Source organism: Lolium perenne, chromosome 2 (assembly GCF_019359855.2).
Source record: "Lolium perenne isolate Kyuss_39 chromosome 2, Kyuss_2.0, whole genome shotgun sequence".
NCBI classification, from domain to species: Eukaryota; Viridiplantae; Streptophyta; class Magnoliopsida; order Poales; family Poaceae; genus Lolium; species Lolium perenne.
This window is the reverse complement of record NC_067245.2, coordinates 269066957-269137315: the sequence shown is the minus strand read 5'-3', so window position 1 is coordinate 269137315 and position 70359 is coordinate 269066957. Positions and strand designations below refer to the sequence as shown.

The 70359-nt window shown below is 44.6% G+C and overlaps 5 protein-coding genes across 14 annotated transcripts; 3 read left to right on the top strand and 2 right to left on the bottom strand.

The window, feature by feature from the left end:
• Positions 1-23575: 23575 nt before the first annotated feature.
• Positions 23576-26180, top strand: LOC127335954 (calcium-dependent protein kinase 12). Its single transcript, XM_051362691.2, has 8 exons — positions 23576-24385; positions 24520-24663; positions 24739-24891; positions 24984-25093; positions 25180-25347; positions 25428-25555; positions 25799-25898; positions 25965-26180. The coding sequence occupies exons 1-8, from the start codon at positions 23644-23646 to the stop codon at positions 26022-26024; spliced, it is 1605 nt and encodes a 534-aa protein (XP_051218651.1). The 5' UTR covers positions 23576-23643; the 3' UTR covers positions 26025-26180.
• LOC127335955 (uncharacterized) lies at positions 24440-31219 on the bottom strand. Of its 8 annotated transcripts, none has more exons than XR_007873096.2 (16): positions 30957-31219; positions 30752-30812; positions 30538-30644; positions 29907-29975; positions 29764-29818; positions 29642-29689; positions 29355-29512; positions 27997-28235; positions 27715-27805; positions 27504-27632; positions 27263-27416; positions 26731-26825; positions 26421-26655; positions 26306-26335; positions 26225-26242; positions 24440-24813 (listed from the first exon to the last, which is right to left on the bottom strand). XR_007873096.2 is itself a non-coding variant. In XM_051362693.2 (14 exons), the coding sequence occupies exons 1-13, from the start codon at positions 31155-31157 to the stop codon at positions 26470-26472; spliced, it is 1593 nt and encodes a 530-aa protein (XP_051218653.1). In that variant the 5' UTR covers positions 31158-31219; the 3' UTR covers positions 24440-26187; positions 26421-26469. The 8 variants fall into 8 exon arrangements, 3 of the variants coding, with proteins under 3 accessions (XP_051218653.1, XP_051218652.1, XP_051218654.1); XR_007873094.2 differs by lacking the exon at positions 26225-26242 and adding an exon at positions 26021-26187; XR_007873093.2 differs by lacking the exon at positions 26225-26242 and having other exon boundaries at positions 24440-26187.
• Positions 31220-48081: 16862 nt separating this feature from the next.
• Positions 48082-51377, top strand: LOC127335957 (putative alpha-L-fucosidase 1). Its single transcript, XM_051362695.2, has 3 exons — positions 48082-48639; positions 49126-49359; positions 50435-51377. The coding sequence occupies exons 1-3, from the start codon at positions 48101-48103 to the stop codon at positions 51189-51191; spliced, it is 1530 nt and encodes a 509-aa protein (XP_051218655.2). The 5' UTR covers positions 48082-48100; the 3' UTR covers positions 51192-51377.
• A 275-nt stretch (positions 51378-51652) lies between these two features.
• On the top strand, positions 51653-55233 carry LOC139836160 (lysine-specific histone demethylase 1 homolog 3). Its single transcript, XM_071826667.1, has 2 exons — positions 51653-53366; positions 53594-55233. Exons 1-2 carry the CDS (start codon positions 51734-51736, stop codon positions 54397-54399), a joined length of 2439 nt encoding a protein of 812 aa, XP_071682768.1. The 5' UTR covers positions 51653-51733; the 3' UTR covers positions 54400-55233.
• A 444-nt stretch (positions 55234-55677) lies between these two features.
• Positions 55678-58329, bottom strand: LOC127335958 (thioredoxin-like 3-3). 3 transcript variants are annotated; one of them, XM_051362697.2, is made up of 5 exons: positions 58192-58311; positions 57479-57603; positions 56517-56718; positions 56398-56423; positions 55678-56070 (listed from the first exon to the last, which is right to left on the bottom strand). In XM_051362697.2, the coding sequence occupies exons 3-5, from the start codon at positions 56676-56678 to the stop codon at positions 55851-55853; spliced, it is 408 nt and encodes a 135-aa protein (XP_051218657.1). In that variant the 5' UTR covers positions 56679-56718; positions 57479-57603; positions 58192-58311; the 3' UTR covers positions 55678-55850. The 3 variants fall into 3 exon arrangements, with proteins under 3 accessions (XP_051218657.1, XP_051218658.1, XP_071682767.1); XM_051362698.2 differs by lacking the exon at positions 57479-57603 and having other exon boundaries at positions 58192-58329; XM_071826666.1 differs by lacking the exon at positions 58192-58311 and having other exon boundaries at positions 57469-57583.
• Positions 58330-70359: the final 12030 nt, after the last annotated feature.

Here is a 70359-nt window from a genome sequence, read left to right as displayed (position 1 = left end):
TCCATTATGCCTTACTAGTGTTTAACAAGAAACAAAAAGATGCAATTGCAGGATCTAAAGGAAATAGCTTCGAGCACTTACCCAGAAAATAGCTTAGTTGTCGGGATCCGGAGTGTGAGTGTCTTTTACCTTTCCTTCCCGGTAACGGCGCCAGAAAATATCTTGATGTCTACTCACGCTTCTTTTCCTGTAGACAGTGTTGGGCCTCCAAGAGCAGAGGTTTGTAGAACAGCAGCAAGTTTTCCCTTAAGTGGATCACCCAAGGTTTATCGAACTCGGGGAGGAAGAGGTCAAAGATATCCCTCTCAAGCAACCCTGCAATCACGATACAAGAAGTCTCTTGTGTCCCCAACACACCCAATACACTTGTCAGATGTATAGGTGCACTAGTTCGGCGAAGAGATAGTGAAATACAAGTGGTACGAATGTATATGAGTAGTAATTGCAATCTGAAATATAAATTGCAGCAAGCAAACATGTAGCAGAACTTGTTGGAAACGATGTTTCAGTGCTTAGAAACAAGGCTTAGGGATCATACTTTCACTAGTGGACACTCTCAACATTGCAATCATAAAGGAATATAAATAAGCACTTCACTATGCTATTCTGAATTACTCTCTGGCAAGATAACGAGCTCTAATTCATCATGTAGTCAAACCTTAAAGATGTATTCCCAAGTACTAATAAACACCCCACGCTGTCACTGTGAGCATTCATAGGAGGTACTAACACACCACAATTTCATAGAGACATCCAACAAAAAATCATAACTCAGTGAATAAGTATTCTGTGAAATATAGCCTAAGAGACCCACACGGTGCACACACTGTCACCTTTACACACGTGGGACAAGGAGTCTCCGGAGATCACATAAGTAAAATCCACTTGAATAGCATAACGACATCTAGATTACAAAGCATCATATGGATCTCAATCATGTAAGGCAGCTCATGAGATCATTGTATTGAAGTACATGGGAGAGAGATTAACCACATAGCTACCGGTACAGCCCTTAGCCCTGAGGGAGAACTACTCCCTCCTCATCATAGGAGACAGCAGCGGTGATGAAGATGGCGGTGGTGTCGATGGAGATGCCTTCCGGGGGCAATTCCCCGTCCCGGCGGCGTGCCAGAACAGAAACTTCTGTCCTCCGAATCTTGGCTTCGCGATGACGGCGGCTCTGGAAGGTTTCTCGTACCGTGGCTTATTCGTCTAGGGTTTTCGCGACGGAGACCTTAAGTAGGCGGAAGGGCAGCCTCGGAGGGGCCCTGGTGGGGCCACACCATAGGGGGGCGCGCCCCACCCCTTGGCCGCGCCGCCCTGGCGTGTGGCCCCCCTGGCTCCTCTCTGGCCCCTCTTCGGTGCTCTGGAAGCTTCCGGGGAAAATAAGATGTTGGACGTTGATTTCGTCCAATTCCGAGAATATTTCCTGTGTAAGATTTCTGAAACCAAAAACAGCAGAAAACAGGAACTGGCACTTCGGCATCTTGTTAATAGGTTAGTTCCAGAAAATGCATATAAATGATGTAAAGTGTGTATAAAACATGTGAGTATCATCATAAAAGTAGCATGGAACATAAGAAATTATAGATACGTTTGAGACGTATCAATCGACTAGATCTAGATCTTGGAGAAATTTGGTGTTCCCCCTTCTATTTGTTCTTCCTCTCTTATTTCCCCAATAGCTTTTATAGCTTTGTTGGAATTTGAGAGATAATGACTTGAGCATCTTTGTGGTGTTCTTGCCATTGCATTTGGTGCATCGGTTTGACTTCTCCGCGGTGATACGTGGAGGTGAAAGTTCGTGAGACATACACTTCGGGAGCTTGTTCCTCTTGGGTCTTTGGACCCTAGACAGCTTAGTGGTCTTTGTGGTGTTCTTGGGCCTCTAATTAAGTTGTGGAGATTACCTCAAACTTTGTGCTTTATGGATTAGTGGTGTTCTTGGGGCCTCCAATTAAGTTGTGGAGATTCCTCAAGGGAAAGGCCTTTGTGGCGATTTATTGGGAGACTCCAATAGAGTTGTGGAGATAGCCCCAAGCTTTGTGCGGGTTCGGTGAGCACCCTAAGGTTCCATAGTGGATCAAGGACATCCCTTTTGGTGGGAATCTCGAGGAGAATACGGTGGCCTTCGTGCATTTGGAGTGACTTGTCCTCCACACCGCTCCAACAGAGAGTAGCACTCGCAAAAGTGTGAACTTCGGGATACATCGTCGTCTCCGCGTCACTTCGGTTATTCCTATACCCGAGCTCTTTACTTATGCACTTTACATTGTGATAGCCTTCGTGCTTGAAGTTATATATCTTGCTATCACATAGTTACTTATATTGCTTAGCATAAGTTCTTGGTGCACATAGGTGAACCCTAGGTATATAGGTTTTGTGCTTGACAAATTAAACACTAGTTTTATTCCGCATTTGTTAAGCCATATTCGTAAAAGTTTTAAACCGCCTATTCACCCCCCTGTAGGCGGCATCTGTGTTCTTTCAATTGGTATCAGATACAGGTCTCTCACTATAGGCTTTACCGCCTTGAGAGTAAGGATGTCGGCTAGAGATTTAGTGCATGATCACACTTTTATATTCGATGGCACAAATTATAATGTTTGGAAAATTTGCATGCTTAGTCATTTTCGGGACATTGACCCTCATATGGAGAGAATTGTGGATATAGGTTTTTCTCCTCCTATGGATTCCCAAGATCTATCTTTAGAGGATGAGAAAAAATTATATCTCAATGCTCAAGCTTCTAACGTGCGTGTTCATGCTTTGAGAAATGTCGATATTCTTGCAATCTTCCCTTTTCGGAGCGCTCATGATTTATGGACAAAGCTTCAAGAAAAATATGATGTGTCCAATATTATTGAGGATGATTGTATTCCGTCCACTTCCGGCCGTGATGAACTTTCATCCACTTCACCAAAGTGTTGCAAGACAAAAGGAAAAGCCAAGGTGAGTGGTGATGAACATTGCAATGTTGATAGTGTAATTAGTCTTGATGATCCTTCATCTCTATCTTATTGCAATGGTTCATATTTGGACTTTAAGCCCTATAAATTATTTGCATGATTGTGTTGATAGTCCTTGCATATCATGTGTTAATTGATTATCTACATTCAGTGGTGATATGCTTACTATTTCTTGTTGCCGTGATATAAATACTTCTATTTCCTCTAGTTGTTGTGTGGCTAACAATGTAGAGGAAACCAAAGAATCCATTAACAATGACCAGATCTTGAATGGAGCTTCAAGTATCTCTTCTTCTCCATCATCTCAAGTTTCTCATATATGCCTTATGCTTAAGGCTTCTACGGTATCTCATACCTCGAAAGCTAATCTTTCTCATAATGATGAAGATGAAGTACATGAAGAAGAAGATGAATTGATTGCATCTTTACATGACAAGGGTGAGGTTGTTCATCGTCCTTTGCGCAAAAATGAAATTGCTTGCTCTAAATTTGTTGAAATCTTAGTTTGTGCTATTGAGAGCCGAAAACTTATTGAGATGCATGAGAACACCATATTAAAAATGGGTGCTCTTGAACGCGAGTATGCCGATGAAATATGTTATCTAAAGGATAAACTTGAACAAGAACAAACCACAAAAGAATCTCTTGAGGAGACCTTTTCTCTAGAATTGTCTAGAATAAAGGAAAACCATGATAGAGATCTTGAAGTGGCAAATGATCTAAAGCTAAAAAATTATAAGCTTGTGTTTGTTAACGCAAAACTCCTTGAGGATTTTGAGCAACTCAAAAACGGCTCTAGGGTCATTGAGAGTGCACTCACCAAACTCACCGAGTCACATGAGCAACTTAAAGCTTCATATCTAAAAGAGCATGCCAAGTTGGGTCTTCTCCTATTTCTAGTAATGATAATTCTTGTGCTACTAACTCTACATCTTGTGAAGCATCCATTTTGACGGAGAATGTTGAACTAAGGGCTCAACTTGAATTGCTAATTAGCAAGTACGGGATTTTGGAAGAAAGTCATGGAAAACTCTCTAGATCCCATGATGAACTTCTAGTCTCCCATGAGAAGCTAAAGTTAGATCATGAGGCTATCATGCCAAATGTAACATCTTGTGAGCCTCATGTGGACACTAGCACTATTTCTCAAAAATTTATAGTGCCATGTGCTAGTCCTATTAATTCATCCATTCATAGTAGTGTAAAATCTTGCGATGAATTATCTTCCTTGCCTTGTTGCTCTAACAATGAAGTCTCTACTTCCTCTAGTACTTGTGTTGTTACTAACCATGTAGAGGAAATCAAATAGCTCAAGGCTCAAGTCACTTCCTTGAAGAAAGACTTGAAAAAGGGTCATGAAGGGAATGCAAACTTGACAAGATGTTGAGTATGCAACAATCCCCCAATGACAAGAGCGGACTTGGATTTATCTCCAACAACAAGAAAAAGTCCAAAAGCTCCAAGAACAAGAAGGGACAAGTTCAAGTCAAAGATCCAGCTAATATTACTTGCTTCAAGTGCAAAATTAAAGGGCATCATGTTAGATCTTTTCCATTGAAGAAGAATCCTCTTAGTGAGAAGCAAGAAGGGAAGCGGCCTCAAGTTCAAGGCAATGCCCAACCGCGGGTTGAAGAAAAGCCACTTCCCAAGAAGAATCAAGCTAATGCTCCCATTGTGTAGAAATCTAGTTGGAAGAAGGAGAAGAAGAGAACTTTCTACATATGCCGTGAGAAGGGCCACATCTCCTCCTTTTGCACTATTTGTAACTCATCCAACCCTATCATAATTAATGATGTTTATTCTCTTCGCAAGGATGAGGTTGGCAATGTGTTTGCCAAATATGTTGGTGCTCAAAGTGGTGTCAAGAAAAGAACCATTTGGGTTGCTGATACGTCTCAAACGTATCTATAATTTCTTATGTTCCATGCTACTTTATTGATGATACTCACATGTTTTATACACACTTTATGTCATATTTATGCATTTTCCGGCACTAACCTATTGACAAGATGCCGAAGAGCCAATTGCTGTTTTCTACTGTTTTTTGTTTCAGAAATCCTACAAAGGAAATATTCTCGGAATTGGACGAAATCAACGTCCAGGGTCTTATTTTTCCACGAAGCTTCCAGAAGATCGAGGGGGATACGAAGTGGGGCGACGAGGCGCCGCCACACTAGGGCCGCGCGGCCTAGGGGGGGCCTGCGCCACCCTAGTGTGTGGCCCCCTCGTCAGCCCCCCGACTCTACCCTTCCGCCTATAAGAAGACCTCGTCGAGAAAACCCCAGTACCGAGAGCCAAGATACGGAAAACCTTCCAGAGACGCTGCCGCCGCCAATCCCATCTCGGGGGATTCAGGAGATCGCCTCCGGCACCGTGCCGGAGAGGGGAATCATCCCCCGGAGGACTCTTCATTGCCATGATCGCCTCCGGAGTGATGTGTGAGTAGTTCACCCCTGGACTATGGGTCCATAGCATTAGCTATATGGTTGTCTTCTCCTCATGTGCTATCATTGTTCGATCTTGTGAGCTGCCTAACATGATCAAGATCATCTATTTGTAATGCTACATGTTGCGCTTGTTGGGATCCGATGAATATGGAATACTATGTTATGTTGATTATCAATCTATCATCTATGTGTTGTTTATGATCTTGCATGCTCTCCGTTGCTAGTAGAGGCTCTGGCCAAGTTGATACTTGTAACTCCAAGAGGGAGTATTTATGCTCGATAGTGGGTTCATGCCTCCATTTAACTGCAGGACGATGTGAAAGTTCTAAGGTTGTGGATGTGCTGTTGCCACTAGGGATAAAACATCAATGCTTTGTCTAAGGATATTTGTGTTGATTACATTACTCACCATACTTAATGCAATTGTCTGTTGTTTGCAACTTAATACTGGAAGGGGTGCAGATGCTAACCCGAAGGTGGACTTTTTAGGCATAGATGCATGCTGGATAGCGGTCTATGTACTTTGTCGTAATGCCCAACTGAATTTCACACTACTCATCATGATATGTATGTGCATTGTTATGCCCTATTTATTTGTCAATCGCCCAACTGTAATTTGTTCACCCAACATGCTATTTCTTATTGGAGAGACACCACTAGTGAACTGTGGACCCCGGTCCATTCTTTTACATCGAATACAATCTACTGCAATACTTGTTCTTACTGTTCTTTGCAAACATCATCTTCCACACTATACATCTAATCCTTTGTTACAGCAAGCCGGTGAGATTGACAACCTCACTGTTATGTTGGGGCAAAGTACTTTGATTGTGTTGTGCAGGTTCCACGTTGGCCCCGGAATCCCTGGTGTTGCGCCGCACTACACTCCGCCACCATCAACCTTCACGTGCTTCTTGACTCCTACTGGTTCGATAACCTTGGTTTCTTACTGAGGGAAAACTTGCTGCTGTACGCATCACACCTTCCTCTTGGGGTTCCCAATGGACGCGTGCTGTATGCGTATCAGTTGCCAAACCTATTGTGACTAACCTCTTAGGATCCAACTTGGTTGAGGACCATCAAGCTAAAACTTGATCAATAGGTGTTGTTGGAGGGCATTGGAGACTTTGCTACAACATGAAGAATTAAGGGACCTTCATAATTTATATTCTCTCAAGCCAACTCATTTGGATTATCTCATTTCTATCATATATCCAATGTTCCTCCTTGCGGTAACATGTACTCAACTTATTTACATTGAGTGTTACTCGCCCCTTTCGCACGTGTTGGTTTTGTACCTTGCATATGCTTGTATATGTTGTGCTTCCTACTTGACTTATCTTGAGAAATCAAGTCCATGTATGTTAGGTTGTGCACCATGTATTTGTTTTTGTGTTGGGGCCTATTTGCATCTTGTTGTATCTTATATGGCTCTTGTGAGTGATTAATGGACTATCCCATTTTGGGGGAGTAATATGCCCTTGGGAATGTCACAACCCTAAAAATGTGTGTACATGATGAATACCACTTAGAATTGATATTGCAAGTTTATCTAGTCTCTATGTGGTATGTCATCCTCATGAGAAATTCAAATTCTATAATATCCATCAATTATCTCTTGTTTGTTCTTTGTTTCCTCTTGTGAAAATAAATGCTATATCACATTATGGGGGAGTATTATGTTTTGTGCATATTACAAGCCATGTATATTTGAGGTTGTGTCACATAGTATTGATATTGTAAATTATCTCGTTCCTATGTGGCATGTTTTCCTCAAACAAGTCCAAATTTGCTTAAATGTATTATTTGCTAATATAATTATGGATCTTGTTTGTGAGAGATTTTCTTGGCATGGTTTTCCACAATGTGTTTCTCAATATCCTTTTGGAAAATCATGTGCTTCAAGTAATGCCATTCATTTCTTTGATGGTGGTGTAATTAATTGAAGCTATTAAGAAACTCTCTTTGCATGATGTTTAAATCTTACCTTTCACGATATGCTCTCTTTGGGGTGAAGATGATCTTGGATACTTGGAAACTACCACCGGGAAATATTTCCCAAATACCTCTTGTCCTAGGACGTACAATTGGTAATCTATTATGAGGTAGATATTTACTGATCATCTTTACATTGGCTCTTGTGTTTAATTGCTTCATTTCTTGCCATGAAATGGTTTTTCATTTGACTCCCATGTGTTTTACTTGCATCTTATGGATATAATTTGTGTACTTAAACTTTCTTAGAGTTTTATTAAATAAGGGTAGAGTGATGATCCCACTTTTGTGAATTTTATATTTAAATACAAAATTCTAAATAATGCACTAATCTTGGTGGAGCTCTCCTATTTGTGTTAGAATGCTACTTTTATGATCCTATCTTTTCATTGATTGATCTTCATCAAGTATTTGATGTTGGAAGACAAACCTTTTCTTTTCGGTGTTTGTGCCATCATGAAAAGTGTGAGGGTTTGGTTTATTTGTTGGAACCTTGCTCTCTTGGGAGTTGGTCATCTCATTGCTTGTTTTGGGTTTATTAGCTTCTTGTAATGAGATGAGTCTTTGGAATCGATATTGTGTTGATTTGATTTTTTGATATAATTTGGACAACTATTGTTCTTGATTTAATTGGTGTCTCATCCAAATTGTATTTCTGTTTGGTTCTTGAGAGTCTCATGCATGCATATTTACTATATGCATATTCTACGGCATTCTTTGCTTTTTTGTTCCAATATATAGGGTAAACTCCAACAAATCCTAAATGGGCTAAGATGTGTATGAAATTCAATTTCATATCAATATGCACAAATTTATGTGGAGTTTGTCCTATATGTTGTAGTGTCTAACTACTTTGTACCCACTTAGTTTGGGGACCACTTTGTACTTAAATTTGTTTCAGGTACATGAAGATGCATTGGATGCTTGCCAAATTCATAAGGAAGAAGTGGTTACTAAATGATTATTTTAGGAAAGCTAGGATGATCAACGAACTCATATCTACTACATCCACACCAATGCTATCTTGGTAACAAGTATCTTCTCATGCATAGTTTTCTTGTATCCAACCTTGTGGTTGCATCTTAGCGTGAATCTCTCTATTTTCAAATGTCTTAATGAAACCTCCTTATTTCAAATTGAGTTCTTTCTTTTGGTATCTTTTAGTTGTCATACTTGTTGCTTTTCTCAAAGCATCCCAACTATCTTCTTTCCCTTGTTGATATTTGTGATGTGTTTGTGTTTGGAGTTTGTTAATGTACAACAAGATAAAATTGAGCCTTTGGGCATGCTATTAAGCAAAGATCTTATTTGTATATTGCAGGACTTTGTTTTGGATATCATGTTTCAATTATTTTGTATCTATTTTGTGTGTACATGTTTCTTTATGGATAAATATCTTTGTGATATTGTCTACTTAGAGAAACTTATACACATAAGAGATGATAATTCTCCACTTGATATCTTATTTAATTGTTATGTGTTGTTGGTCATGCTAAGAAAAATCACTCTTTGAAGACTATGATGATGCTATTTTCTCATCCTTGTACTAGTCTTATAATATGCTTGGTCATGCCTCTCACATATACTTTTGGTTGAGCACTTTATTATGGTGTCTCTAACTTGTTGCTCAACCATTAATTTGCTCCAAGTGTTAAGCTTAATTTCTTATGTATGGTCTGTTTTTGGTTTAAAAGGTAATTAGGGAGTGAGGATTCCATGTTGTGCATATTGTATTCAAATGCAACAATCTAATTTATGCATGTACCTTGGGGAGCTTCCTCATTTTATTTAAAGCACTATCTTGCGGCGATCATAAGACTTTATTTCACTTGGTATCTTTTTCTTTGAATGATATTATGGGAGTGATGATACCATGTTTGTGCACCTATATTCCAATACAAATTGTATATCTTTGTGCACAAACCTTGGGGAGCTTCCTTATGTTATTTAGAGCACTCTACTTGATCTTATCATAATATTTATCTTTTATTTGATTTCTTATTTTTGTTTCATTTGATTGGTTGCTTCATGTGTTGAAGCTTCTTGACTTTGTTATCTTTTTTGCAATCTTTGACCCTGGATATGGTTTGGATCCCTCCGATTATTCATCATTGGATACGTGTAGTTGATTCCACTCCCAATATGAGAAATGCACACCTTATGGACGAATTCTAACTATATTGACCTCTCTAGATTTTTCGCCCATTTCGGCAATGGATGCCCATGGGGGAGAAGTTTTGAGGTTTTAAGGGAATTGGGTTTTATGATTCTTTCTTTGTGCCAAAGTAATTGCCTTTCTTGGTTGAATATTTAGAGGAAACTGAAGGAGATATGCCCTAGAGGCATAATAAAGTGGTTATTATTTATATCTTTATGTTTATGATAAATGTTTATATATCATGCTAGAATTGTATTAACCGAAACATTAGTACATGTGTGATATGTAGACAAACAAGAAGTCCCTAGTATGCCTCTTAAACTAGCTTGTTGATTAATGGATGATTAGTTTCATAATCATGAACATTGGATGTTATTAATAACAAGGTTATGTCATTGTATGAATGATGTAATGGACACACCCAATTAAGCGTAGCATAAGATCTCGTCATTAAGTTATTTGCTATAAGCTTTCAATACATAGTTACCTAGTCCTTATGACCATGAGATCATGTAAATCACTTATACCGGAAAGGTACTTTGATTACACCAAACACCACTGCGTAAATGGGTGGCTATAAAGGTGGGATTAAGTATCCGGAAAGTATGAGTTGAGGCATATGGATCAACAGTGGGATTTGTCCATCCCGATGACGGATAGATATACTCTGGGCCCTCTCGGTGGAATGTCGTCTAATGTCTTGCAAGCATATGAATGAGTTCATAAGAGACCACATACCACGATACGAGTAAAGAGTACTTGTCAGGAGACGAGGTTGAACAAGGTATAGAGTGATACCGAAGATCAAATCTCGGACAAGTAAAATATCGCAAGACAAAGGGAATTAGTAATGTATGTGAATGGTTCATTCGATCACTAAAGTCATCGTTGAATATGTGGGAGCCATTATGGATCTCCAGATCCCGCTATTGGTTATTGGTCGGAGTGAGTACTCAACCATGTCCGCATAGTTCACGAACCGTAGGGTGACACACTTAAAGTTGGATGTTGAAATGGTAGTACTTGAATATGGAATGGAGTTCGAATATTTGTTTGGAGTTCCGGATGAGATCCCGGACATCACGAGGAGTTCCGGAATGGTCCGGAGAATAAGATTCATATATAGGATGTCATTTTATGTGAAATAAAATGTTGCGGAAGGTTCTATGGAAGGTTCTAGAAGGTTCTAGAAAAGTCCGGAAGAAACCACCAAGGAAGGTGGAGTCCACATGGGACTCCACCTCCATGGCCGGCCAACCCTAGGTGGGGAGGAGTCCCAAGTGGACTCCCCCTTAGGGGGCCGGCCACCCCCCACATGGGAGGTGGAAATCCCACCTTTTGGTGGGAGTCCTAGTTGGGCTAGGTTTCCCCTCTTATGGAAGGTTTTTGGTTCGGGTCTTATTCGAAGACTTGGACACCAACACTTGGGGATCCACCTATATAATGAGGGGCCAAGGGAGGGGGCCGGCCACCCCAAGACCACAAGCTGGCCGCCCCCTTTGAGTGGCCGGCCACCCCCTCCCAAACCCTAGCCGCCCCCCTCTCCTCCATAACTCCCGCGTAGCTTTAGCGAAGCTCCGCCGGACTTCTCCACCACCACCGACACCACGCCGTCGTGCTGTCGGATTCAAGAGGAGCTACTACTTCCGCTGCCCGCTGGAACGGGGAGGTGGACATCGTCTTCATCAACAACCGAACGTGTGACCGAGTACGGAGGTGCTGCCCGTTCGTGGCGCCGGAACCGATCGTGATCAAGATCTTCTACGCGCTTTTGCAAGCGGCAAGTGATCGTCTACCACAGCAACAAGAGCCTCATCTTGTAGGCTTTGGAATCTCTTCAAGGGTGAGACTCGATACCCCCTCGTTGCTACCGTCTTCTAGATTGCATCTTGGCTTGGATTGCGTGTTCGCGGTAGGAAAATTTTTGTTTTCTATGCAACGTTATCCTACAGTGGTATCAGAGCCGTGTCTATGCATAGATGGTTGCACGAGTAGAACACAATGGTTTGTGGGCGTTGATGCTCTTGTTATCTTTAGTTTGAGTACTTTGCATCTTTATGGCATAGTGGGATGAAGCGGCTCGGACTAACTTTACATGACCGCGTTCATGAGACTTGTTCCTCGTTCGACATGCAACTTGTATTGCATAAGAGGCTTTGCGGGTGTCTGTCTCTCCTACTATAGTAAAGATTCAATTTACTCTTCTATTAAAAACATTAGTATCAACGTTGTGGTTCATGTTCGTAGGTAGATTAGATCTCTCTCGAAAACCCTAAACCACGTAAAATATGCAAACAAATTAGAGACGTCTAACTTGTTTTTGCAGGGTTTGGTGATGTGATATGGCCATAATATGATGATGAATATGTATGAGATGATCATTATTGTATTGTGGCAACCGGCAGGAGCCTTATGGTTGTCTTTAAATTTCATGTTGAGTAGTATTTCAAAGTAGTTGTAATAGTTGCTACATGGAGAACAATCATGAAGACGGCGCCATTGACCTTGACGCTACGCCGACGATGATGGAGATCATGCCCGAAGATGATGGAGATCATATCCGTGCTTTGGAGATGAAGATCAAAGGCGCAAAGACAAAAGGGCCATATCATATCACACATATGAACTGCATGTGATGTTAATCCTTTTATGCATCTTATTTTGCTTAGATCGCGACGGTAGCATTATAAGATGATCCCTCACTAAAATCTCAAGATAATAAAGTGTTCATCCTTAGTAGCACCGTTACCAAGTCTTGTCGTTTCGAAGCACCTCGTGATGATCGGGTGTGATAGATTCAATAAGTACATACAACGGGTGCAAGACAGTTTTGCACATGCGGATACTAAGGTGGCCTTGACGAGCCTAGCATGTACAGACATGGTCTCGGAACACGTGATACCGAAAGGTAGAGCATGAATCATATGGTTGATATGATGAACACTTTGAGTGTTCGCCATTGAAATCACACCTTTTCTCGTGATGATCGGGTTTAGGTGCGGTGGATTTGGTTCGTGTGATCACTAAGACAATGCGAGGGATATTGTTTTGAGTGGGAGTTCACTTAGGTTTTTAATTAAGTTGAATTAAAATTTGAACTCAATTTGTCATAAACTTAGTCTAAACTATTGTAAATATATGTTGTAGAGATGGCGTCCCCAATCAATTTTAATCAGTTCCTAGAGAAAGAGAAACTTAAGAGCAACGGTAGCAACTTCACCGACTGGTTCCGTCATGTGAGGATCTTCCTCTCTGGCGGAAATCTGCAATTTGTGCTTGATGCACCGCTAGGTGACCCTCCTGCAGAAGATGAAACCGATGAAGTAAAAGCTGTTTACGCAACTCGGAAAACTCGGTACTCTCAAGTTCAGTGTGCCATCCTGTGCAGTCTGGAATCCGATCTTCAAAAACGTTTTGAGCACCACGATCCTCATGAGTTGATGAATGAGCTGAAAGCTATATTCGAGACTCATGCGGCCGTGGAATGCTATGAAGCATCGAAACATTTCTTCAGCTGTATGATGGAAGAAGGCAGCTCCGTTAGTGAGCACATGCTCGCCATGACCGGGCATGCGAAGAAACTCAGTGACTTGGGAATAGTGATTCCTAACAGACTGGGGATTAATCGTGTCCTTCAATCACTGCCACCAAGTTACAAGAACTTTGTGATGAACTACAATATGCAGAACATGAACAAGGAGTTACATGAACTCTTTGGCATGCTAAAAGCTGCTGAGATTGAGATCAAGAAAGAGCACCAAGTGTTGATGGTCAACAAGACCACCAGTTTCAAGAAACAGGGCAAGTCTAAGGGAAAATTCAAGAAGGGTGGCAAGAAAGCTGCCACGCCTCCTATGAAACCTAAGAACGGCCCTAAGCCTGATGCTGAGTGCTATTACTGCAAGGAGAAGGGACACTGGAAGCGTAATTGCTCCAAGTATCTGGCTGATCTGAAGAGCGGCCTTGTCAAGAAGAAGAAAGAAGGTATATCTGATATACATGTTATAGATGTTCATTTCACTGGTTCTCGTTCTAGTACCTGGGTATTTGATACTGGTTCGGTTGCTCATATTTGTAACTCGAAACAGGAACTAAAAAATAAACGACAACTGCTGAAAGATGAAGTGACGATGCGCGTTGGAAACGGATCCAAGGTCAATGTGATCGCAGTCGGCACACTTCCTCTACATCTACCTTCGGGATTAGTTTTAAGCCTAAATAATTGTTATTATGTACCTGCGTTGAGCATGAACATTATATCTGGATCTTGTTTAAATGCAAGACGGTTATTCATTCAAGTCTGAGAATAATGGTTGTTCTATTTTTATGAATAATATCTTTTATGGTCGAGCACCACAAAAGAATGGCTTATTTCTGTTAGATCTCGATAGTAGTGATACGCATATACATAACATTGATGCTAAGCGAATTAAATTGAATGATAATTCTACTTATATGTGGCACTGTCGTCTTGGTCATATTGGAGTGAAACGCATGAAGAAACTCCATACTGATGGATTACTTGAATCACTTGACTTTGAGTCACTTGATAGATGCGAAGCATGTCTAATGGGAAAAATGACAAAGACTCCATTTTCTGGTATGATGGAGCGAGCTACTGACTTATTGGAAATCATACATACCGATGTCTGCGGACCAATGAGTGTAGCATCGCGCGGTGGTTATCATTATGTTCTAACCTTCACAGATGATCTGAGTAGATATGGGTATATCTATTTCATGAAACATAAATCCGAAACTTTCGAGAAGTTTAAGGAATTTCAAAGTGAAGTAGAAAATCAACGTAACAAGAAGATTAAGTTTCTACGATCTGATCGTGGAGGTGAATATCTGAGTTATGAGTTTGGCATGCATTTAAAGAAATACGGAATACTTTCACAATTGACACCGCCGGGAACACCTCAACGTAACGGTGTGTCCGAACGTCGTAATCGAACTCTCTTAGATATGGTTCGTTCTATGATGTCTCTTACTGATTTGCCGTTATCATTTTGGAGTTATGCATTAGAGACAGCCGCATTCACTTTAAATAGAGCACCATCAAAATCCGTGGAAACGACACCGTATGAATTATGGTTTAATAAGAAACCTAAGCTGTCGTTCCTGAAAGTTTGGGGTTGCAAAGCCTATGTAAAGAAGTTACAACCGGACAAGCTAGAACCCAAAGCGGAGAAATGCGTCTTCATAGGATACCCTAAGGAAACTATAGGGTACACTTTCTATCACAGATCCGAAGGCAAAATCTTTGTTGCTAAGAACGGAACCTTTCTTGAGAAAGAATTTCTCACTAAAGAAGTGACTGGAAGAAAAGTAGAACTCGATGAGATTGATGAATCTATACTCGTTGATCAGAGTAGCGCGATCGAAGTTGTACCTGTACCGCCTACACCGGCAACAGAGGAAGCTAATGATAATGATCATGAAACTTGAACGAGGAAACTACTGAACCTCATGAGATCGACAAGGGAACGTGCCACTCCTGATTGGTATGATCCTTGTCTAAATGTCATGATTGTGGATAACAATGATGAGGACCCTGCGACGTATGAAGAAGCGATGATGAGCCCAGATTCCAACAAATGGCAAGAAGCCATGAAATCCGAAATGGGATCCATGTATGATAACAAAGTATGGACTTTGGTAGACTTACGATAGCCGAAAGGCTGTTGAGAATAAATGGATCTTCAAGAGAAAAAGCAGGATGCTTTGATGGTAATATTACTGTCTATAAAGCTCGACTTGTCGCAAAGGGTTTCCGACAAATTCAAGGAGTTGACTACGATGAGACTTTCTCACCTGTAGCGAAGCTAAAATCTGTGAGGATTTTGTTAGCAATAGCTGCATTTTTCGATTATGAGATTTGGCAGATGGATGTCAAAACGGCGTTCCTTAATGGAGACATTGAGGAAGAGTTGTATATGGTACAACCCAAAGGTTTTGTCGATCCTAAAAATGCTGACAAAGTATGCAAACTTCAGTGTTCAATCTATGGACTGAAGCAAGCATCAAGAAGTTGGAACCGATGTTTTGATAAGGTGATCAAAGACTTCGGGTTTATACAGTGTCATGGAGAGGCCTGTATTTACAAGAAAGTGAGTGGGAGCTCTGTAGCATTCCTGATATTATATGTAGATGACATATTATTGATCGGGAATGATATAGAACTATTACGCAGTGTTAAAGGTTATTTGAATAATAGTTTTTCAATGAAAGACCTTGGTGAAGCATCATATATATTAGGCATCAAGATCTATAGAGATAGATCAAGACGCCTAATAGGGCTATCACAGAGTACATATCTGGACCAGATTCTAAAGAAGTTTAGAATGGACGAAAGTAAGAAAGGGTTCTTACCTATGTTACCAGGCAAGGTATTGAGTAAGACTCAAGGACCGGCTACGGCAGAAGAAAGAGAAAGGATGAGTAACATCCCCTATGCCTCGGCAGTAGGATCTATCATGTATGCCATGCTATGTACTAGACCGGATATAGCACATGCTGTTAGTTTGACTAGCAGATATCAAAGTGATCCAGGAATGGAACACTGGACAACGGTCAAGAATATCCTGAAGTACTTGAAAAGAACTAAGGATATGTTTCTTTGTTATGGAGGTGACCAAGAGCTCGTTGTAAACGGTTACACCGATGCAAGTTGGAACAACGATCACGATGACTCTAAGTCACAATCTGGGTACGTGTTTATATTGAATGGTGCTGCAGTAAGCTGGGCAAGCTCGAAGCAGTGCACGGTGGCGAAGTCTTCAACAGAATCAGAGTACATAGCGGATTCAGAGGCTTCATCAGAAGCGGTATGGATGAAGAGGTTCATTGTAGAGCTCGGTGTGGTTCCTAGTGCATTGGACCCATTAATCATTTACTGTGATAACATGGGTGCCATCGCCAATGCACAAGAGCCAAGGTCACACAAGAGGCTGAAGCATATCAAGCTGCGTTACCACTCGATTCGCGAGTACATCGAAGATGGAGAAGTAAAGATTTGCAAAGTACACTGATCTGAATGTAGCAGATCCGTTGACTAAAGCTCTCCCTAGGGCAAAGCATGACCAACACCAGAATGCCATGGGTGTTAGGTATATTACAATGTAATCTAGATTATTGACTCTAGTGCAAGTGGGAGACTGAAGGAGATATGCCCTAGAGGCAATAATAAAGTGGTTATTATTTATATCTTTATGTTTATGATAAATGTTTATATATCATGCTAGAATTGTATTAACCGAAACATTAGTACATGTGTGATATGTAGACAAACAAGAAGTCCCTAGTATGCCTCTTAAACTAGCTTGTTGATTAATGGATGATTAGTTTCATAATCATGAACATTGGATGTTATTAATAACAAGGTTATGTCATTGTATGAATGATGTAATGGACACACCCAATTAAGCGTAGCATAAGATCTCGTCATTAAGTTATTTGCTATAAGCTTTCAATACATAGTTACCTAGTCCTTATGACCATGAGATCATGTAAATCACTTATACCGGAAAGGTACTTTGATTACACCAAACACCACTGCGTAAATGGGTGGCTATAAAGGTGGGATTAAGTATCTGGAAAGTATGAGTTGAGGCATATGGATCAACAGTGGGATTTGTCCATCCTGATGACGGATAGATATACTCTGGGCCCTCTCGGTGGAATGTCGTCTAATGTCTTGCAAGCATATGAATGAGTTCATAAGAGACCACATACCACGATACGAGTAAAGAGTACTTGTCAGGAGACGAGGTTGAACAAGGTATAGAGTGATACCGAAGATCAAATCTCGGACAAGTAAAATATCGCAAGACAAAGGGAATTAGTAATGTATGTGAATGGTTCATTCGATCACTAAAGTCATCGTTGAATATGTGGGAGCCATTATGGATCTCCAGATCCCGCTATTGGTTATTGGTCGGAGTGAGTACTCAACCATGTCCGCATAGTTCACGAACCGTAGGGTGACACACTTAAAGTTGGATGTTGAAATGGTAGTACTTGAATATGGAATGGAGTTCGAATATTTGTTTGGAGTTCCGGATGAGATCCCGGACATCACGAGGAGTTCCGGAATGGTCCGGAGAATAAGATTCATATATAGGATGTCATTTTATGTGAAATAAAATGTTGCGGAAGGTTCTATGGAAGGTTCTAGAAGGTTCTAGAAAAGTCCGGAAGAAACCACCAAGGAAGGTGGAGTCCACATGGGACTCCACCTCCATGGCCGGCCAACCCTAGGTGGGGAGGAGTCCCAAGTGGACTCCCCCTTAGGGGGCCGGCCACCCCCCACATGGGAGGTGGAAATCCCACCTTTTGGTGGGAGTCCTAGTTGGGCTAGGTTTCCCCTCTTATGGAAGGTTTTTGGTTCGGGTCTTATTCGAAGACTTGGACACCAACACTTGGGGATCCACCTATATAATGAGGGGCCAAGGGAGGGGGCCGGCCACCCCAAGACCACAAGCTGGCCGCCCCCCTTTGAGTGGCCGGCCACCCCCTCCCAAACCCTAGCCGCCCCCCTCTCCTCCATAACTCCCGCGTAGCTTTAGCGAAGCTCCGCCGGACTTCTCCACCACCACCGACACCACGCCGTCGTGCTGTCGGATTCAAGAGGAGCTACTACTTCCGCTGCCCGCTGGAACGGGGAGGTGGACGTCGTCTTCATCAACAACCGAACGTGTGACCGAGTACGGAGGTGCTGCCCGTTCGTGGCGCCGGAACCGATCGTGATCAAGATCTTCTACGCGCTTTTGCAAGCGGCAAGTGATCGTCTACCGCAGCAACAAGAGCCTCATCTTGTAGGCTTTGGAATCTCTTCAAGGGTGAGACTCGATACCCCCTCATTGCTACCGTCTTCTAGATTGCATCTTGGCTTGGATTGCGTGTTCGCGGTAGGAAATTTTTTGTTTTCTATGCAACGTTATCCTACAGAAACTCCACTAGGTTTTGATTGCCAATATATTGCTTTGAAATTCAAGTTCATTCGCACGTGCATATATTATGGGGGAGTTTGCTCTATATCTTCAACTTGTTTGTTACTCAAATTCATTATATAAACCCTCTCAAAGAGATTGTCATCAATTACCAAAATGGAGAGATTGAAAGTGCATAGATCCCCCATGTGTGGTTTTGGTAATTAATGACAATCCCTATGGACCAATGTTTGCATTGAGTCATATGTGTAGGAGTTGTCCATAGGCAATGCTTAAACCGTGAGTTGGCTTCAAGGTTGCAATACGAAGAAATGAGGTGCAAGTTCAAGATGAGTCAACTCGGAGAGCTCACATGCTTGAAGCTTTCCATTCATATTTGTTCATGGATATGTGAAATTGCACCGAATAAGAAGCTCATCCATAGTGGAGTTTGGGGGAGCAATCCGCAAGACCTCATCTTGATCAAGCAAGCACAATCAAGAATGACGTTTCATCTTGTTGCGGTAAAGATTGTCATACCATCGAGCTCAAGTGGAATGTGCATGGTTAATGTGTTTATCTTTATAGGGTTTCTTTCTAACCGGTCTCGTGATTTAGTCGGGAGACCGGGTTATAGGTTAGTTGCCGCACTATCAAGGGGCTCTCGAGTGAGTAACTTGATCGTATCGTTCGGAGAGAGTTCAAACCTTTGCATCCTTGCATCATCTTTCTTCATTGATATTTGTATCTTATCCATATGGTGTTTTAGAGCTTGTATTTATTCTCATGACAATCTCTAGTTCATCGAAAAACGGATTCCACATGAAATACTTGTTGTGTTTTCGATATTGGAGTTTTTCCTGGTTCTTCGTTTTGAGAGGTCTCACCTCTAAATGCATGGAAAAATCTACCCCACTTATTCTTTATATTTTCACTCTTTGTGGGGTAGCTCTTGTCATCCTATTTACAACTAAATTGGTTTTACCTAAATCCGAGTTTTCTAACTTAAGTTGTTGCAATTTCCTTATTTGAGGTGTAACCGGTTTAGCTCTTATAGATAGGGTAAAACATTCCCCTTTTGATCTTATACTCTGTGGTTGGACTATGATGTTTCCCTACATGATCTTGTATAGCTTTTCGTTGTGATTCCAACGAGCGCAAGATCATCAAATTCGGAGTTCCGATGTGAAAATGGCGATGTTTTTGGTGTGCGGTGCGCTGCCAGCCGAAGTGGTCTGGCTGGGTCGGACTAGTCCGGCCCCTGGTCCGGCGAAACGGTCCCAGCTCTCAGATTAGTCGCTGGATGGGGCTGGAGCCGGTCGGACAAGTTCGGCTGACCAGAATGGTTCGGCCAGTCCCGAAAGGTCCGACCGGGTGCGAAAATGGAGCCCTTTTCTCCAAACATCTAGTGCTCATCCTCCCATATAAAAAGGGGTCTTCTTCCCCATTGAGCGGTTGCTTCTCTTACTCTCTCTACTCCATTTTTGACCTTGAGAAGCTTCCTCTCCCTCTAATTCATCCATGATTCTTGCTCATATTTGTGGAAAAGATAGAGGAGATCTAGATCTACATCTTGACCAAACAAATTCCTCTGTTTGTGAGGGAAATCCACTAGATCTAGATCTTGGAGAAATTTGGTGTTCCTCCTCCTATTTGTTCTTCCTCTCTTATTTCCCCAATAGCTTTTGTAGGTTTGTTGGAATTTGAGAGAATAACTTGAGCATCTTTGTGGTGTTCTTGCCATTGCATTTGGTGCATCAGTTTGACTTCTCCGCGGTGATACGTGGAGGTGAAAGTTCGTGAGACATACACTTCGGGAGCTTGTTCCTCTTGGGTCTTTTGATTCTAGACGGCTTAGTGGTCTTTGTGGTGTTCTTGGGGCCTCCAATTAAGTTGTGGAGATTACCTCAAGCTTTGTGCTTTGTGGATTAGTGGTGTTCTTGGGGTCTCCAATTAAGTTTTGGAGATAGCCCCAAGCTTTGTGCGGGTTCGGTGACCACCCTAAGGTTCCATAGTGGATCGAGGACATACCTTTTGGTGGGAATTCTAGAGGAGAATATGCTGGCCTCCGTGCATTTAGAATGACTTATCCTCCACACCGCTCCAACGGAGAGTAGCACTCACAAAAGTGTGAACTTCGGGATACATCGTTGTCTCCGCATCACTTCGGTTATTTATATACCCAAACTCTTTACTTATGCACTTTACATTGTGATAGCCTTCGTGCTTGAAGTTATATATCTTCCTATCACATAGTTACTTATATTGCTTAGCATAAGTTCTTGGTGCACATAGGTGAACCCTAGGTATATAGGTTTTGTGCTTGACAAATTAAACACTAGTTTTATTCCGCATTTGTTAAGCCATATTCGTAAAAGTTTTAAACCGCCTATTCACCCCCCTCTAGGCGGCATCTGTGTCCTTTCACCGTCTTTAGCTGGAAAAGGAATCATCGGCCACATCAACATTTGTGGGCTGCTCAAATATTACTTCTAATCTTTTTAAAATAGAACTAAATAAGTTGTAAAACCCATTTAAAAGACATCCACTAGAAAATATATCTAAAAAGGATTGTTTGAACATCTCCTAGAAAGCTCCATATGTAAAAAAATGATAAAATTTGTTCCAAATTTGCAAAAAAAAAAATGTTGATGCATTTAAAGAAAATGTTCACCTAATCTATGAGTTGCTCATAGTTCTGAAGACAATCATACTAGATTTACTTCTTTGAATATTTTATATTTATGTAAAAACAATGAGAAATTTCTATTGGAATATATGGCTTAGTTATTGGTTGAAAACCATAATGTTTGCAAGTTTTAAGAACAGAAGCTCAAAGTTATATATTGGTGGAACACGTATTAAACTCAAGAAGAAAATACTAAAGAAATAAACATGCACTAAAAGAACATATGGCATGTCACGGTTGTTAGCATCACAAAGGTGCCTTAAAAAGTTTAAGCAAAACATGCACTACATATGTAAAAAAAAAGGATTATTCCAACATATCCTAGAAAGCTTCATATGTAAAAAAAAAAAGATGAAATTTGTTCCAAGATTCGCTAAGAATGTTGATGCATTTTAAGAAAACGTTCACCTAACTCGTGAGTTGCTCGTAATTATAAATACAAACATGATAGGTTTTTTAATATATTTTATTTGTCTCAAAACAACAACAAATCGCTATTGGAGCATAAGTCATATCTATTGGTGAATAAACATATTATTTGAAACTTTCTACAAAATATGCTAGAAAGTATCTATTGTTGGAACACATAAAAATATACAAAAAGAAATAATAAATAAACATGGCACGGAAAATAGAAAATTAAAAAGCCATGAAAAAATAGACGAATCTAGAAGTATGTGGAGGGGTACAAAGTGTACTTCTCTGCCCAAGCTTATGGTGCAACCGGTGCCCAAGATTGGATTCATACATCCAAAATGTATGCAAATCTTCGTGTTTTTACAACATTGAGACTACAGGTATATATCATGGAACTTTTTTAATCCAAATATATAATACAAATCCATAAGTTAAAATAAGAAAGTATGATGTGATATTGAAGCCTAGTTCTCCCAATTTGTATTGTCTTATAGTCGTAACATAATATGTTTTTTTTGTTCTCAAGTTGTGGGAGAAATTTGGATATACCTAATTGCATTTTATTTAGTGACATCTTCACAAACACATAATTGCATTTTATTCCAAAACGTCCTATCTCCTCCTCATATCTTTTACTCAAGATAGATATTAACATCCATCCTAACCTTTATCCAATCTTCCCTTGACATTTCTCACATTTGACGGGAGTGCATCGTTTGTGCTCTCTCGACCCTAGGCTTCTTCCCACCTTTTTTATTTGGTTAGGAGCACCTTCATACATGGTGGTCTTTTGATGGTTCCTTTTTCTAGCTTGAGTCTCGATGGTAACCTTCTTTCCTCTTGCTGCATCTCGAGCAACAACCCTTGCATTGTACGGGAACTAGATCCGAACTCTATCCTTGCCCTAAATTAAGAAAGGATGGAGATTATGGCGAGCTTGCAGGGTAGATGCCCAATACTCATTTTGTATACCTATTTTCTCGCGACTTTAACTAGTGTTTTCGACAACATCTGTACCAGATGCACACTAGATACATTCCCCAAGAGGGGTATGAGGAGGATCCTAATTTCATATCGGAAATCGGAAAACTACCATTGTATAAGCAAATGCATCTAATCTATTGGGTCTATGGGTTGGCCAGGCTTCGGTCTTAGATATCTCAAGCGGGGTACGCGGAGGTTCATCATTTCATATCGGAAATCAGAAAACTACCATTGTACAAGCAAATGCATCTAATCTATTTGGTCTATGAGCTGGCCAGGCTCCGGGCTTGGCTTTGCAAAGCATGACCTAAAAATGTCATTACTTCAGCGTTAGAAATTATTAATTCAATTCTTTTAGATAATAATTCGATTATTTCATTTGTTTCAAAATATAATACTCCCTCCATCCTATGAAACTTTTCTTAACTTTTGAGGGAGTACCATATTTAACATGTTGTGGGCTTTTCTTGGGCTAGGTTTCGGCTCAAGCCCACATGAACCGTTAGGCTATTGGGCCAGGGCCAGGCCCAGTATTAGTTGGGTGTGTATGTGGCATCTACTGGAATATTTTCAACATAGGCACGGTTTGCAACGAAGCATAAGAAGATGCCGAGTTCAGACTCACGTAACATTGAAGTTCTACTTTCATAGTAAAATCAAAAGTGAGAGTGACGGGAAATATAGCATGTCTGTGCGGCACTTTCAGAAAAGAAACTCGATGTGCGGCTGTGCTCCGTTGTTTCTGCATTACACCGACGCGGAATAAAATCAGGGCCCAAGATAGCGTGATCCCGAGGCCTGATTAGTTCCCCTTTGAATCTTTCTTTTCCCTCCCACGAGAACCAAACAGCGCATAAAGCTCAAACCCAGGACCAAAAGCAAACAGTGAACGCGCGAAGGGGACAGGCATAGCATATCAGCCTCATCCATCACGTCAAGCAGCTCCGGCCGTCGTCTTCCTTCCCCCTCGCCCAAAAACCCCGCGAGCTTCAGAACCTCCATCTTCGTTCCCCTCAAAGAAAGGCGAGGCGATCGAAGAAGGAAGTTAACAATGGGGAACTGCTTCACCAAGTCGTACGAGATACCCATCACGTCGGGGACGATCGAGCGGCCGCCGACTTTCACTCAACAGCCGACAACGGCAACCGCCAATCACGGTAAGCCGCCAAGGCCGCCGCCGTCGACATCGCGGCCGCCGACATTCCCGAAGCCGTCGTCCGGCCGTCCGCCGCTGCCGAGCCTCCTGCCGGGGTCCATGTCCCGGAGGCCGTCCCGCGCGGCGATCGGCCCCGTGCTGCAGCGGCCCATGGCGGACGTGCGGTCGCAGTACAACCTGGAGCGGAAGCTGGGCAGCGGGCAGTTCGGGACGACGTACCTGTGCACGGAGCGCGCCACGGGGCTCAAGTTCGCCTGCAAGTCGGTGTCCAAGCGCAAGCTGGTGCGGCGCGCCGACGTGGAGGACATGCGCCGGGAGGTCACCATCCTGCAGCACCTCAGCGGCCAGCCCAACATCGCCGAGTTCAGGGGCGCCTTCGAGGACACCGACAGCGTGCACCTCGTCATGGAGTTCTGCTCCGGCGGGGAGCTCTTCGACCGCATCACCGCCAAGGGGAACTACTCCGAGCGACAGGCGGCCGCCGTGTGCCGCGACGTGCTCACCGTCGTCCACGTCTGCCACTTCATGGGGGTCATGCACCGGGACCTCAAGCCGGAGAACTTCCTGCTCGCCAGCCCCGCCGACGACGCGCCGCTCAAGGCCATCGACTTCGGCCTCTCCGTCTTCATCGAAGAAGGTCAGCACCATGTATCACACTATTTACACCGGAGTCTCAATGAGTTGAGCATAATTCGAGGAAGAAGAATTCACATTAACAATTAAGCTCAGCATTCCATACTACATATGCCATCTTTTCCTCGATAAATGCAGGAAAGGTGTACAAGGACATTGTAGGAAGTGCATACTATGTGGCACCAGAAGTTTTACATAGAAATTATGGGAAAGAGATCGACGTCTGGAGCGCTGGAGTGATCTTGTATATTCTCTTATGTGGGTCGCCGCCTTTCTGGGGAGGTACATTTCCATACATCTTCAGCTTAACATACTGTACTGTATACATCCCGGACTAAATGTTGCAAATCTGAGCAGAAACGGAGAAGGGCATATTTGATGCTATACTGGTGGGCCAACTTGATTTCAGCAGCAGCCCGTGGCCGACGATATCTGAAAGCGCGAAAGATCTTATCAGGCAAATGCTAAACAGAGATCCCCAGAAGCGTATTACTGCAGTACAGGCCCTAGGTAGTACACAGCCTGGGGTTATGCATGTAGATCTCTTTCTGCATTTGTATAATTTATATGTCACCCCGATAAATCAACGTCTCCCTGTGCAGAACATCCATGGCTAAAGGGTGGTGCATCTGACAGACCTATCGATAGCGCAGTCCTATTAAGGATGAAGCAATTCAAGGCGATGAACAAGCTAAAACAACTAGCGCTCAAGGTGAATCCTCCTTGACAAAGATGACTGCTACTTTGTCTTCGTATAATTAAAAGCTGACAGCACTGCCCTTTTCATTGCATCTCAAGGTAATTGCAGAGAACCTATCACCAGAGGAAATCAAGGGACTAAAACAGATGTTCAATAACATGGATACAGACAAGAGTGGGACAATCACAGTTGAAGAACTGAAGATTGGTTTGACAAAGTTAGGATCAAAGATTAGTGAAGCAGAGGTTCAGAAGCTTATGGAAGCAGTAAGATAACTTCTAGTTTGTTTGACTCTTTCACCATACGTTAAGTGTATCAAGATTTCACTGACCATACTGTGATTCAGGTGGATGTAGACAAGAGTGGCAGCATAGATTACACGGAATTCCTCACTGCTATGATGAATAAACATAAGCTGGAAAAGGAGGAGGATTTGCTCCTTGCATTTCAACACTTTGACAAAGACAACAGCGGGTAATACTAATTCTGCTAACTACCAAATATATTTTATCTTACACGCATCACCATATATTAAGAGTTACAAAGTTAACCAATGCTAAACTTCTGGAGTCAATTTATGTACCAGCTCTTTTATTCAATGTTATAAAAAAAATGCGATAATGCATGCCGTTCTTGCATTATTTTCTGCTTGGACATAACAACTCAAGGGAGGGTGTGTGATGGTGGTTAACTCTGCGTGCATAATAATAACTGTAGGTACATATCAAGAGAAGAACTTGAACAAGCCATGACAGAGTATGGAATGGGTGATGAAGCAAATATTAAAGAAGTACTGGATGAAGTTGACAAAGATAAGGTGAGCTTTTTTTCCCAGCTTAGTGCCATCTAACATATTTGACCACTGTTGTTGTTAAATTCACAGGACGGGAATATCGACTATGAAGAGTTTGTGGAAATGATGAGGAAAGGAATATATACCTGAGGAAACTAGGGCCTCTTGATGAATGGAGTTGTATAGAGATATTTTAATGTATACCACAAAGAAGCAAACTGTAAATTACAACTCAGGAGCAAGTTGCTTTGCTAATGTGTATGTATAATTTTATATAGACAAGCAATGCTGCCATATTTCAGAACACTTTTTCCTGTCATAAGTTTTAGTATGCATTAGTAATACATTACCTTCCACAAAGACCTGCACTTCAACAAAGTCACAGAAATGAAAACAAATGGAAAAATAAAATAAAATTAGAACTGGCTAACCTTTTATATATAAGTTGCATGATAACGGCACTGGTCATAGTGTAAAAAAATACAATTATGTCATCGGGAAAAGATAAAAGAAAGAAAAGGGCAAAGGGAGTGAGAGTTGGTTCACCTTTTATGAATGAGTTGTATGATGATGGCCTAGGAAAATTGCAATCATTTCATGGGAGAAAAAACTCTGAGAAAGGAATCTGAGTCTTCAGCTCATTGGTTCTTCTGTTGAGATCACGCACTGTCTCTATATGAGGCTCATCTCCTTCAACTGCAATGATTTTAGCGAAGTCTCCATCGCCAAAATAGTCCACCGTCATATTAGCGGCTTCAAGTCCAGTCACATACGCTTTTTCCTACCACACAAAAATATATCCATAAATACAATTTCCAGTGACTATGAATCAATTTCTGACCTACAATCCCCTCACCTTTGAGAAGGACCCATGTCGGTTGACTATCCAATCACCGGCAATAAACAAATTTGGAACGGATGTTGTTCCCCGCACTGTGTGCTTGTAAGAACCTGCAGGCAATATTTTAGTCCAAAGACTCAAGTAGATATTTATCAGAGGTAATTTAACCTCGAAAGCACATACATATGCACTACAGGTGTCAACCAGCAGGATGTTTCTGGAACCCACATATAATATCACATGCACTAAACGGGATCGAGCATCGGATACTTGGTTATGTAACAGTTCAAAGCATCAGTGTACAGCAAACTGTCGATTTAATTGGTAATGGAATACTGCCAATCTACGCATCACGAATAATTGTCGTGGTTACTGATAACTTGGTTATCCCCAGCAAATGGGCTAAAAAGGCCAACACAACCCTATTTTGTCCAAATCTGGGGGGGGGGGGGGGGCAAATGTCCCTTTTATTACTACTTTGTTAAAAGCCCATGGGCTGGGGGCGCCCCCCAAACATATATTACAGTACGATAAAACTTAATTCTACCTGGAAGAAAATGCATTGCGGATCCAGGAGATCTTCTGACAAATTGCTGGATCACAGTGGCCCCCTCAAAATCGCCTATACATTTAATAAGTCGTGATGAAGCTTCAGAAACAATCTGTTTATCATTCAGTGGGAAAAGATGGCTACCATTATACTGCAAAAAAATGATATTTCCATGATTAAGATACATGCTTTCAGAAAATGCTCTTTGTAGAGTTGGTCAATAATGAGTTGAACATACAAATTCAGCCTCCACAACTGTTCCTGGTTTGTCACTGTAATCATCGTATACAGAGGTTAGGTCAAAGAATGTCCAGCCAGATAAATCATCATAGCTGGAACAAATGTTAGCGACCTTTGGAACTGTGACCTGTCATTCACATATCACAGAACTGTATCATGATCATATCATGAACAATATCCTTAGTCGATGAAGTATATTGTGTGCTTACCTTTTTATCAAACCATAATTTTACGGTGATCACGTCAACTGTTGACAGATGCAGAAGATCAGTGAATTCTTGTCTTGACTGTAGAAACGGACTACATAAAATGTGGTGGTCATAAACGCTCATAAATATTTTTTAAATATACATGTTGGAATTTGAGAAACCTATAGCTCAACAAATAATATATATTTCCAAAGCAATCTTATATCTCAAAGTAACTAAATATAGGCATCTAGGGCAATACTGGCCCAGTAGGCATGGAATGACCACCTCAGGATTTGTTACCTGTTCCGAATGATAGATTGTAGAGGTGAGAGTCCAGTGGCCAAAACAAATGCATCTGCGTCATATACCTCCTCACCACAGACAACTTCAGAGACACATTCGGTGTCCTCATTTATCGTCAAACTTGTAGGAACTCTATTTGCAATGAATTTTATGCCTTTTAGTTCTAGTGATTTTAGCCAAGGAGAGAAAATGGCATCTTCTACTTCCCCACGGCACAACACAAAATCAGAGTTTTCCTGGAAAAGAGGAAATTCATGAGAAATAACAAAGCGGAGACATACTCCCTAGTAGTTGTGAGACAACAGTTTAAGTTCTTATAACTCTTTAAAGGATCGCGGATCACTGAAAGGATAGTGACGTAGTCCAGTTAAAGTAGGGAGTGCTAGGTGCCTCCGCAGTGCATTGTACACAGTGATGGCAATGGCATGGATGATGAGCAGACAATGTTTACTAATTCAATTTGAGTAGAGATATATAATATGGCGAAGGTGATATCCTTCTCGAAGAATCCACCTAAAGTGTCATTCTAGCAATGTTAACAAAACGTTACGATATTTTATTAAGTCCCTCAAAATGGTCTTTTGGTGAGTTATTCAGATCGTAACTTGGATCTTTGATTAATACTGAGTTATTTAGTTTAGTAAAATATGTTTGTTGTTTGCTCTCCAGTATTATTTGGTAGGATTTCGTTCATTTTTATGTCTTGTGGCTTCAAAGTTCACTGGAAAATACTTGTTCTTATGTTTATGTAAAAAGTAAAATAAAGCAATTGAGCACTACATATCTTAAGAATTTTGGTAGTCAGTGCAATGCTTAAACGCTAGCATTCTTAATGTAAATTAAAAGAACAATTAGGTACAGATTAATACGACAGGAAGTTGCAAAATAATATGACCATATATTTATGACTCATCTGTGTTCAAAGGTGAAATTTTGTGAAATTGAAGCACTTTATTTTTTCCTTATCAGTATACAATTCCAGGTGTCCTAGTACATTTCCATTTACAGTATGGAAGTACACACCATCCCTAAGACCAAGTGGACATAGACATGACAGAACATTGGTGCCAAAAACAAGATTAAAAAGAAGATATCTGGGAATAGAAATCGACCAGTTTAATTAAAGTTATGTTGGCTCCATTTGAAAAGGGAATGGAACAGGCTTAAGAACTCATTTGCCTGAAATTAATCAAAGGCAGGAACAAAAGTGCCTCCAAAATTGAAACGAATTATATCTGAGACAGTTAAAAACTGCTAAAAGAATTTACATTATGACTTGAGGGATCATTAGGAAAAAATGGTTAAACATTTTATGAAAGCAGTCACAAGAAACAAGGGTAAGAAAAAGAGGGAACCTGGTGGGAGAGCATATAATAGTACAACATCCCCAATGTTGCAGCTGCACTACATTGCTCACCAGGAGCAAACAGGGCAGCCTGAATAGCTGGTTCAAAAATTTCCTTGTAGAGTCTTTGAGAGCACCCGAACATTTTGAAAAGCTCTCTTGCAGTTACTGCAGGGAAGATCACTCATATTTGAGAATGTCAAGACTTTCACAGGAACATGAGGCAGAAGTGATTTACTATGAACCAACTAGCAGCTTAGAAAAGTGAACATTGCTTAGGAAATCAAATTTCCTCACTTGTATCGTACTTCCTCCAGGCAGTGTCTGTATTGTCGAAGTCAATGACTAGATAAAAACAAGGGAAAAGTGGTCAGAAGTGAGCTTGTTAACAGTAGAGCTGGACATATGTACAACTATACCTGCAGATAGGACAGGAATTGATGTCAATCTATCAATCAGAGGAAGACTGGGGAACTGTAACAGAGGAAATTCATGATACTGTGAGGTATTTAGAACTGGAGAAATTGGTCAGCAGCACAGATATTTAATGCGGCAACCATACTTCAGGATACGCAAAGATTCCAAAGGGAGCTGGCAATCGAGGCTGGTCATGGAACACGGGGAATTCGGCCTACAGGTAGATCAGAACAACAGAAGATGTTTCAGGATTCAGGACAGATATCAGCACAAAAATCATTCAAATCAGTATTACAGTCAATGTAAATGACGTGATACATGCTATATTCTAGACATGATTTTCTGGAAAATTTTACACTAGCGTCCATTGTAAGAAATAAATCGGACAATAAAAGACTTCAATATTTTTTTTTGCGAAAAAAGGACTTGAATCTGAATTACCAAAACCACAAGGACTTGTCAGAATGATCAGGAGCTTTGTTAAAAATCACTACAATGTCCTTAAGTGTAGTTTGGGGCCTTCTGTTCATGTCAAACGTGGCTAACTCTAGAAGAAAATCTCATTTCTAGTTTACCATTTTTACAGCCTTACCAGCAAGCTACTAAAAATAGACAGTGAGCCATCTAAAGATAACAAATGCAGATAAACAAAAAGGTCCTTTTTTTCCAAAGAAGTAAAGGATGCCCTGGAAATTAGGAAAATCCATGTACATCACAATTTCAGTGTGTTCAAGTGCACAGAATTCACTGAACAAAACAAGAGATAGAGATATTACGGCAAGTCCTTGTGGAGAATAGTACGCCGCTTTAGTCCACCCCGTGAAAGGGGAGATCCCCAGCTCATCGACTAGTGAGAAAATGTTTCGGTATGGATACCAGAACCCTAGGTGCAAGCAACGTCACGGTGAAAGTATATTACTTGAACAATAATGGCAGACCAAGTAAACAGATACCGACGGTGTGCAAAATGGGAGCTGTCAGCTGAAGTACCTCTGAGACCGACCTCCTCCCTTGGGCCGCTGTCCGCCGCGAAAAGCGTAACATCGTATCCCTGGTGACGACGAACAGAAGCAGTAAGCAGCCGCTCGTTGTCGCACAAGCTGACGATGAGCACGAGAGCGTGCGCTGCGCTACGAATCGAAGGCGGGAAGGCGGCATGGCATGAACAATCGGGCACAGGCACGAGGAGTGAAACCTGTTTGACGAGGTGGTGCGCAGCGGCGAGGCCCGCCCACCCGGCGCCGGCGACGGCGACCTTCTTCCGCCGCGGCTCGCCCCCGGGAGGCGCGTCTGCCCGGATGGAGCTTTGTCGGCGGCGGTGGAGGCGGACGGAGGAGGGCGGAGGCCACCGGCCGCTGGTGATGGGCGCGGCGGCGAGAGCCGTGCACCAGCACATTCCTTCGGCGGGAAGCTTCGGGGATCGCAAGAGTGGGGGCAAGAACGAGTGGCCTGGTTACCGCGGCGAGGTGTTCGCTCGGGTGCGCCACGCACGGACAGGGCACGGCCAGTCACTTCGGTTTTTTTTTCTTCTTTTACAAATCTGATCTATAGGAAAAACTATTTTTTTATCAGACTGACTTGGTGAAACTATTTCGAAATCTGATCCCTGAATTCGGCACTATCGAAAATGAGCGGAAAATTGTCCAGACCGGCGCCAACGAAAAATGACGTTGAATCAGGTCGACGCCAAGCCAAATGGCGCCGAAGTGAGGTCGGCACCAAGGGCAATGGCGCCGAGGGTGATTCTGTGTTATTTTCTGTTGGCGCCGACCTACACTATTTTAAATTTATTCACTGTGACATTGAACCACATGTGTTAGATTCCCTAATACTCCTTCCATTCCTTGTTATAAGCCATGTGGGTTTTTTGCCACGGAAATTAAAGAATGTACAATTCGGAATAATTACACCAAATTTTAGCAGGATTACCACAGGATAATTGACGTGAGAAAATAGAGAACTTTGTGTAAGATAAGAAAATGTAAACTAATCCATAAAAAAGTTGTCCAGACAAGTGATGTAACACAATACATCCTATATTCTAGAATTTTTCGCAAAAAAAGCTATATGGCTTATACGTAAGAATAGAGAGAGTAGTTTCTTCAAGGTGATCAAAGAAGAAATCAGTTTTACGTAGGGGTTAGATTTTTCAAAAAATGCTTCACTTCAACCTCTCATATGCTTCGTATTTTTCAAGCATCTCATTGCACACTATAGAAGTAAAATGAATTTGAAAAAAAAAAGTACAGCGTAAAAGTAAAATGCTATAACACCTAGCAATCTTACTCTATAGTCTAAGGGTTCTATCACTCCTCCTACTGTGATAGACCCTAATCTTAATTTTCTCATTTAACCTATCAAAATCTCAATCTTATCACTGCTTACTTGTATCACCCCTCAGTTTATTTCAAAGGTGCAAAAAAATTAATATTTTAAATTGCTAACAACAAGTATTCATCACTTGTCCTGAGAACATATCCACAATATATTCATCAATTGTCCTAACAACTCTTATGCATGAATTGAGCCAGCCTGAAATTGAGAAGTGGCTCTCACAATGTCCGATAACTGGGCTTCAGTAGGGTGTGTTTGTTAGCCTGAGCCAACTCAGAAAATCTGTCCTCATCCCACTTTTCCCACCAGAGATAGTGTTCGTTAGGTCGGATGGACTCATAGGGCTAAGCTCACTTCATGCGGAAAAGGGCTCTGGGCCTGGCCAGGTTGAGAAGCAGAAAACAAGCTTCGCACGTGAGCCTGGCCGAGTTGACCCGAAAAATTGTGTCGCGCGCGTCCGCGAAAGACCTCCTGCTCGGCCCCGCGTTAGGGCAACTCCCACCCCTCGTTCTTTTCCTCCCCCTTTCCTCCCACATGCGCCTCCCGAGCCGCCAGTCCTCTGTTCCCCAATCCCGCAGCCGGCAAGCATGGGGGGCACGCGCGTGGTCGTGAGCAGCAACCGCCTCTCCGCTCCTTGTTCGACGCCACCGACGGGCAGCAGCCCCGCCGCCCCGCCGCTCCTCGTTGACGCCGCCGACGGCCAGCCGCCCCACTGGACCAGGACGACCACCGCCGGTCCCACCGACAGCAAGCCATCCTCTGCGTCGTTCGGCAGCGCCACCACGCCGGCAACTGGTAGGAGCGCCACCACGTTTCTTCTTCGTTAATTGTTATATGGTTGGAATTGGAAAAATGATACATGTAGTAATTGCTATAATGTCTTGGATAATGTGATACTTGGCAATTGTTGTGCTCATGTTTAAGCTCTTGCATCATATACTTTGCACCTATTAATGAAGAAATACATAGAGCATGCTAAAATTTGGTTTGCATATTTGGTCTCTCTAAGGTCTAGATAATTTCTAGTATTGAGTTTGAACAACAAGGAAGACGGTGTAGAGTCTTATAATGTTTACAATATGTCTTTTATGTGAGTTTTGCTGCACCGGTTCATCCTTGTGTTTGTTTCAAATAACCTTGCTAGCCTAGCCTTGTATCGAGAGGGAATACTTCTCATGCATCCAAAATCCTTGAGCCAACCACTATGCCATTTGTGTCCACCATACCTACCTACTACATGGTATTTCTCCGTCATTCCAAAGTAAATTGCTTGAGTGCTACCTTTAAATTTCTATCCTCTACCTTTGCAATATATAGCTCATGGGACAAATAGCCTAAAAACTATTGTGGTATTGAATATGTACTTATGCACTTTATCTCTTATTAAGTTGCTTGTTGTGCGATAACCATGTTCCTGGGGATGCCATCAACTACTCTTTGTTGAATATCATGTGAGTTGCTATGCATGTTCGTCTTGTCTGAAGTAAGGGAGACTTACCACCCAAATGGTTAGAGCATTGCATAATGTTAGAGAAGAACATTGGGCCGCTAACTAAAGCCATGATCCATGGTGGAAGTTTCAGTTTTGGACAAATATCCTCAATCTCATATGAGAAAATTAATAATTGTTGCTACATGCTTATGCATTAAAGAGGAGTCCATTATCTGTTGTCTATGTTGTCCCGGTATGGATGTCTAAGTTGAGAATAATCAATAGCGAGAAATCCGATGCGAGCTTTCTCCTTAGACATTTGTACAGGCGGCATAGAGGTACCCCTTTGTGACACTTGGTTAAAACATGTGCATTGCGATGATAATCTAGGTAATCCGAACTAATTAGGACAAGGTGCGGGCACTATTAGTATACTATGCATGAGGCTTGCAACTTGTAAGATATAATTTATATAACACATATGCTTTATTACTACCGTTGACAAAATTGTTTCTTGTTTTCAAAACCAGAGCTCTAGCACAAATATAGCAATCAATGCTTCCCTCTGCGAAGGGCCTTTCTTTTACTTTTATTGTTGAGTCAGTTCACCTATTTCTCTCCACCTCAAGAAGCAAACACTTGTGTGAACTGTGCATTGATTCCTACATACTTGCATATTGCGGTTGTTATATTACTTTACATTGACAATATCCATGAGATATACATGTTATAAGTTGAAAGCAACCGCTGAAACTTAATCTTCCTTTGTGTTGCTTCAATGCCTTTACTTTGAATTATTGCTTTATGAGTTAACTCTTATGCAAGACTTATTGATGCTTGTCTTGAAAGTACTATTCATGAAAAGTCTTTGCTATATGATTCATTTGTTTACTTATGTCATTTACCATTATTTTGATCGCTGCATTCATTACATGTGCTTACAATAGTATGATCAAGGTTATGATGGCATGTCACTCCAGAAATTATCTTTGTTATCGTTTACCGCTGGAATGACGAAAACTAAGCTTGGGGATGCTGATACGTCTCCGACGTATCGATAATTTCTTATGTTCCATGCCAAATTATTGATGATATCTACATGTTTTATGCATACTTTATGTCATATTTATGCGTTTTCCGGAACTAACCTATTGACGAGATGCCGAAGGGCCAGTTGCTGTTTTCTGCTGTTTTTTGTTTCAGAAATCCTAGTAAGGAAATATTCTCGGAATCGGACGAAATCAACGCCCAACATCTTAGAATCCCCGGAAGCATCCAGAACACCCGAGAGAGGCCAGAGGGGGCCACAGGTCCACCAGATGATAGGCCGGCGTGGCCCACCCCCTGGCCGCGCGGCCCTATTGTGTCACCGCCTCATTGACCTTCTGACGCCGCCTCTTCGCCTATAAGAAGCCCCTCGACCTAAAACTTCGGGACGGAAAAACCACGGTACGAGAAACCATCCAGAGCCGCCGCCATCGCGAAGCCAAGATCTGGGGGACAGGACTCTCTGTTCCAGCACGCCGCCGGGACGGGGAAGTGCCCCCGGAAGGCTTCTCCATCGACGCCACCGCCATCTTCATCACCGCTGCTGTCTCCCATGAGGAGGGAGTAGTTCTCCATCGAGGCTCGGGGCTGTACCGGTAGCTATGTGGTTAATCTTTCTCTATGTACTTCAATACAATAATCTCATGAGCTGCCTTACATGATTGAGATTCATATGATGATGCTTGTAATCTAGATGTCATTATGCTAGTCAAGTGGATTTTACTTATGTGATCTCCGGAGACTCCTTGTCCCACGTGTGTAAAGGTGACAGTGTGTGCACCGTGTGGGTCTCTTAGGCTATATTTCACAGAATACTTATTCACTGTTATGAATGGTATAGTGAAGTGCTTATTTATATCTCTTTATGATTGCAATGTGTTTTGTATCACAATTTATCTGGGTGCTACTCTAGTGATGTTATTAAAGTAGTTTATTCCTCCTGCACGGTGTAATGGTGACAGTGTGTGCATCGTGTTAGTACTTGGCGTAGATTATGATTGTGATCTCTTGTAGATTATGAAGTTAACTATTGCTATGATAGTATTGATGTCATCTATGCCTCCTTTCGTAGCGTGAATGTGACAGTGTGCATGCTATGTTAGTACTTGGTTTGGTTGCGTTGATCTGTCGTGCACTCTAAGGTTATTTAAATATGAACATCGAATATTGTGGAGCTTGTTAACTCCGGCATTGAGGGTTCGTGTAATCCTACACAGTTAGTGGTGTTCATCATCCAACAAGAGAGTGTAGAGTCTAGCATTTATCTATTTATTCTGTTATGTGATCAAAGTTGAGAGTGTCCACTAGTGAAAGTATAATCCCTAGGCCTTGTTCCTAAATACTGTTATCGCTGCTTGTTTACTGTTCTACTGCATCTGTATTGTCCGCAATATTACCACCATCAACCACACGCCAGTCCTGGACAGCAAAGCACTTTTCTGGTGCCGTTATTACCGCTCATATACATTCATACCATATGTATTTCACTATCTCTTCGCCGAACTAGTGCACCTATTAGGTGTGTTGGGGACACAAGAGACTTCTTGCTTTGTGGTTGCAGGGTTGCATGAGAGGGATATCTTTGACCTCTTCCTCCCTGAGTTCGATAAACCTTGGGTGATCCACTTAAGGGAAACTTGCTGCTGTTCTACAAACCTCTGCTCTTGGAGGCCCAACACTGTCTACAAGAATAGAAGCACCCGTAGACATCACACCGCCATGACCCGATCTGCACGGCCAGCACGCCGTTCTCTTCTACCGCCGGCACCACCCCGTCCCCTTCTCCAACCGAGGCATCTGAGGTAGTTCTCTCCCTCTATTTCTTTGCAAAAAACTGTGAGTTACATCTGACATCTTCAGATTTTAATGTTGTGGACAGTAGGGGTAAGGTTCTATGCAATTGTATGGATGATGAATACTTGGTATGTCCTGTTTGTTTCATTCTAGTATGTGAAAATGAGTTGTTTTTGTTTCTTTAGATGGATGATTTGGCCAGAAAACAACGTCAACTAATCATGCAAGCAGCCGGCCTTGCAGCTGCATTGGGAGATTACATTATTTTTATCTCAAGGAGAGCTAGAAACCAAACTCCAATGTTATTAGGTCGTAGGATTGATATGGATATAGCTAGGGAATCAAACTTGAGATATATCTATCATTCTACTGACATAAATTGCTCAAATCAGCTTAGAATGAAAAGAGCTCCCTTTTTTCGCTTGTGCAATTTGTTTAGAGACAGAGAATTATTGAAAGATAGTATTCATACTTCCATTGAGGAACAAGTAGCCATGTTTCTCCTGGTAGTTGGCCACAACACAAGGTTTCAAGCTCTTGAACCGATTTTTAGAAGATCTATTGAATTAATAAGTGCGTATTTTAAGGCGGATTCGTTGCATAGAAAACAAAAAAATTCCTACCGTGAACACGCAATCCAAACCAAGATGCAATCTAGAAGACGGTAGCAACGAGAGGATTATCGAGTCTCACCCTTGAAGAGATTCCAAAGCCTACAAGATGAGGCTCTTGTTGCTGCGGTAGACGTTCACTTGCCGCTTGCAAAAGCGCATAGAAGATCTTGATCACGGCGCCACGAACGGGCAGCACCTCCGTACTCGGTCACACGTTCGGTTGTTGATGAAGACGACGTCCACCTCCCCGTTCCAGCGGGCAGCGGAAGTAGTAGCTCCTCTTGAATCCGGCAGCACGACGGCGTGGTGTCGGTGGTGGTGGAGAAAACCGGCGGAGCTTCGCTAAGCGTGCGGGATGTGGTGGAGGAGAGAGGGCCGCTAGGGTTTGGGAGAGGGGGCGCCGGCCACTAAGGGGTGCGGCCACCTTGTGGTCTTGGGGTGGCCGGCCCCCTCCCCTTGGCCCTCATTATATAGGTGGAACACCCAAGAGTTGGTCTACAAGTCTTCGAATAAGACCCCAAACCAAAACCTTCCATATCACATGAAACCTACCCAAGCTAGGACTCCCACTAGAGGTGGGATTCCCACCCTTCCTTGGGAGGGGGTGGCCGGCCCCCTTAGGGGAGTCCACTTGGGACTCCTCCCCCTTAGGGTTGGCCGGCCATGGGAGGTGGAGTCCCTTCGGGACTCCGCCTTCCTTAGTGGTTTCTTCCGGACTTTTCTAGAACCTTCTAGAACCTTCCATAGAACCTTCCGGATCATTTTAAATCTTATAAAATGACTTCCTATATATGAATCTTATTCTCCGGACCATTCCGGAACTCCTCGTGATGTCCGGGATCTCATCCGGGACTCTGAACAAATATTCGAACTCCATTCCATATTCAAGTTCTACCATTTCAACATCCAACCTTAAGTGTGTCACCCTACGGTTCGCGAACTATGCGGACATGGTTTGAGTACTCACTCCGACCAATAACCAATAACGGGATCTGGAGATCCATAATGGCTCCCACATATTTAACGATGACTTTAGTGATCGAATGAACCATTCACATATGATACCAATTCCCTTTGTCACGCGATATTTTACTTGTCCGAGGTTTGATCATCGGTATCACTCTATACCTTGTTCAACCTCGTCTCCTGACAAGTACTCTTTACTAAATCGTGGTATGTGGTCTCTTATGAACTCATTCATATGCTTGCAAGACATTAGACGACATTCCACCGAGAGGGCCTAGAGTATATCTATCCGTCATTGGGATGGACAAATCCCACTGTTGATCCATATGCCTCAACTCATACTTTCCGGATACTTAATCCCACCTTTATAACCACCCATTTACGCAGTGGAGTTTGATGTAATCAAAGTACCTTTCCGTTATAAGTGATTTACATGATCTCATGGTCATAAGGACTAGGTAACTATGTATCGAAAGCTTATAGCAAATAACTTAATGACGTGATCTTATGCTACGCTTAATTGGGTGTGTCCATTACATCATTCATACAATGATATAACCTTGTTATTAATAACATCCAATGTTCATGATTATGAAACTAATCATCCATTAATCAACAAGCTAGTTAAGAGGCATACTAGGGACTCTTTGTTGTTTACATATCACACATGTATCAATGTTTCGGTTAATACAATTATAGCACGGTATATAAACATTTATCATAAACATAAAGATATATAATAACCACTTTTATTATTGCCTCTTGGGCATATCTCCTTCAGTCTCCCACTTGCACTAGAGTCAATAATCTAGTTTACATTTGTAAAGATATAACACCTTGGCCTTCCGGTGCTTTATCATGTATTGCTCACGGGAGAGGTTTTAGTCAATGGATCTGACACGCTCAGAAACGTATGTATTTTGTAATTCATTTGCGTCTCAACGCATCACTTATTTTCAAATGAGTCGGCATTAAATATGTTTGGTCTTCTGGTGGAACCTTAATTCCGCGGTCTAAAATATGTCACTAATATTGTCACACACAATATAGCTTCAAAGTTCTGACTTTGTCGGAACTACACCAAGTTCTCAAAGAACCTCTTGACTTTAACATCCTTTGTCATTGTCAAAACAATGACATACTCTGCCTTATTTTGTAGAATCCGTCACAATATTTAGAACTTTTCTAAATCTAGCATAGACTACTTCTAGCTCATTGTGCTACCTTTTAAACAACACTTAGTCTAATTTGAGATTTGAAATTTTTTTTATATGTGATCAAACTAATATCGGTGCAACACTTTACAGCGATTTGTTTGTCATTACCCCATACAAAACTATATATATATCCTTAGTTCTTCTAAAGTACTCAAGGATTTTCTTACTGTCGTCCAATGATCATCACATGAATCATTCTGGTACATGCTCATAACACTTTTAGAGCACATGACATCTGATTGTGTACATATTATTCATGATCTATAATCACTCATGTGTTTTTACTCATTGAGTGTCAGATACACTCAAGTCTTGTTAAACCTTCACATGACAGGAACATTTTCTTAATATTTCTATATTGAATTACTTCAATATCCATTCTATGTACTTTGACTTAAACTTATTATGTGTTTCAATCTATCTTCATAGATCTTGACACTAAATTTGTTTCAGTCCATATCCTTTCATTGAAATTAATTTCTCAATGAAACCTTTTAATCAAGTATATAATTACATCATTTATAACCCACTATATGTCATCTACATAAAGTATTATAAATATGTCTCAGCGCTCCCACTTAATTTCTTGCAAATGCAAGCCTCTTCATCATTTCTGATGAAATCAAAAACTCTTTGACCATTTCATCTGGTGAAGATTCCAACTCCATGATACTCACTTCATCCAATTGAAGTTTGTATACCTATCTAGTATTGCACGGACCAGCAAAACTCTTGGTTGTATCTTGTATACACCTTTAATACACACTTCTGATAAGTAATGTATTTTTCCATCCTACTAGCATATCTCATAAAAGAAATATGTAGTGATTACTAGAATAATCCACATAGACTATAAGCATTGCTACAGAAGATCTAATCTTATTGTATTCAACTCTTTGAACTTTGTCGTAAACAACTTTTCGACAAGTCGAGATTCTTCAAGGATATTTCATCCAAGTCCATCAATTTTATAGATATATTTACTTTCAAAAAGTATTTATCTATCTTGGATTTCATGGCGCATGGCCATTTTAACGGAGTCAGGGCCCATCATAACTTCTTTGTTTGTAGCTGGTTTATCATTGTTCAAAATCAATCCTTTGTCCACAAATCATTTATTTGATCACAAAGTAAATCATACCTACAAGGTTCAATATGTACTTCGATCTCCATGGCTAAAACACTTTGTAGTCATGGAAGTCATGATCGTCGTGGCCGCTTCCGGAACCAATTCTGATGCTGCGATACTCTAATCATTATGCTCAGGTTCATAAACCTTATCAAGTTCTATTGTCCTCCCACTCAAATACTTCGCTAGAAAACAATTTCTTTGAAATAAGCAAGTAACATTAACAAACACTTTTGTCTTTTACTTCATAGTGGGAAGAATTTCCAATTCTGGGATAACAACAACGACATTTATCCGATTTTGGTTGTAAACTTATTTACATATGCTATGCATACCAAAATTTAAGAAAGGACTATTAGGGTTCATACCCATGCCATAACTCGTATGGTGTCATTCCTACGGATCATGATGATGCTCTATTTAGTGTAAAAGCGGTAGTCTCTAAAGCATAATCCACAAAAATATAATGGCTTTATTTTATTTTATCTCATCATTAATCCAACAAAGTTTGGATACATCTCTTGAACTTAATAATTGTTATTTTGCTCTGGTCAAATAAAAACAATGAGTTGTTCAAATTATGACATTACTCCATGTTCGATGGATAAGTTATTATAAATCTTAATGGTGAAACACACACACATAATACTGACGCTAAAATGCTATAAGGCAAATGATTTGAATTTCACTTATTTGTGGAACTGCCATTTAGGTCATGTTAGAAAGGAACGCATGAAGGAACTCCATGCAAATGGATTTTTGGAGTCATTTGATTTTTTGAATCGTTTGGCGCTTGCAAATCTTTTCTAAAAGAGAATGACTAAAATACCGTTCATAGGCCAAGAGTTGAACAGGCAACTAACTTAGTGAAAACATACATAATGATATATGTGGTTCACTAAACATAGTTGTGTGCGGTAGATTCTTCTACTTCATGAAAACTTTCAACAATGAATTGAGTATATGTGGATATATTCGATAAGGAAGAAGTTTGAAACATTTGAATGGATTCAAATAATTTTCAGCATGAAGTGGAAATCATCGTAATAGAAAAGTCAAATATATATGATTGGATCATGGTGGAAATATTTGAATTACGAGTTTTAGCGAACATCTAAGAGAGTTATGAAATTGTTCTACAACTCACGTTTCTTGGAGTATCATAGTGATGATGAAGTATTCTTTATTATAAATCCTAAGGGCTAGATAGAATGCCAACGATGAACATAATAACACTTTATTTTTGTTCCAGACGTGCATTCCTATCATATTCCTTGTCAGTCACTTAGGCCATTGTATTCTTGTATTGCGTTGTTTTGTATGACACTTCATACCAACCAATATGGTGCAAATACCCAAGAATTTCATTGTATGACCAAACAAGGAATACATCCATAACATGTATATCTTTTTTATATACACCTGAGCTAGACTTTCTAGTCTTTTCTTTCTTTCTGCCAATAATCTTTTGTAGTTTCTCTTTTAGCTTTCCTCATTATTCAGAAAGACACTTCAACATCAATAACTTCTAGGTTTGTTGGTCAAATACCAATAACTTTGAGGTTCTTACTTTGAAGTTGATCATCATATGACAAGTGTTCCGGATTTCACTATTAGTAACCTTGTAATATGATGAACAATTTCACTCATAATTTTATCCATTGTATCATGATGACTTTTCGAGACCATGTCTGTACATGCTAGACTCGTAAAGTTTTAACCTCAGTATTCGCATGTGCAAATCTGGCTTGCACCCGTTGTATGCACACGTAGAATCTATAACACCCGATCATCACGTGATGCTTCGATACGACGAGTCTTAGCAATGGTGCATACTAAGGACGATTACTTCATGGATATGCGAATATTGTTAGTGCCCCAATAGTTGGAGGATTGGGACGCCTTGCGTCTTCAACCTTCGTACATTCCCATAAAATTTATGAGTTTATGTAGTCTCACCAAATTATATTCTATCATCTTGCAATAAGGTCTTAGATATCACATATATCTCATACCTTGATTATTTCTGAAAACTAAATTTTCAGCTCCTTATTTTTCAAACAAATTTGAACTTCAAGTTTCACGGAGACAAGATAACTTTAGGTACTAATTGAAATCATAGTTCTATGAATCAAAAATGTGAGGTTTACTAAAAGTTTGCAATAGGACTTAATCATTTCTTGATTCTTAACAATACGGTACCAATCCGTAAAGTTTCTTGTCAGATTTTAACAGTATTTCTATCTCAATTACAAGACTAGCGCATAGTAGTAAACGGATGCCAATACTACAAAATTAATTCAAAATACTACTCAGACTAAGTTTATGATAATTAGTTCATGTTTTAATCTAATTACTAATGAACTCCCACTTAATACAACATCCCTCATAGTTGTTAAGTGGTACACGATCCAAATCCACTACACCAAAACCGATCATCACGTGAGATGATGTAGCTTCAATGGTGAACATCAACATGTTGATCATATCATCCATATGACTCGTGTTCAACCTTTCGGTTTCCGTTGTCCCGAGGCCATGTCTGTACATGCTAGGCTCGTCAAGCAAACCCAAGTATTCCGCGTGTGCAATATGGCTTACACCCGTTGTATATGAACGTTGAATCTATCACATCCGATCATCACGAGATGCTTTGAAACGACGAACTTTGGCAACGGTGCATACGAGGGGAGAACACTTTATTATCTTGATATTAATGTGAGGGATCATCTTATAATGCTACCGTCGTGATCTAAGCAAAATAAGATGCATAAAGGATTAACATCACATGCAATTCATATGTGATATGATATGGCCCTTTCGTCTTTGCGCCTTTGATCTTCATCTCCAAAGCACGGACATGATCTCCATCATCAACGGGCATGATCTCCATCATCGTCGGCGTAGCGTCAAGGTCCATGGCGCCGTCTTCATGGTTGTTCACCTCATGTAGCAACTATTACAACTACTTTGAAATACTACTCAACATGAAATATAAAGACAACCATAAGGCTCCTGCCGGTTGCCACAATACAATAATGATCATCTCATACATATACATCATCACATTATGGCCATATCACATCACCAAACCCTGCAAAAACAAGTTAGACGTCTCTAATTTGGTTTGCATATTTTACGTGGTTTAGGGTTTTCGAGAGAGATCTAATCTACCTACGAACATGAACCACAACGGTGATACTAGTGTTGTCAATAGAAGAGTAAATTGAATCTTCACTATAGTAGGAGAGACAGACACCCGCAAAGCCTCTTATGCAATACAAGTTGCATGTCGAACGAGGAGCAAGTCTCATGAACGCGGTCATGTAAAGTTAGCCCGAGCCGCTTCATCCCACTATGCCACAAAGATGCAAAGTACTCAAACTAAAAACAACATAAGCATCAACGCCCACAAAACCATTGTGTTCTACTCGTGCAACCATCTATGCATAGACACGGCTCTGATACCACTGTAGGGATTCGTTGCATAGAAAACAAAAAAATTCCTACCGCGAACACGCAATCCAAGCCAAGATGCAATCTAGAAGATGGTAGCAACGAGAGGATTATCGAGTCTCACCCTTGAAGAGATTCCAAAGCCTACAAGATGAGGCTCTTGTTGCTGCGGTAGACGTTCACTTGCCGCTTGCAAAAGCGCGTAGAAGATCTTGATCACGGCGCCACGAACGGGCAGCACCTCCGTACTCGGTCACACGTTCGGTTGTTGATGAAGACGACGTCCACCTCCCCGTTCCAGCGGGCAGCGGAAGTAGTAGCTCCTCTTGAATCCGGCAGCACGACGGCGTGGTGTCGGTGGTGGTGGAGAAAACCGGCGGAGCTTCGCTAAGCGTGTGGGATGTGGTGGAGGAGAGAGGGCCGCTAGGGTTTGGGAGAGGGGGGCGCCGGCCACTAAGGGGTGCGGCCACCTTGTGGTCTTGGGGTGGCCGGCCCCCTCCCCTTGGCCCTCATTATATAGGTGGAACACCCAAGAGTTGGTCTACAAGTCTTCGAATAAGACCCCAAACCAAAACCTTCCATATCACATGAAACCTACCCAAGCTAGGACTCCCACTAGAGGTGGGATTCCCACCCTTCCTTGGGAGGGGGTGGCCGGCCCCCTTAGGGGAGTCCACTTGGGACTCCTCCCCCTTAGGGTTGGCCGGCCATGGGAGGTGGAGTCCCTCCGGGACTCCGCCTTCCTTAGTGGTTTCTTCCGGACTTTTCTAGAACCTTCTAGAACCTTCCATAGAACTTTCCGGATCATTTTAAATCTTATAAAATGACTTCCTATATATGAATCTTATTCTCCGGACCATTCCGGAACTCCTCGTGATGTCCGGGATCTCATCCGGGACTCCGAACAAATATTCGAACTCCATTCCATATTCAAGTTCTACCATTTCAACATCCAACCTTAAGTGTGTCACCCTACGGTTCGCGAACTATGCGGACATGGTTTGAGTACTCACTCCGACCAATAACCAATAGCGGGATCTGGAGATCCATAATGGCTCCCACATATTTAATGATGACTTTAGTGATCGAATGAACCATTCACATATGATACCAATTCCCTTTGTCACGCGATATTTTACTTGTCCGAGGTTTGATCATCGGTATCACTCTATACCTTGTTCAACCTCGTCTCCTGACAAGTACTCTTTACTCGTACCGTGGTATGTGGTCTCTTATGAAGTCATTCATATGCTTGCAAGACATTAGACGACATTCCACCGAGAGGGTCCAGAGTATATCTATCCGTCATCGGGATGGACAAATCCCACTGTTGATCCATATGCCTCAACTCATACTTTCCGGATACTTAATCCCACCTTTATAACCACCCATTTACGCAGTGGTGTTTGATGTAATCAAAGTACCTTTCCGGTATAAGTGATTTACATGATCTCATGGTCATAAGGACTAGGTAACTATGTATCGAAAGCTTATAGCAAATAACTTAATGACGTGATCTTATGCTACGCTTAATTGGGTGTGTCCATTACATCATTCATACAATGATATAACCTTGTTATTAATAACATCCAATGTTCATGATTATGAAACTAATCATCCATTAATCAACAAGCTAGTTAAGAGGCATACTAGGGACTCTTTGTTGTTTACATATCACACATGTATCAATGTTTCGGTTAATACAATTATAGCACGGTATATAAACATTTATCATAAACATAAAGATATATAATAACCACTTTTATTATTGCCTCTTGGGCATATCTCCTTCAGTGTTGTATGCTGTTGGAGAGTTGCGAGGTGAGATGATCCGTCCTCCCTCCAGTAATATACATCCTAAAATTCAGGAAAACACCCGCTTCAATCCTTACTTCAAGGTAATCTACTTTTATTTGGAAAACTCTATATATTCATCTCGTCCAGTAACCTATTGATTTGGAGGGTGGAGAAACCAATGGTGAAGGTTCTGCTCAAGGAGAAATCCCCTTCGACTTTGGAGCTCAAGGCCTCGGAGCAACTTTCCTGCCAGCAAGAAAACACCCATAGCCCCCGCGTCGCTCCTCCTGGAGCGGCTCGGGCGGAGCCCCAGACCAGCACCACCTAGCCGCCCCCTCCCCCTGGGTCCTCCCCCGCCGCCGCTGGTGGATGCCGCCGGGCAAAGCCCGTGCGGTGGCCGGTGGCGGCGGGTCTTCTTCCCGTAGCGACGGTGCAAGCTGCTTCTCCTTCGATGACGCAGGCTGAGCCCAAGCGGCGATTGATGCGGGTGAAGCCGGCCGCGCCCAAGCGGGCGTCGGTGCGGGCGAGGCCGACTGCGGCCAAGCGGCCGTTGGTGCGGCGAGGCCAGCCGCGCTCACGCAGGCGTCAGAGCGGTTGGGCGCCGAGGCGGCGGCCCGGGGCTACGATGGCGGTGGCCATCGAAGCGAGGCTGCTGCTCGGCGCGGACGGCGCCGGCACGGGTGTGAACGGCCTCGACCCAAGCGGGCGTCGGTGCGGAAGTTGGACGGGACGCGGCGCGACGCGATGGAGGTCGGCATGTGCGGGATCTGGTGTGATGCTTTGCGCCTGGCCGCGCGGGCCTGATTGGGCCAGATCTGGGCAGCCCGGGCCGCAACCTTTCCGTGGTGGCGCGATGCACTGCTCCGGCGCGGGCTCCTGTTCGAGCGGCTGGCCAAGCGGTCCTTGCTCCAGATTTGGGGCCCGGCGGCTGAGGCAGTTTGCAAGCTGCCTGGTTGACGGCTGGAAGTAGGTGCGGTGCACACAGACTCTTGGTTGCCGGCGGGGTGCTGGTCATGAAGGCGTCTTTTTGATGGTGCTCCGGCGAGGTATGTGGAGTGGTCGGGTGTGACTGAGGTGTGCCAGGAACTCAGGTTCCGACAAGGTGCGCGATTCTCCGGATGAAAATCTTGCTCGACTTCCGTCAATGCTCATGATGACGTCACTGTTGGGTGTCGTTTGCCTTGTTGAAGGAGATCGTGCACCTCTCCCACTCTTTGGCCTTGTCTTTGGGTGAAAACCTAAATCCGCTTGTCGGATTGGCGATGGCGGCATCCTCGATGTCGCGACTTCGTTGGAAGCATCGTTTTGGAGACTTAGTACTGATGGGAGCACCTGGACTGCGGTCAAGCGGTTGGCCGGGCACTAACAATGGCGGACGTTCTTGGAGTCTGTGGTGATCGTGGGGTTGCCCCGTGGTGGCGATAGCAAGAGCACTCTCGACATGCAGACGGCGTCAGACGAGTCCTGTTTTCCGCCCTCTCAAGACCGGAGCGGCACATGCCGCCTCCCTTCGGTTATGTCTTCTCTCTCTGGTGTTGTTGAAGCCGACGAACAAGCTCGTGGCAAATGTGATCGATGCGACATGATTGAATTGACCTTGGTGTTGTTGCAATGAAGTCGAAGTCGTCCCATCGTAAGCACGATGGATGATGTTCGGTGACGCTGCTTGCCCCGGTGGTGTGCTTTTCTGTTTGTTTCGCTCCTAGCCTTCCTGGCGCCCTTTTATGTTTAGCGGTGCTTTTGTTGATGTAAAGGTTTTCGCTCGGTTTTCTTTAATAAACTGAGCAGCTTTTGGTCTCTGTACCTTTTTCTTCTAATGCAATGAACACAACAGCTCTCCTACCGTTATTCGAAAAAGAAGAAGGAAAATGGGAAAATATTAAGGGCTTTTTGGGATCCACAATAATCTCTTCCAATTACCTTGAATACACTTCAAATTAGAAGTAAACAAGGAGTGCGGCGTTTTGTAGCTCGGGCTACATGTAAGTCTTTTTTTGAAAAATTTGAAACAGTATTTTAAGGTTTCACCAAAAATTGAAAAAAAATGCTAGACGTAGGTACTGATGTATTATACAAATGCAAATTTTTACTCAAAATACATTATATTATAGGCTGTGTAAAAATAACAAAAGTGGAAATCTGAAGCAGTGAACATCACAAATTTTGAAACCTCCAAAAATTAACAGATTTTGACATTTTCGTGTGGCCCAGAATACAAGCTTTGACGAGTTAACATTTTAAACGTTGGTAAAATACCTTATTGTCAACATATAGATTTTTTCAATTTGTTTTGAACTCTAATATTTTGTTTTAATTTTTTCCAGAAAAGACATATATGTAGTAGCCTGAACTACATTAGTTTCCGACAAACAAGGCTCTAGATATATGTGCCAGAGTTGCTCAAAGAAACATTTTGGCCTAGCCGCCAGTGACTGAGGGAAAAAGAAAGGCAAAACGATCTAAAAAAGAAGAAGGAAAAATGGGAAAACTCACATTTGTTCAGTTCAAAGCATTTCCAGTCAATCCTGCACTGAACACTGTCTTTCTAAAAAAATGTCAACTCTCCTCGTTGTGTTAGCAGTTCACCTCCACCTACTCCTGCGCGGCCATGGCGCCGCTGCCGTCGCAGCGACGCCGCCTCCTCTCCCGGTCCTGCCCGTCCCTTCCTACGCGCAGCTCCAGTGGCAGCTCTCCGAGATGGCCCTCTTCATCCACTTCGGGCCCAACACCTTCACGGACTCCGAGTGGGGCACTGGCCACGCCGATCCCGCCGTGTTCGCGCCGTCCGCGCTCGACGCCGGCCAGTGGGCGCGCGTCGCGGCGGAGGGAGGGTTCGGGCGCGTGGTGCTCACGGCCAAGCACCACGACGGGTTCTGCCTCTGGCCGTCGGCGCTAACGGATTACTCGGTGGCCGCCTCGCCGTGGCGGGACGGGGCGGGGGACGTCGTCGGCGAGCTCTCGGCCGCCGTGCGCGCGGAGGGGATCGGGCTAGGCCTGTACCTCTCGCCATGGGACCGGCACGAGCCGGTGTACGGCGACACCGTCGCGTACAATGAGCACTACATGGGCCAAATGACGGAATTGCTCACCAGGTGTGTTAATTCGTGCGTCTCGAATTACAGGGTTATCTTTGCTACATTCTTGTTTGGTGTTGTTGAAGATGAACTACTGAATTCAGCATGCAGGTCGTGGAGACCTTGGATCTTGATGTGAATTTGGAGTGAAAACTCGGAAAATAAAATAGCCTTGCTCCTTTACAGAAAGTTGTAGTATCGGTTCTTGTGTCGGGAGTACTCTGTGCTTATTGTGGTGCCGAATGAAAAGATAAAGTTAACCTCTTGTGTTCCTTGGTGTGGTGAAAGTCACTGCACTTTATCTATGTGATGATAAAGATTTGGTACTTGTGCCTTTAGTTCTTTGCTTCACGCATTGATTTCGATTCAGGGAAATACACACAATCCCCTAATTTGTTACCTGCATTGCAGAGTGTGTGGATTATGTCCATTTGTTTTGTGGCGAACATTGTTTATAACTTTATATTATATACTCTGTTTAATATTCTGCCTTTACATGTTCAGTTATGGAGATGTCGTAGAAGTTTGGCTTGATGGTGCAAAGGGGGACGACACGGAAATGCATTACATGTTTGATGCCTGGTTTGCACTTATCCATCAGCTCCAGCGAAGGGTTGTTATCTTCTCAGATGCTGGACCAGATACTAGATGGGTCGGAGACGAAGCAGGGGTTGCGGGCCGTACTTGTTGGTCTCCTTTCAACAAAAGTGACGTGACAATTGGGGGCATCGTTGCTGAGTAAGTAACTTAGTCTTGTTCAACTGGAAAATTTGTGAAAATTTACTGTTAATTCTGTACCACTGTATTGTACTCCCTTTATTGTACTAAACCAGCGACAACTAATATGGAACAGGGGAGTACTTATTTGTATAAAAAAAAATATTTAGTCAAAACAGTAAAACACATATGGCACATTAGCTTTATCACCCAGCTTACAATCACACAGGTCATTTTATTTACCTGTATTAAAGATCCTAGCATGGATGAGATCTTAACCTATTGTTTGACTTAAAATTTTGATATATTTGCTTGCGAAGGGATTTCGCATTCTTGACAAACTAGCGGAACACCATGCTTCTAAAAAAAATCAAGGAGTATGGTCTTCTCATTTATTAGGAGACAAATCTAATTTAAACCTTCACGGTGCTTCCAACTTTTCTCTGTTTCACCTGAGGAAAAATGCAGTACTGTAGTGTAAATATTGATCTGGAATGAGATAGCTGTTTACCGACTTTACCTCTTACTATAGTCACTACTACTTAGACCACATAAACTTTAAAAGAACTACTTAAAACACATTTCATAGTTTCAGTAGACTGTGCATCTTTCCTTAACAGTACCATACTACAGTTGTACTAGCACCTCCCACTATTTGCAATGAAAACCTATGCTGAGCAGCTATTGACCTTTCAAAGTATTTACTGATAACCTCTAAACGGACAGCTAATGATAATATTTGATCTAAATAAATACTGCAGCTATCTTGTCCATTCATGGCATCAGGCAGTTAAAAGAACTTATTAGTGTGGACCAAAACGTACCTACTGCAAAGTCTACTAGCAAAGCAAACACAATCCAGACATGATTCATTTACTTACGTGTAGCAACGATTGACCGTGATTGGCATGAAATAACCTGTAGTTAGAAGTTTAGCACATGCATTTGTAAAGTCTATACCTCTATGGCATTTTTGAATTGAGATCTCGTGTTCTGGTTTTGATGGATGTTTAATGAAAGAGGAGTTTGCTCATCATTGAGAAGTATATTTATTTTAGAAATTTATTAATCTATTGACTGGCATATTTATTGCCAGATACTCACGCAGTGGGGATCTTTATGGGGAAGACTGGGTTCCTGCAGAATGTGATGTTTCTATCAGGCCAGGCTGGTTCTGGCATGCTTCAGAGAAACCAAAAAGTGCTACAACTCTGCTTGACATATACTACAAATCAGTTGGTAGAAACTGTCTCCTCATATTGAACGTTCCTCCCAATACATCCGGGCTCATCTCTGACGAAGATACGCAAGTCCTTCAGGAATTCACTGAGATTCGGCGGACAATTTTCTCTCAGAATTTCGCTGCCAATGCGACTGTTAGCGCAAGCAGTGTGCGCGGTGGGCTGGACAATCTTCAGTTTGCACCCTCCAATGTGCTTCAAGATGGCATACACTCCTACTGGGCACCACAGGAAGGGCAGGCGAGCTGGGAAATGCTGTTCGACCTCAAGCGATCTGCTTCCTTCAACGTGCTCCAGCTCCAGGAGCCTATCCAGATGGGACAGCGTGTGATCGAGTTTCATGTGGACATCCTGGTGGGTGAACTGTGGCAAACGATTCTCGAAGGCACGACAATTGGATACAAGAGGCTGCTACAGTTCCCAGCCGTCGAAGCTCGATACCTGAAGCTATGTGTCGACAGTGCACGCGCGGATCCACTGATCGCATTCTTCGGTGTTTTCATGGATCCCTTCTCGGTTGCATATGGCTTGCCATCACATACTAATAGCAGTGAAGTTATAATGTTGAGGACAGACCATACAGCTGGCGACAAGAGTACTGCTACGATGTAAGGCGGAGTACAGTTTGCAAAGTGGTACTTCCCAGAGTGTATATCTGTATATTTCAGTCAAGAAGGTTCATGTAATTCAACAATACACAGTATGTGCATATCTTCCCCATCAGTTTCAGCAATCAAGTATGCTTGATCATTCATTCATTCTGTACTTTCTCATTGTTGTAAAATCACTGAAGATGTTCCTAGTTGTTCCTTCTGCTGAATGATGTGATCAGATTAGCAGAAACTTCGCTTTCGATTTTTTGATGTAGTACTAATTAATCTATGATTTATCATGAATTTCAGTATGACTCTATCTCTTTGTAAGCATATATATTACTATCATACAGCTTCTCTAAGCTTTACAATTTTGCCAGCCGTAGCGGTACTGCCGGTGCAGGTCTTTACGTTTCCTAAACTTGAAGGCGTAAGATCCAATGCTTTGCCCCCTTCCCGTCTTCCACCTGCTCAGATGCACAACCGTGTGCCCATGTCCCGTCCAGTGAAAACCCCAGATTTATCGAACAGGCGAAGCCACTCTCGCCGCCGCCGGCGACCATGTCCGACCAGCAGCTGCCCAGCGCCGCCCTCCCCTCCACCTCCCCCCTTCCCCCAAACTCCGACCCCGTTCCGCCTCCCGCCCCCACCCTTGCCTTCCACATCCCAGCCTTCCCAAGCAAGCGCAAGCGCACCGGGTTCCGCCGCAAAGTCCCCTCAGCCGGCTCCCCGGCCGACCCGGCGGCCGCCTCTAATGCTCCCAACCCCGCAGTTCCCCCCTCCGCCTCCGACGACATCATAGTGATCAACCGGGAACCGACCGCGGAGGCCGTCACCGCGCTCACCGCCGGATTCCCAGCGGACTCTCTCACCGACGAGGAGATCGAGGCCGGGGTGGTCTCCGACGTGGGCGGCATCGAGCAGGTCAACTACATCCTCATCCGCAACCACATCCTCACCCGGTGGCGCGAGACCTTCACCTCATGGCTCGCCAAGGAGGCCCTCGCGTCGCTCATCCCGCCCCACTGCGACCACCTCCTCACCTCCGCCTACAACTTCCTCGTCTCCCACGGCCACGTCAACTTCGGGGTCGCCCCGGCCATCAAGGACCGCCTCCCCAAGGAGCCCACCAGGCCCGAAACCGTCATCGTTGTCGGCGCCGGCCTTGCCGGGCTCGCCGCCGCGCGGCACTTGCTGGCGTCCGGGTTCAAGGTGGTCGTCTTGGAGGGACGCAAGCGGTGCGGCGGCCGCGTGTACACCAAGAAGATGGAAGGGGGCGGGCGATCGGCTGCTGCCGACCTCGGCGGCAGCGTCCTCACCGGGACGTTTGGGAACCCGCTAGGAATCGTGGCGAAGCAGCTCGGCTTGCCGATGCACAAGATCAGAGACAAGTGCCCGCTGTACCGGTCGGACGGGTCACCGGTGGATCCAGAGGTGGATAAGAAAGTGGAGGGTACGTATAACAAGCTTCTTGATAATGCCAGCTACCTGCGGGCGTCCATGGGCGATGTGGCCACGGATATCTCTCTCGGGGCGGCGCTCGAGACGTTGCGGCAATCTGATGGGGGCATCTCCACACAGGAGGAGATGAACCTGTTCAATTGGCATATAGCAAATCTGGAGTATGCCAATGCAGGGTTATCTTCAAGGCTTAGCCTTGCGTTCTGGGACCAGGATGATCCGTATGACATGGGCGGGGATCACTGCTTCTTGCCTGGTGGCAACGGGAAGCTCGTACAGGCCCTGGCAGAGAATGTGCCCATTGTTTACGAGAGGACAGCGCACACTGTACGGTATGGAGGGGATGGCGTGCAGGTGGCAGTCAATGGTGGGCAGGTTTATGAAGGAGACATGGTGCTCTGCACTGTGCCGCTTGGTGTTCTGAAAAATCGGGGTATCAAGTTTGTACCTGAGCTGCCACAGAGGAAGCTTGATAGTATTAACAGGCTAGGTTTTGGGTTGTTGAACAAGGTCGCAATGTTGTTTCCTCATGTTTTCTGGAGCACTGACCTTGATACCTTCGGGCATCTGACTGAAAACCCAAGTCGCCGAGGGGAGTTCTTTCTCTTCTATAGCTATGCAACAGTGGCTGGTGGTCCATTGTTGATGGCATTGGTCGCTGGTGAAGCTGCCCACAACTTTGAAACCACGCCTCCAACTGATGCAGTCAGCTCAGTTCTTCAGATACTGAGAGGTGAGACTTTAATTTGATAATTTCTGTCATCAAGATTTACATTGCTACATAATAAAGGATTGTATAAGGTTATTCAATGCCTCTAGCAATTGACTTGTTAAAACAGATTGTTTGCTACATTCACCTCTGTAGTTACACTGAAATATGTAGCTGTGTATCATGGTGTGCCAATGAATTGAACTGCTCAAAAAGGTTTCTTTCTAAAAGATGAACCTTGTGTTTTGCAGGTATCTATGAACCACAAGGGGTTGAGGTACCAGATCCTCTGCAGAGTGTTTGTACTAGATGGGGCACAGACTCTTTCAGTCTAGGTTCATATTCACATGTTGCTGTTGGAGCATCTGGAGATGACTATGACATATTAGCCGAAAGTGTTGGAGATGGACGATTGTTTTTTGCTGGAGAAGCCACCACAAGACGTTACCCTGCAACTATGCATGGAGCTTTTATTACTGGCGTACGAGAGGCTGCTAACATCAGTATCCATGCCAACGCTCGAGTAACAAAGACCAAAGTACAAAAGAGCCCATCTACAAACGCTCTTGCTTGTGCTACTTTACTAGTAGACTTGTTTAGGCAACCAGATTTAGAATTCGGGAGCTTTTCTGTCATTTTTGGTGGAAAAGCTTCTGATCCTAAATCTCCAGCTATTCTGAAGGTGGAACTAGGCGGACCTCAAAAGAAAAGTTCAACTGAAGGTGGGAAAAAGGAGCAGCACCACTCAAACAAATCGTTGTTTCAGCAGCTGCAGGCACATTTCAACCAACAGCAGCAGCTCTATGTTTACACATTACTATCACGGCAGCAGGCTATGGAGCTAAGAGAAGTTAGAGGAGGTGATGAAATGAGGCTGCACTACCTCTGTGAAAAACTGGGTGTGAAATTAATTGGCAGGAAAGGTCTTGGTCCCGGGGCTGACGCTGTAATTGCTTCCATCAAGGCAGACCGGAATAGCAGTAGAACTAAATCTGGCCCCTCAAAGTTGAGAGTGGGAGTTTCTAAATCCCCACATTTGCTAAGTCGTGATCCTTGAGTACTGATTCTTCTAGGAGCCTGGCTGTACATAATTGAAATGGAGTTGTTGTCTGTTGTTCAATCATACATCTCCTTGGAGATAACTCATTTGCATGGAGCCTCTGCTCAGATGTGCTTTGATGATGCCTTTATTATTAGATTTCAATTGAGACCATTCAGATTTGCATATTATATGCAGAAGATCATGTAAAGCTAAATCTGGCCCCTCAATGTTAAGTGTGGGAGTTTCTCCCCGCAATCGCTCAGTTGTGATTCCTTGCCACTAATTCTCTTAGGAGCTTGGCTGTATATAGCTCAGATGGAGTTGATGTCTTTGTCCTATCTGCTTGGAGATAGTTCAGTTGCATGGTGCCTCTGCTGAGATGTGCCAAATAGTCCCAGACCAATTTCGTACATCATATTCGGGGATTGTTTGATGATGCCTTTATATAGATTTCAAGTTAGACTCATCAGATTTGCATAATATCTGCACAAGATTGCGTGAAGCTTATTATTTGTATTGTTGCCAGTTCGTCTTGAAGAAGCTTCTTTAGAATTGAGATGTTCATCTGGACATTGTGCTATAACTCCTGTTGAGCTGATGTACATGTATAGATGCTTAAATGTGAAACAAGTCGTCTTGTTTTTTTAACCTGATGTTTTAACTGTTTCTTATGTAAGTTTCTTTGGTATCTTTAGTATTCTCAAATGGAATACCCATGTAAGTTTCTTTGGCATCATTAGTATTCTCAAATGGAATACCCATGTAAGTTTCTTTGGTATCTTTAGTATTCTGTCGAGCTGATGTACATGTAGATACTTAAATGCGAAACAAGTCGTCTTGTTTTAATTTTTTTTACCTGATGCCGCTGCAAGTGAAAATATTACTTCATAGACGAACAAAAATAGATGCCTATTAAGCACTGTTCATTTCAATCACATCCAAACAGCAAGCAACGCGTTTCAGACATGCCAGAACAACCCACTTCCATAATGAACACAACCCACTTCCATGATGAACATCACAATGTGAAATGCTAACGTCTTTCAATTACTTCCCCATATAATTTAACTTGTTTTCAGTTTTGGTGTAAACAAAAGGCCTCGACAGAGAACCAATTTGATTTAGGACTTTGCATCACTAAGCATGGCCAGTTGACCACGCTCAACAAACATGGATATTACATTTTATCTAAAAAAACATGGATATTACATGAGCTCACCAAACAAACGACAATAGAGAGGAACAAACCGCAAAATGTAAAAATACAGAAACGGCATCTGACAGAGAGAGAAGTTAGCAAGAATGCTGAGCAGCTTAACCTTATCCTTGCTTTCCAGTTTCAGTATCAAACAAGACTTGGCAAAACACGATTGATTCAAGATTGACTGGAAAATAGAAAATGTTCTGCATTAATAAACAGTACACGAGGACAGCGTCCCTGAAGGTTGCAAGTCCAAGCCTGACTATCATGAATGCAACCACAACCGATCATGCAGCCTCTCTTCTCCTGCACCAATCATCTCATCCACCTTTTCTCCATCCCGGTAAAAATGGAAGGAAGGAGTGTATCGTATGTTCTGAGTTGTTTCTGGGCATTCATCAACATGCGCATAAATGAAAGTCAGATTCTTGAATTCATTGCTGAACTTGCAGAAATGTGGTAGAATCTGACTGCAAACACGGCACCTGGGTAATCAGCAGTGATGAGTTGAGTTAATCACAAATTGAAACAACTTTACATAGTTGGCTATGTAGATAACATATACAGAGTTCAAACTAATGTAGTAATACATCCTGAAATGGCTGTAGCATCACATAACATGGACATATAGTACTGGAAACAAGTGCTTATTACTCAACTCAACCGGAAAGTAGACAAGCACACGAGTGTGCAAATTGGTCATCAATCAGTCAGGAGAACTGATGTACCATTCTTGTAGTTGCTAGAGCTTACAGTGTAAGCTTCTCACCGTCAAGAACAAATAAAGGTACACAGACAAGAGGGTTACATACCATGAAGCACCATAGTTGATCACAGCCTACAATGCAACAAAGCCAAAGAGTTCAATCAAAATAAGCTTGCAGACGACAAAATTCTACGGACTTGGAAGGGGTGGATCAGCTACACTTACGGGGGACTTGGAGGATTTGAGGGAGTCGAGCATCTGCCTTAGCTGCGAGTCGCTGCCGGCGCTGCGCACGCTGCCGCTGGAGCCGCCTGGGAGGGACAGACCGGTGCCCTCAAGAACTTTCTTCTTGGCCTCCTCCTTCCCATTGCCTGCCTCAGCACCCATACCACCCGGCTTACTTCAGCAGCTCGATTCCTGCAAAAATCTGCAAACCGGGCCAGGATTTAGGACCACTGAATGCAATTTAGGCAACAAAATTCAAGCAAGTCTGACTGAAAATTCTATTGCCCTAGATTTCCTTATGTATCCTTCAGCTCAACTACAGAGGTCGGAGCTGTTTCCGATTATTCTACTGTCCTAGCACTAATTTTGGTTTCCACATGAGTCGACATTAATAATTCTGGTAACTGTGAGCTGACGTGCCTCTTTTGAGAATGCTAACTTGTGTTCCTATGTTGATTACGGTCTCAACATGTAGGTTATAGATGAGTTAATTAGCTAATTGAGGCCAAATTCTTCTCCGGATGCTTTGGCTATAGGATAGGTCAGCTGCGCTTTGCTACCAATAACATACACATATGTCTGAACATATGAGGCAGTCACGAAGTCTCAAAATTAAAGCTGTCACAAACTAGTAAAGTTGCATTGAGCTACCATTCCATACAAGTCACTAGAAATCCAAGTTTCATCTGGCCAGTGACAAAGAATTGTTATGATGCAGGCTAACAAATCATCTTCAGACAGCAGCTTGCCTTGAGCGAAGACAGAGAAAGAGGAGCGGCTAGCGCACAAGGGACCCAGCGCGCCTGGAGACAGAGGGGGTCGGCCGGCGCGGGGATAGAGAGAGAGGAGGGCGGAGCCGCCGCCGCCCGTTCATCTGCGGGAGTCTCGACTCTGCCACCGCCAGGAGATGAGAAGATAGAGAAACGGGAGAGGGGAGAGCCTACTAACTCACGCGAGGGTACCTGTCACCGCCGCTGCGCTGGGTCGCGTCGTCACCGCCGCTCCACCACAAGCCGCCAGGGAAAGAAACAGGAGGGACGAGAGGCCACAACTCCACTCCGAATTTATCCACCCAGTTAGAGCAAGTCTAACAAAGCCAAACAAAACCATTAAGTTGTGTTTGGATGCACAGAATTTGGTCTTGAAATTGAAATGGAGTGAAATTCCAAATCTAAAGATGGAAATGAAATGGCCTCCATTTCAATTATGTTGTTTGGATGTGCATAGTATTTGATCTTGGAATCAAAGGGTGACACTCAATTTCAATTCATGTTTGGATGCGCAAACGGTGGTTTGATAGTTTGTTAAGTTTGGACAATCATCCAGAAAATGTCACAAATCAACCACGATCTAGAGGAACCAAGGGGAAGAAAGCGGCGAGAAACTTGGAGGCTTTCTCCTGTCTGTCGGCCGCGCGGCTGCACGGTGAATCCTCCTCCGGCCAGAGCTCGCAAGTGGATAAACATACAGATAGCTAAGCACCCAATCTGCAATTAAAACGGATCAAAAGAATTATCCAAACATCCTAGTCGCCCAGATCTTCGCTGCCCAATTGGCCGCCGCCGGTGTTCAACCTCCCGCCGGCGATCTAGGGTTAGGACTGGGCAGGGAGAGGGGCATCCATGGGGATGAGGTTTTAGGGACGGGATGACGCATCAAGTAAGGGATTCCTTACCCGGGCTGCCGCCAGGTCCTCTACGCGCTGCCGCCGGCCGCCGGGTTCCCTGTGCACGCGCTGCCCGCCGAGTCCACGCGTGGTCGCTGGCCAAGAGAGGTCTCGCTCGTGATTTCTGTGGAGAAGAAGCGTACCGCTTCGATACCTATGATTCCAGGGAGTTTCCGAGGTCGCCCCCTCGGAATCTCGCTACACATGATGGACGAGCCCAAATTGGGTCCAGTTTCCAAGCCTAAATTCCGTGACCATCCAAACAGGCGAATTGGGCCTATCGAATTTGCAATTCCGATTCCGAGCCCAAATTCTGTGCATCCAAACGTCGAAGCTGAATTTTTCCGGCCGGTTCGGGCCAAAAGCAGCATAGAGCTGAATTTTTCCGGCCGATTTACGAGTTCAGGCCAAAAACAGCATAGAGCAGCGTCTGAATCAGCGGCCCGGTCTGAAAAACTTTCTCATGGGCCCGAGAAAATGAGCGCGCAGTTCCTATTTATATAGGCTACAAAGGAGAGTAGGGTTCCAAAACCCTACCCCCTCCACCGCTTTCTCTTCCTCCGTCGTCTGCGGGCTTCCACTTCCGGCGAGAAATCCCTTCATTGCCGCCGCCGCATCCGCTCTTCCGCGAGCTCCACCAAAACCGCATGGCTGGCGCCGGCAGCTGCGGGAGGGCAGGCGGGCGAATTGGCGGCATCAACTCGCCGTCGCGCCCCCCCCGTCTTCCGCTCGGAGGCCGGAGGCCGAGCGACGGAAATGGAACCGCTTGGAGGGCGCGCGGAAGCAGAGCGCGCCGGTGGACAAATTGGGGACTGACACCGCCGGGGAAGCTCGCCCGCTACGCCAATAGCGGTGAGGGCTCTTCCTCCGGCGCGTCGGGCCATGCCCTTGCACCGCCCGTCGATGATGGCACCGACGACGACGAGGAGGAGGAGGAGCAGGCGGCACCAGCATGCACAGTCTTCAATTCCATGGACTACGTCCACGACGACGAGGAGGCGACGGTGATCCAACAGGTCGGTGTCATTTCAGAGGCCGAGGCGCGCGCACGCTCTCGCCGCGAGGAGGCGGACGCCGTCCGTCAGGTGCGCGCGTACGAGGCGACGCATAAGGAGGCCGCCGTCCGCCGCGTGAAGAAAGAGGTCGTCGACCTCGACTTCGACTAGGTCACCGATGGTGGCGTCCTCCGCCGGGCGTAGCGGTCCCGGTAAGGCCGAAAATTAATTAAGTTAGGTCCCGCGGCGGAGGCCAATCTATATGTAATGTGTATTTTGTGATCGCAATGTCGATCATGCAACTATGCAGTTCCAATTACGGTTTTATGAATTTCATTTTTTCTGTTCCGAATACGTGTACTATTCTGCGCCTGTTATCACCAGAATTTGACCGAGTCAGAGGTGGGCCGCGATCAGGATGGGCTTGGAAGATTACACGTGGAAGATCTCTGAAGCGGCCTTGCACGAAGAGTTTGGGCTAGATTGCCCGTGTATGAGTTTGTCTCGTGCACGGTGGGGATTATTCCCACGTTAGAAAGTCCCCTGGACTATAAATATGTATCTAGGGTTTATGGAATAAACAACAACCAACGTTCAACCAACAAATCAATCTCGGCGCATCGCCAACTCCTTCGTCTCGAGGGTTTCTACCGGTAAGCATCATGCTGCCTAGATCACATCTTGCGATCTAGGCAGCATAAGCTTCATGTTGTTCATGCGTTGCTCGTACTGAAGCCTTTTTGATGGCGAGCAACGTAGTTATCATAGATGTGTTAGGGTTAGCATGGTTCTTCGTATAACATGCTATCGTAGTGCAACCCTTGCATGTCTAGCCGCCCTTACACCTATCTTAGGTGTAGGGGCGGCATCCCGCTTGATCATTATTTAGTAGATCCGATCCGTTACGGTTGCTCCTTGTTCTTCAAGGATTAGTTTAATATCTGCAATAGTTAGGCCTTACAAAGGGTTGGAGGATCCAGCGGCACGTAGGGTGTCGTTTGCTAGTCCTAGACAGGATGTTCCGGGGATCAACCTCGTGTTGGTTTTTAGGCCTTGTCTAGGATCGGCTTACGATCACCGTGCGTGGCCGCGAGGCCCAATCGTGAGTAGGATGATCCGATTATGCGGTGAAAACCCTAAATCGTCGTAGATCGTATTAGCTTTATCTTGATCAAGCAGGACCACCATATATTCGTGCACCTCGTACGAATCATGGGTGGATCGGCTCCTTGAGCCGATTCACAGGATAACCTGAGAGCCGATCGAGGCTCGTATTTAATGTTTACGTGTATGCCATGCAGGAAACTAAGCGAGGCATCTCCATCACCTTCCTGATCAGGTATAGGTCAGGTGGCACGCCCTTGCATCAGCATCGGACGTGTGTACCAGAGGCTTTGCGGGCCGTCGCTCGGAGGGACTAGGGCCAGCCGCAGCCCTAAGTTGTTCCCGGCTCTACTGTGTTGCCCGTCACTGCCCGCCGGTGGGTTTTGACCGCAACACATTCTGACACGCTCGGTGGGACAAGCTTCGACATCAACCACCTCGCCATCTACATCTGAGATGGCGGACGGCACTCCAGTCACGTACGAGGATCTGACCGACGAGCTCAAGAAGAAGTATGACGAGGTCAAAGCCATCCTCGAAGCCGACCTCATCGGCTCTTTCCACAGAACCCGTTCACATGGCATCGGGTGGAAGGGGTTCTCGCCTAATGGTGCACTCGATGGGATAGACCTCTCGCCCCGTCGGAAGAACGCACCAGTCCCTGCGGCGAGAGATCAACTACTTGGTGGCTCACTCGCTACACCGCCACTCGAGAACCTGGTAAACACGTTGGAGCGTGTCGCTCTTCGCGTGATCCAGGAGATCATGAGGCACCGGTACTCACCGTCGGGACCAGCTCTCGGACGCATCAAGGAGAGTTGCCACTCCAGTCCGTCCACCGCTGCCATTTGCGTTGGCAGCACCGAGAGAAGTGCCGACTTCACCGGCATTCGTCGTCTACAAGATCGGTGGTGACCCTAGTGATTGCCGGTTCTTGCATGAGGCGCCTAAGGAGATCCCTCACGGGTACACGTGCACGTATGTGCCGATTGCGTAATCGGGCGCTCACAAACCAGGCCACAACATCGGGGACTTCGGGAAAACAGGAGGGACGTCGGCGACGTATCTTGAGAAGCGACGTGGCTAACTAAGTACGCCACCCCGACGAACCTCCGCAGCTCAGCTCCTGCAGCTTGGCTCGAGCGGAAAAGCAAACATGGCTGGCTAAGTACGCCACCCCGGCGAATCTTCGAGTTCAACTCCTGCAGCCGGCGCAGTGAGATCAGATCAAGACCATCTTGAGAGACCGATTCGGCATGGTGCCGAAAAGGAGGGCAATCGGCTATTCCAAGCCGTACCACGACGACTACGAGTTGATCCGGCTACCACCTAAATATCGGCTCCCTGATTTCTCCAAATTCAGTGGATCGATGGCTCCAGTCCATCGAGCATGTGGGCCGATATTTGGCACAGCTAGGAACGGCCTCGGTGTCGGATCCACTACGCGTGAGGTTCTTCTCACGGTCCCTCACGGGATCGGCTTTCGGGTGGTACACCTCGTTGCCACCGGACTCGATCCGGACTTGGAAGCGATTGGAAGAACAATTCCATATGCGGTATCACTCGAGGCTTCCGAGTCCGGCCTTGCCGATCTAGCACAAATACGTCGAAGCTTGGAGAAGCGTGACGGAATACATCCAGCGCTTCAGAATCTTAGGAACCGATGTTATTCGGTTCGTGTGACTGAAAAGGAAGCGATCGAGTTGGCGATGGCGGGCCTCGCAACACCGCTCAAGGACATGGCCTCCCAAGCGAGACTATCCCTCACCGGCGCACATGGTTCGAAAGCGTCGGCATATGAACAGCGCCACCGGACTGTACCAGGACAAATTCAAGCGTGCGATAGTCCTGGTCGAGGCGAGAGGAAGACGAGTTTCGCGGGAGATCAAGAGGTAGCGGTGGCTGAATGGACTCGGGGGCAAACCCCGTGTCCCGCAAATGGGTAAAGCCACCGAGCCCGCCTGTGGGGTTTGATTTTGACGTGACCAAAACTGAGCAAATCTTCGACCTCCCGCTCAAGGAGAAGCGGTTGACGATTCCCGAAGGTCTCAAATTCCCCACGGTACAAGAGCTGAACAGAAAGCCATACCGCAAATGGCATAACTCGCTCTCCCATGCCACCAACGACCGCAGTGGTGTGGCGTCGGCAGATCCAAATGGCGATAGAAAAGGACGTCTGATTTTCAACCGCACGCCATGAAGGTCGACACCCAACCCTTCCCGCCGTTAACATGGTGGAATGCACTTACCCCGAAGGTTGCCAGCCAGGATCCTCGTTCAGCATCAACATGGTAGGACCTGGGCACCACTCTGGCAAAGATGGAGACGAGGGCAGCTGCTCTCGTAGCAAGGACACAGAGGAGGCCGCTCCACGCGATCGGCTCCGTCATGATGGCAAGCGCTACGTCACAGAGGGAGAAGTGAAGAACATAAGATATCAGCGACCCCTCTCTGATCACCTCCTCAACAAGTATGTGAGTCAGTATGACCAACGCCGACGATCCAGCGATGATGATGAAAGAGATCGTCTGGCTAGAGAAGCCAGAAGACATCGTCGACACGATCGCGACGAGGAGGAGCACGAGCGCCGTGCCAAAGGAAAATCAAGGGAGCAAGACGACAACGATAGGCACTGGGACTGCCCCTTCTTCAGGCACTGCTGGGATTCAGGAATGAGCCGATTGCCCACAATCGGCAATTGCCCAGAATGCAACCAGAAGAAGAAGGAGGCAGCCAACGTGTCCGTGTTCAAGCGCCTAGGGCCTCTCCCACCACAAAGCAAACGCGCTGAGTCCCCTCGGTGGGAAGATCTCGAGGATTCAGAAGACGAGGGACAAGAAGAAGAAGACAGGTACCACCGGCCAAGGTGGTGCCCTGATGGGCTCAGCCGTTCCAAAAAGCGCAGGGTTCAGCGATTGCGCGGCCTGGAGGAAGCCGAAAGGTTATACTTGCATACGTTAAGGAAGGCACGACCTGATCTGGCTGCGAAAGTTCAGCGAACCCTGGACGAAGAGGGCCGTCCACGGAAAATGGAGTGGCGTCCCAAGCAAAGGAAAGCCAATGATGAAACATCGGCTGGCACAAACATGGTGTTCATCCTCCCTTCGGAGTTCAGTGCTCCAGGATTAGACGAGGCACCTGTGGCACAACTTGACTGCGGCCCACGGCCGGTTATCTTTGAGAAGCCACGAGAAAGAAGCTACAGACATCTGAAGGCCCTGTACTTGCGAGGTTATATCGATGGGAGGCCTGTAAATAAGATGCTGGTGGACACCGGAGCGGCAGTCAACATCATGCCATACTCTATGCTACGTCGGTTGGGACGCTCTAGCTCAGATCTAATTAAGACCAACGTGACATTGAGCGATTTCAACGGCCAAGCGTCTGACGCACAAGGTGTTCTGAATATGGATCTGACCGTAGGAAGGAAAACTATCCCTACAACGTTCTTCATCGTCGATAGCAAGAGCACTTATGCTGTTCTGCTAGGAAGAGATTGGATCCACGCCAACTGCTGCATTTCCTCCACTATGCACCAATGCATAATACAGTGGGATGGAGATGAGGTAGAGGTCGTCCAGGCCGATGACTCAGCCGAAATTTCAACGGCTGGCATGAACGCATGGGAAGCAGCAGGCCAAGAACCCCTCTCAGGTATCAATTTGGATGACTGCGAGCGCATCGCCGTGACGAAGGGAAGGGTTAAGCTGGTTTTATCCACTGGCCTGACCATGTAGCTGAAGCAAAGCGATGAGCAAATGTGGCAAGGCTGATCCTTGTGATCGGCCCCAAAAATCTATGAAGGGACATTACAGAACCTTCAGTCAGCGCTTCAATCAATATGGAGGCCGATCCCAGCAATCGGCCAAAATTATCCTCACCACATGTTCTGCTTGTGTTCGTCATTGATCCTACCGGAGCCGACGTACGAATTACAGAGCCGATATCTGCCATTCCCTGACAGATTCGGCTCGGGGGGCACCTAAACACGATGAACATGTGAACATGTGCAGGAGAACATGTGTGCAGTGAAATATTGGGGCCGATAGGAAAAAATCGGCCAGTAAAAAAAAAATTTTACATGACGTACAGCCGATGCAAGGGCGACATCGACTTTAGAACTAAGAAACGAAGCCGATGCGCAGCCATCGACTCTAGTGCAATTATACGAGGTTTACCGGATCTCCACCAAATCCAGTTCAGCTGTGGGGCCCTCTGCTTCTTCGCGGGAGTAAAGCAATGAGAACTTCTTCAGCTGCTTTGAGCCGATCCGGGTTCCTGAACCTTCTTGCCGAGGATTTTCAACCCTTGGTACTAGTTCAGCAGTGTTGACAGAAGGGGTATATCGGCTTTCTAAGGAAGAAAGGTGATCGGCTTTGGTGCATCCTCTCTGACATTCTCGCCCCGAGTAAGGCTCGGGGGCGAGCCCGGTGGACGCTCTGTTCAGGAGCCGATTGGGGTACCATCGGCTGATCTTTCGTCGCAACCTTCTTCACAAAATGATGAGTGTTTAAAGAAGACCATTAGGTTTGGTTGGAAGAATTCAAAGGCTTCCCTGAAGACTCTACATTATCCACCAGATTTCAAAATCATCAGTTGAAGAATGGAAGGGTGAATTTTAAAGGACCGATGTGTTGCTATCGGCTCATCACGCATTGGCAAAGGGGACAAATCGGCAAGATCAGTATGAGAGGAAATCGGCTAAATTAAGCTCAAAGGAAATCGGCAAAATCAAATTGGGAAAAGTTCTTCATTGATAGATTTCTTACATAAAGAGCTGATTGCTCTCAAAAGGAAGTACTAGGGGATACATTGCCCCATCTATCGCTCATCGGGTCCTATACTAGAGGTCCTATCTACAGGCCGTCGCTGCCCTCGTCGTCGCCGTCGTCGCCGCTGTCGGCGCTGCTCCCGGCGGGCTCGTCATCGCTCCAATGGCCGCCGACCGGGCCCTCATTGTCCTCGTCCTCTTCGTCAGCGTCATCGTCGTCGCTGTCGAAGTCGCTGAGGTTCCCCGGCCAGGGGCAGAACCGCTTGGCCGGCGGCTCGTCGGAGGAGGTGTCGTCCTCCTCCTCCTCCTCTTCTTCCTCCTCCTCCTCCTCGGGAGAGGTGAAGTCACAGGAGAAGCGATCGTCGTCGCTCTCCTCCTCCGTTTCCCCGTCGGCGAGGAAGCGGAGGTCGCTTTCCCCGTCGGTCAGGGACTTGTTGTCCTCCGACCAGATGGAGAAGTCATGGCTAGACTCCTCCCCGGCCTCAATGGCGCGGCGGGTGTTGGCTACGTGGACCTCCGCCGGGTTCGGTTCCGGCGTCGGCTCGCGAGAGGAAGAGGACTGGGTGGAAAGATCCGATGAAGCAGAGGAGGAAGAAGACATGGTGGCGCAAGAGGGCTTTTGGAGTGCTAATGCGAAGAAGATGCGGAAATAAACTGTGCGGAGCGGTTAAATAAAAGGGGATATAGTGGAAATTCAATGCCACAGCAGTTTCCGAGGAAGTGGTGCCTAAAAAGAAAAAAAAAACTGCCAGGTCACGCGGAGAAGTTGAGAAGGCAAGGCATCATGATGACGGATACTGCAACGGTTCTGCCACGACATGACCCAACGAAGGAAAAGCAGAGTGATTTTGGAATTACCAATTCCAAAACCAGGGGGCATGTGTTATCACCAGAATTTGACCGAGTCAGAGGTGGGCCGCGATCAGGATGGGCTTGGAAGATTACACGTGGAAGATCTCTGAAGCGGCCTTGCACGAAGAGTTTGGGCTAGATTGCCCGTGTATCTTTAATTATAGTAGATTGCATCGTAGATTAAAAGTTAGAGTTTGTCTCGTGCACGGTGGGGATTATTCCCACGTTAGAAAGTCCCCTGGACTATAAATATGTATCTAGGGTTTATGGAATAAACAACAACCAACGTTCAACCAACAAATCAATCTCGGCGCATCGCCAACTCCTTCGTCTCGAGGGTTTCTACCGGTAAGCATCATGCTGCCTAGATCGCATCTTGCGATCTAGGCAGCATAAGCTTCATGTTGTTCATGCGTTGCTCGTACTGAAGCCTTTTTGATGGCGAGCAACGTAGTTATCATAGATGTGTTAGGGTTAGCATGGTTCTTCGTATAACATGCTATCGTAGTGCAACCCTTGCATGTCTAGCCGCCCTTACACCTATCTTAGGTGTAGGGGCGGCACCCCGCTTGATAATTATTTAGTAGATCCGATCCGTTACGGTTGCTCCTTGTTCTTCAAGGATTAGTTTAATATCTGCAATAGTTAGGCCTTACAAAGGGTTGGATGATCCAGCGGCACGTAGGGTGTCGTTTGCTAGTCCTAGACAGGATGTTCCGGGGATCAACCTCGTGTTGGTTTTTAGGCCTTGTCTAGGATCGGCTTACGATCACCGTGCGTGGCCGCGAGGCCCAATCGTGAGTAGGATGATCCGATTATGCGGTGAAAACCCTAAATCGTCGTAGATCGTATTAGCTTTATCTTGATCAAGCAGGACCACCATATATTCGTGCACCTCGTACGAATCATGGGTGGATCGGCTCCTTGAGCCGATTCACAGGATAACCTGAGAGCCGATCGAGGCTCGTATTTAATGTTTACGTGTATGCCATGCAGGAAACTAAGCGAGGCATCTCCATCACCTTCCTGACCAGGTATAGGTCAGGTGGCACGCCCTTGCATCAGCATCGGACGTGTGTACCAGAGGCTTTGCGGGCCGTCGCTCGGAGGGACTAGGGCCAGCCGCAGTCCTAAGTTATTCCTGGCTCTACTGTGTTGCCCGTCGCTGCCCGCCGGTGGGTTTTGACCGCAACAGCGCCACGACTGAATTTGCTCGAAAAATGTTTTTCAGGAGACTGAACTTGCGTTTTTCAGTTCGTCCGTTTACGGGCTCTCTTAGAGATGCTCTTAGAGCATCTCCAATCCCGTCCCCCAAAGCGTCCCCTAAAAAGTTTTTTTGCCTCGCCATATATTTTTTCAGTCCTAGTCATGCGCCCCGAAGCCCCCTTCCGCCTGGCGCGGCCCAATACAGTGTCCAGCACCTCGAGCCCGTCCCCGATCCATAGGGGATGCTCCAGGCACGTCAGATAGCGCGATAAGCGAGGCGGGGAGTGGTGGGACCGGCACGTCATTAACACATGAACGAAGCGTCGCAACTTTGCCTTAATGGCGACGGAAGGGGCAGGCGAGACGTCCTGTCGGTGTTGTGCCTCCCCGACGCGTCTCTGCGCCTCCTTGACGCGTCGCCGCCGTTCGCACGCCACCGTGTGATCCCGCTCTTTCTTCGCGCGGCTTCTGGCCTCTTCCCGCGCTTTCTTCCCGCCTCTTCTCGCATCGCTGACGCCTATAAAAGGCCTCCTCCGCTCAATGGACGCCATCATAGTCGCCGACATCCCTTTCTCCACAGCAACACATGCCTCGTCGCCTGCGCACCACCTACCCAATCATGAGCCGCGCCGGTGGCGGCCAGTTGCCTCCACCATCGTCTCCACCTCCACCACCATCTCCACCACCATCTCCACCACCATCTCCACCACCACCGGAGTTCGACATCGACCCGGAGCTGGCGGACAACAAAGCGTGGGAGGAGGCGGCGCAAGCGGCCACCATAGAGGCGTTCAACGTCTCCACGGCGGAAGAGACACGCCTCCGTCGGGCAGAGGAGATAGGCGAGGGGCGGCATGCAGAGCAGTTGCAGCGGCGCCGCCGTGCGGAGTGCGGACGAGCTTCACGAGCAGCGGCACATTGAGGAGCTGCAGAAGCGGCTGCGGATGAAGGAGCTCCATCAACGGCAGCGGCAAGAGGAGCTAGAGCAGCAGATGGGGGGGGGGAGGCGGCGACAGCGGAAGCGGTGGCCTGGGAGGCAGAGCCATTGGCGGCGGTGCAAGTGGAGGAGGAGGGGGACGATGACTTCGACTGGTCCGACGACAACGGGCCGGACCCGGATGAGGTGGCGGCGCAGCAGCGGGCGCTCGTCGAGTCGTTCGAGTCGCAGAAGAAGCTGCAGGATGATGCCCGTGCCCGCGAGGAGGATAAGGACTCGCGGGTTCGCCGTGGCGTTGAACTCTCCCTCCAGCAGGAGCAGCTGCGGAGTGTAGGCGACGACGCGGCGAACGAGCAGCGGTCTCTTCTCGCCACGCTCCGTATGGAGAGGCGGAGTGCGGGCACGAGCAATACCGTAGTGGAGGCGACGACAGGGCGGGTCCATCAAACGCACCGTTGGGCGGCCAGTAGGCTAGGGTTAGATAATTTAGCCATTTTCATTCAAACTTGTAAAATATAATCAAATTTAAATGGATTTTTTTTATTTTCATGCATCTTTATTGATTTGGGGCCTCTAAATGGGGTGGCACCAATCAACAACGTCCCCCAAACGCTAGACCCAATGCGATTTGGGGGACACGACTGGAGATGCTCTTAGGTCGAAAAATGGGTCTGCACCCCATGCACATAACTCACATAAGCTAAATCTCTCGCATTGAAGGCTAAGGTGGAAGACGAAAAAAGTGAGAGTGATGATGACCTTTTGGATTGGGCACCCAATGTTATAAGTACATCTACCATGAGCATATCTCTCTCGCCGCCAATAAGTTTTGGGGCGGCAACAAGGAAAGAGGTTCTAAGTCAAGAAGCTTCTCACCAAGAGACTCACATAGGGACAATCTAAGATACTCTCCACGCACTTCCTCAAGAAACTCAAGTGGTCACAAGGAGGTGAAAAAGGCAAGGACTTCTAGAATTGTGGTGACAAAAGCCACTTTGTTGCCGATTGCCATTTTGAGAAGAGGGAAAATCACGGCGGAAGGCTTGCTCTCAAAGACACGTCTAGGTCTCTCCCCAAGGGCTACAACAAGTACTCCTCCAAGTCTAAGAGCTCCGACAAGGTCTCCTCCAAGAAGCCAATGGCGTTTGTGGCTCAAGAAGAATACTCCTCCTCCAAGGAAGATGGGAAGAGGTCAAGCAAGGAAGATGAGGGAGTGGACGCCATTTCCACTCCCCCGTATCTCTCTTCGATGCTCCAAACGAGATCCTCATCACCAACTCACCAAGGTGCCTTATGGCCAAGGTCACGAAGGTATCGCTGATGCATGTAAAATGGATACATTAATTTTTTTCCTTTATCATATTGAATTCCCACATATTTGCAACATATATGATGATAATATCATGTTTTAAATTGATTATGGGGATTTACCAACGATCCCCTTTATTTGGTTTATACCACTGCAGAAAAGGAAATTCCTGTTTCACATATTTTTCACTTTCATAGACCTATACGGAGTCGAATTGACCTGGGATTTTTGGAGCATCACTTTTTCATCGGGAGAAGCACCCTGGCACCTGGAAGCAGACCTGGATGGTCCTGAGACCCAAAAGAGGTCAGGTGGCGCGCCCAAACATGGTGGGCGTGCCACCCCTCCTCTTTCAGTCGTCGATCATCCAATTGACCTGATTCTTTTGCCCACCAACATATTTTGACCTAAAACACACTATATATGGCCCCGAAGAGTTCTCCGGAGGAGAGCACCACAAAATACAAAAACACAAAACACAAAGGCTACATCAACGAAGATTGGAGGGTGAAACTCCACCGGGATCACCATCGGAGGGATCTCCACCTTCTCCAATGTCTTCATCATCATCACCATGATCAAGGGGGAGTAGTCCACCTCTGGACTATGGGTTTGTTGCAGTAGCTTGATCTATTTCTCTCATGTTCTTCATAGTTCTTAGTGCCATATGAGCTGCCCTACATTATTATGGCCATATTTGTAATACCTATGCGGTGGATCCTTATTCTATAATATTGTGATATGAAATCTGATCATATTATGTTATGTACCCCGTTCATAAGTATTTGTTCTAATCCAACATCTATGCAAGATCGTGTGTGGGGTGATGTGTGTATTAGGTTGAGTAGCATGGTTTTAGTGATTGGATAGTGACAACAAATTCATGATCTATTATGGTTTTTCCTTTTATTTTGCTACCTCACTAGGGATAGAGTGAATGCATGTGCTATGTTCGTCACGTGACAAAAGTGATGATCTTGTTTGTTCAAGGTAGCATATTTGA

What these genes read in the sequence shown, in the direction of transcription:
- LOC127335954 (XM_051362691.2), top strand. Translation starts at nt 23,644, where the DNA reads ATGGGGAACTGCTTCACCAAGTCGTACGAGATACCCATCACGTCGGGG. An exon ending in TACTGCAGTACAGGCCCTAG is followed by an intron (nt 24,892 to 24,983) that starts GTAGTACACAGC and finishes CTCCCTGTGCAG; the next exon opens with AACATCCATGGCTAAAGGGT. An exon ending in ATGAAGTTGACAAAGATAAG is followed by an intron (nt 25,899 to 25,964) that starts GTGAGCTTTTTT and finishes TTAAATTCACAG; the next exon opens with GACGGGAATATCGACTATGA.
- LOC127335955 (XM_051362693.2), bottom strand. Translation starts at nt 31,157, where the DNA reads ATGTGCTGGTGCACGGCTCTCGCCGCCGCGCCCATCACCAGCGGCCGG. An exon ending in GAATCTTTGCGTATCCTGAA is followed by an intron (nt 29,819 to 29,906) that starts GTATGGTTGCCG and finishes CCTCTGTTACAG; the next exon opens with TTCCCCAGTCTTCCTCTGAT. An exon ending in CAATCTATCATTCGGAACAG is followed by an intron (nt 27,806 to 27,996) that starts GTAACAAATCCT and finishes CATTTTATGTAG; the next exon opens with TCCGTTTCTACAGTCAAGAC.
- LOC127335957 (XM_051362695.2), top strand. Translation starts at nt 48,101, where the DNA reads ATGTCAACTCTCCTCGTTGTGTTAGCAGTTCACCTCCACCTACTCCTG. An exon ending in ATGACGGAATTGCTCACCAG is followed by an intron (nt 48,640 to 49,125) that starts GTGTGTTAATTC and finishes TTACATGTTCAG; the next exon opens with TTATGGAGATGTCGTAGAAG. An exon ending in ATTGGGGGCATCGTTGCTGA is followed by an intron (nt 49,360 to 50,434) that starts GTAAGTAACTTA and finishes ATTTATTGCCAG; the next exon opens with ATACTCACGCAGTGGGGATC.
- LOC139836160 (XM_071826667.1), top strand. Translation starts at nt 51,734, where the DNA reads ATGTCCGACCAGCAGCTGCCCAGCGCCGCCCTCCCCTCCACCTCCCCC. An exon ending in AGTTCTTCAGATACTGAGAG is followed by an intron (nt 53,367 to 53,593) that starts GTGAGACTTTAA and finishes TGTGTTTTGCAG; the next exon opens with GTATCTATGAACCACAAGGG.
- LOC127335958 (XM_051362698.2), bottom strand. Translation starts at nt 56,678, where the DNA reads ATGGGTGCTGAGGCAGGCAATGGGAAGGAGGAGGCCAAGAAGAAAGTT. An exon ending in TCAAATCCTCCAAGTCCCCC is followed by an intron (nt 56,424 to 56,516) that starts GTAAGTGTAGCT and finishes GTTGCATTGTAG; the next exon opens with GCTGTGATCAACTATGGTGC. An exon ending in ATCAACTATGGTGCTTCATG is followed by an intron (nt 56,071 to 56,397) that starts GTATGTAACCCT and finishes CTGATTACCCAG; the next exon opens with GTGCCGTGTTTGCAGTCAGA.